This window comes from Neolamprologus multifasciatus, chromosome 1 (assembly GCF_963576455.1).
Source record: "Neolamprologus multifasciatus chromosome 1, fNeoMul1.2, whole genome shotgun sequence".
Lineage (NCBI taxonomy): Eukaryota > Metazoa > Chordata > Actinopteri > Cichliformes > Cichlidae > Neolamprologus > Neolamprologus multifasciatus.
Genome location: NC_140439.1, coordinates 28,762,904 through 28,834,992, shown reverse-complemented (window position 1 = coordinate 28,834,992; position 72,089 = coordinate 28,762,904). Strand labels below are relative to the sequence as shown.

General features: G+C 38.7%; 3 protein-coding genes across 3 annotated transcripts in view; 2 read left to right on the top strand and 1 right to left on the bottom strand.

The window, feature by feature from the left end:
• The first annotated feature begins 21,111 nt into the window (after nucleotides 1–21,111).
• loxl1 (lysyl oxidase-like 1) lies at nucleotides 21,112–39,977 on the top strand. The gene is made up of 7 exons (XM_085154770.1): nucleotides 21,112–22,694; nucleotides 26,921–27,029; nucleotides 28,238–28,375; nucleotides 34,310–34,466; nucleotides 34,831–34,926; nucleotides 35,334–35,449; nucleotides 37,459–39,977. The coding sequence occupies exons 1-7, from the start codon at nucleotides 21,605–21,607 to the stop codon at nucleotides 37,463–37,465; spliced, it is 1,713 nt and encodes a 570-aa protein (XP_085010896.1). The 5' UTR covers nucleotides 21,112–21,604; the 3' UTR covers nucleotides 37,466–39,977.
• Nucleotides 39,978–52,459: 12,482 nt separating this feature from the next.
• LOC146525997 (secretory carrier-associated membrane protein 5-like) lies at nucleotides 52,460–59,912 on the bottom strand. Its single transcript, XM_085166108.1, has 7 exons — nucleotides 59,699–59,912; nucleotides 59,209–59,271; nucleotides 58,994–59,113; nucleotides 56,869–57,025; nucleotides 55,845–55,946; nucleotides 53,961–54,078; nucleotides 52,460–53,604 (listed from the first exon to the last, which is right to left on the bottom strand). The coding sequence occupies exons 2-7, from the start codon at nucleotides 59,213–59,215 to the stop codon at nucleotides 53,425–53,427; spliced, it is 684 nt and encodes a 227-aa protein (XP_085022234.1). The 5' UTR covers nucleotides 59,216–59,271; nucleotides 59,699–59,912; the 3' UTR covers nucleotides 52,460–53,424.
• Nucleotides 59,913–67,879: 7,967 nt separating this feature from the next.
• igdcc4 (immunoglobulin superfamily, DCC subclass, member 4) overlaps nucleotides 67,880–72,089 on the top strand; it is a 55,265-nt gene continuing 51,055 nt past the window's right edge. Inside the window, exon 1 of the mRNA XM_085156397.1 lies at nucleotides 67,880–68,500. Coding sequence (XP_085012523.1) covers nucleotides 68,434–68,500 — 67 coding nt within the window. The 5' untranslated portion in view covers nucleotides 67,880–68,433. The remainder of the gene's footprint in view (nucleotides 68,501–72,089) is intronic.

Below are 72,089 nucleotides of genomic sequence, written 5' to 3'. Positions count from 1 at the left end.
ACCGTCTCACTGGGCTTCAGAAGAGGATCCATGATGGAGATGGAGAGCCGTGTAAAGATTAGCCATATCTCCAAATGAGACCTCCAGTCATATTAGAAAAAGGAAATTGTGTTTCTTAATCTGTGTCCTATTTATCATATTACAATAATGGCTACATCCAGGCCACAGAGTATAGTGGGGTGTTGGCCCCACTTACTAACTGATATAGGAGCAGTCATCACGTTTCCAATCGCTCACTGTTGGCACACCACTGGTAAGTGCAGGGTAATGATGTCAACAAATTGATTTGTGCTTGTAGTGTGAGCACAATAAAAACTAATTGGTTATAAAAGGTTTTGTGAGCATTTCTACGTGCTGATAATGGGATACTGCAGTGACCTCTAAACCAGGATGTTTTTACTGGTTTTCATTCAAACAGAATTGAAAGGCTCAATTCTGCAGGCTTTTTGGATTATGGTGACAGCTATTAATATATTGTCCCTATTTCTAGTCCTCACCATGTATATTTAAGTGTTAGAATTTGTCACTTGTCCATTTACTGTTGTCTTTGTACTACCTAGGCCTTTACTCATGAAAAGTACTGTATGTATTAGGCTACAGTTCTACATACCAACACAAATTCCCATCCTAATGAGGACACTTACGCAGTCTCTCTTTTTATTTGTACATATGAACACAAAGCAAAGATGAAAAACAGCCGAAGCGATTGCTACAGTGGTTGTACTAAATCTATTGAATCTATTGAGTAATAGAATTAATTTTTTTCTGCCTGTGCTGTTTAAAAAAAAAAAACCTTAAAAAAAACAAAAGACCACAAAAGACAAAATAATAACACAAATGATTATTATTAGTAGTAGTAGTAACACAATTAGTATTCAGTTTAATGATGTGTTTTCAGTTTTGTAGCACATTCAGGCCTTCACTGCTTATATGCACAATCTTAGCCAGTTTTACATCTGTTTGTAGAAAATAATTAGATAAGAAAATATTAGTGAAACACAGATTTGTTCATTTAATGTGGACATGCACATGTGGACTTCCAAAAATCTTCTGTGCAAGAAGTTATCATTTACATTATATAGTTAGAACATATTATTATTAGATTTGCATCAAAACCTCCAAACAAGTTTCCTTCCCCATCATATCATGTAGTACAGTACAGTATAAGGGAACTGCTGCCAGACAGCAGCTTGTCAGTGATTAGTCTGGGAACCGGTCTAGCCAGTGATGTCTAGGCCAAGAAATCTGTGTTGTTTATGAATAAAACCATCATTGGACAATAGCTGATGATTTTCAATGCATTTCAGCGAATGCAGTCCCTGGTTTTTTTCTCCACATAGACTATTTAACTCTATGCAACCAAATCCTATACAACATTATATGTCAGTAGCACTAGGCCACAAAGCTCCTCATATGCACACATGACATGGGCATATCTTGCCTCTCAGTCAAGGCTTAGTTACAACTCTGGACTAATAGAAAATGCAACATCGTGAAATGACAGTGGCTATAGTTCACTATTGATTTTAAAGTGCTTATTACTTTGATGCTAGGCAATAATAATATGCATCTCTGATTTACTAACAATCAAGGGTTAAGCCATAATGTCTGAATAAAGAAGCCAGTGTTTATTTAATGTTATCATATACTTTTTTTTATCTAACAGTTTTATGTAGAAAACATTTTATCATTTATATGTTTTGCATTTATAGTATTTTACTATTTAACAAATCCAAAACAGTAAAATCAGGTTAAATGTAATGGTAGCCCAACTTTGCAACTTTGATTTTTGCAGAATAAAGCTTTTTATGTTTTATTCCATGCATCCCACAGAGCTTACTTCCTCCATGTGGTGTTCTGTGAATTGCTATATAATATTTGTGACACTCAGTGAAGCACCCTGCTGTTGTCCTGCGTATGACCCCCGGTACCCATCTGTCACAGCATCTCACCTATCCATTCACTCCTCCGTTCCCCCTGGCTTCTTTGGATCACAGCCAACAGACTCTGATTGCTGTCTTTTACTCCAGTCATAAGGAAATCGTGACTTCAACAAAGGATGTTGCTCCAGTTCTTGTACCCCGGGGTCTAATTTAGGATAAAAGAGTGGTAAATGCCATTTACATATGTTTAATAAAGTATGAAAATATCTGGGGATTACATTACGTGTTTAGAATCACTGTGCGTTCTCCGAAGAACATCTGTAATTCAAGTTTACATGGTTCATTAATCAATTAGTATGTCAACATTGCTGGTTTTGTTTGGTTTTTTTTGTACATTATGATGTAAAACATGCAAACAATTCCATATATTTATATATATCTTTTTTTTTTGCATTCTCTCTAGTATATTAGTACATGGTGGAGGTTTTTTTTTTAAATTTCTTTTCTTACTAAAAACTTGGCAAACGGTAAAACAGATTTGCACTACTCAGCAGTATGAGACAGAGAAAGATTATGAAGTTATGTTGCGGTACAAAGCCTGACAATTGTTTCTCAGGTCAGCCAACCTGACCTAAGAATCAATTCCTTAACTACGCTTTTCTGCCACCTGAAGCATAGAAAATGGTATCTTAAGAAAGAAGCACAGGCGTGCGATATAAACGCTTGCTCATTTCACAAAAAACACAGCTGTTTGCTAAATCATCTGTTGAAGAAACTATAGTGCCAAAACTCATTTTAAATACCTTGTGTTAATGCCTCTCATATTTAATCGCTCACTGAACAGATGTTGGGTTCTTTAATTAAGTAACCTCTGAGTTTTGTTACTTCCCAGTAAGTGCTAATGCAATCTGCTTCACAAACCTGTAACTAGAATTGCTGAACATCCTATTTTCCACGTTGCTGAGCTGATTCTAATGATCACCTGATAATGGCCTATAACAGTAATAAGTTCTGAGGTGGTAAAGCCAGCAGTCAACAGGTTTAATCCAACCTGAAATGCTGAACTTTATTGTCTAACTTAAAACATATTAATCATATAGTCAGGAAACTTTACATTGTTCAGCTGATGCTGTGAGATAAAGGTTTGATTTCTATTCCAATGAATTTTCTAAAGTTTAGGATACTAAATGAATTCAAAGTACCTAATTAGTGGACCAATAGTGACTATTGTCTCCTGAAGAGCCATAGCCAGAGGCAAATGTTTCAAAAGTTGTTTTTTTTTTTTTTTTTTTTACAAAACAACTTGAGGTAATAGCATTTCTCTAGCATTTTAAGTTCGGGCAAAGTAGCAGTGACAGCCCCTGTGGTCCGTGACATTGTTTGCAGGGTTTAATTAAATCACAGCCACTCTTGATGGAGTTAGTTAAAGTCATGAGCTCCTGTTGACTTTGGAATGGTTGAGTAAAGCACATTCATGTTGTTGCTTTGATTGTTTTTAATCATTAAAGGATCAGGAGAAGTTAAAGGAAGGGTACAGTGGACCCAGTGTTATACCAAAAAGACAATAGCTATCTGTAGAAGGTCTGAATAAATCTGCTGGATTATGGAAGTTCAACCTGCATAGTATTAAACCCAAACTGTGCATCAAAAGAGAAAATCACGCTTAAGATAAGATTTGTGTAAAGAAAGCCATTAAAAAGTTGTAACATTTTAAAAGTTTTTTTTTTCAATCCATCTCTTCAGTGAGCACACATTTCCTCAGGGCTTCTGTATTTCTGGCATTGGGACTGATCAAACAAGACATTACATTTAGCAATTTTGATGCATGGAAACTAATAAGATGATTACTGTGTATTAGATACAACTTTAATTCTTATTCCTTTTTTTTAAATTGGCAGATATGATACATAGAAAATTCATGGGTGGTCATTACAACCTTATTTCTTCTACTGCTAATCTGTTTAAATACACACACACAAAGACGAAAGTAAATTCTGCACAGCAAATGGGAAATTGTCATAAAGCTTGTTAATTGCATGCAATTTTCAGTTTTTACTAATTTACATCTATTTAACATTTAAAAAAATGCCGTGAACTACATTGCCACTCCCTGCCAAGCTAAAATGATCTATCATAGCAAGAAATGAACATGAAGCACACTGGTCCAAAATATTTACCCATCATTAAAAAAACAAAAACAAAAAACATATTAACCTCCTGGGACCTGGCGTCCACATATGTGGACATCACATTTTGCGATGTCTAGACCTAAATACTTAATTTTTCTCTACAAGGGCCAGATATCCACTACGAAGGCATTATGCTGCCACTGTTCTATCAAAATTTAAAACCAGTGTCCTCACATGTGGATCTCATTTGTCTCAGAAACAAAAATTAGGTAAAAAAAAAAAAAATCTGGTAATTCTTTGTTTTAATATCCATCAGGTCCCAATCAACCTAAATAGCAAAGAAAAATTTAAAATGCATGCCATGAAAGCGTTCGGGTCTTAGGAGGTTAAATTTAACAACCCCCAAAAATGTCATTTTATTATTATAAATTAATTTAATCGGATTTAAAAAAAAAAAGTAACTAAATAAGTCTTTAACATCCGTGTAATTATTGTATTTCATCCAATTCATTTTTGCTGAGAGCCAAAAGGAAATCAGAAGGCTCTGTGGGAGGAAGCCTTTGACACACATTCTCTCAGTAGGCTCCATTAAAGAATGTTCATGATTCATAGGCCCTAAATCAGTTTTAAAGTTTTAGGAAGCCCAGTGGCAGTCTCTTGATATTTCATATAATCAGATGACAGCAGTCTCTTCAGGACCACAGAATTGGGCACACACGAAGTCTAAACCTGTGAGCCCTGTCTTAGAAGGCTGGTAAGCCACATGGAATCCTCTTGCACAGCACCACAAACGTACAAGAAGACTGCCACTTACTCATGCAGATTTGTCCCGATAATTGTAACGATGGCTACATCTACAGACACAAGAGTTTGGGCACTAACTTATTAATACTAAAAACACTTTTCTTAGGATTGACAACAAAAGAGATCTTTACCAAAACATGATACAGAGAGGTTGGAATAACTGTGTAATACCTAAAAAGAAAAATTCTGACTCAAGCTACAAACAATTGAAACAACTTTATATCCTGAAACGCGACAGTGTATAAATATAGGGGTAAAATAAAACGTCAGAGTACAGTGGTGAGAATGAACACCATTCTGCTTTTCTCATCCTCTCCCAGTATCTCTCCATGCCGCGGTAAAGCTGAGGTCAGTTTGGCTTCATTTGCAGCACAAGCTCTTAATCCCTGGACTCTCCAGTGTAGAAAGGGACATGAGGAGCATATGGAGGGCCTCTGATCCTTATTAGTACACGGCACAGACTGCCAGAAAAATTCAGGTAATTTTAGAAACGAGGACCTCTTAAAGGCCTTGGTAGTTTTATCATTATTTATCCTCCCATTATGACCAATCTGCAGAGGTGCAAATCCTCTACTTTCTTTTGTAAAAACCTCTTTTTGTGAACATTTTGTCAGATTTAAGGTTTAAATGGGAGATAAGAAATAAATATATGTTACATTTTTTTTCCTAATAATACAAAGTCAGCAATAAGCTGTGCAAATTTAACCAAATTGTTTTGATAATTCTTGTGTGTATGTCTTCTGCAGAAATGCCCTATTTTACACTCAGTGCTCATTCATGTCTTAGAGCTGCCCACCAAGACCACAGTCTTTGACTGCAGGTCTCTAAATAGCTCCACTTAAGCCGTTGGGGTAAGAAAGAGAGGATTATTCATTCACTTTCAAAGCCAAGATTTTAATGCTGGTGCAGATTTTTGACCCAGCAACCTCCCAATAACACATTTACTTCCATCCATTTCAGTTTGGTCCATGATTTGACTTTTTCGGGTATATAATGACATAGCTGTAAAAATCGGAAACAAGAGACTATCCAGCTTAGTGAGGCATTCTCCCAAATCACAAATTACTCCATCATCTGGAATAAATCCTTCCACTCTGTCTGAGTGAATCGGACGCAGTAGTCCAAACACCACTACTCTCTGTGCATACTGGCAGCATTGGATGTTTAGCTATTAACATTTGTCTCAAGCTGTCAGTGTTTGAAACGTAACTTCATTGCACTACTGCAAACAATGAAGATATGATTTACCATGCAGGATAAATAAGCTCAAATCACATCAAATAAATTATGAACGTAATTAAAAAGTGGTCCCAACTAAAACTACTCCTAACTGATTAAACTTATAAATTATCAGCATCTCAGAATTGTATTTTAAAAACAAAACACTAAATATTAATTATCCAATATAGCATGTTTTAAGGCCCCAGATTTGTTTCTATACATAATTAAGTGGATTCATTCAGTGAGTCACATATCTTCTTGGTAGACATAAATCAAATGGCAGACCGACCATTTATCAAACCACCTATCAAAAAACACTAAATGATAGCAACTACTCTAAAAGCACACTGAAAATGTAACAAATGTTTTGTAAATATATTCAATACACTTTCTGTTAAAAATGAATGGAGGTTAACCGTTCAGACAGAGTTTTATATCTTAGTGTCTTAGTGTCATTTATGAATGACTTTCCATCTAGAGTCAGTATCAAGTTGAGATTAATTTGTTAAAGAATTTAATTGTTGCTAAGGTAGTGGCATTCCCATTAAACTAAGATGTATTCAATTCAATTCAATTTTATTTATAAAGCGCCAAATCACAACAACAGTCAGCTCAAGGCGCTTTATATTGTAAGGTAGACCCTACAGTAATACATACGGAGAAATACCCAACAATCATATGAAAAACTCCTTCCCACTGTTAGTAATAAAATTCGTAATAATTTGAATATTTTTGTGTTCTGTTACCACCTAGGAGAAATATATGCCTCCTAAATGTACCAATAATTAAAAATGTAGTTTTTTTGCAATGGTGAAAATGATGCTGTGAGACCAGTGACAGTGGTCAAAAAAAGCAAAGCTTCTAACCTAACAAATAAACACTGAGCTTAGTATCAGCCTCTCAAAGGCAGAGGGCATCTGTTGATAAAGCTCTAGATGAATAACCTCTTTATAATATACATATAGATATGCTTTACTTGATACGTGTCTATACCATTATCACCTAAGGGTATTATTCCTGCTGTTGTCTTTTCTGTCTCATACACAGCAGTCAGCCACAAGAATAATATCACCTACATGTTGTGTATCCCCGTTGTGCTGCCAAAACAGCTCCAACTCATTAGTGCACGGACACGGGTTTCTTGGGGTGTCATATGGTGAGTGGCCATAGAGTTTTGGCACTGAATCATTTAGATGTTGTGGGTTGCAGGTTGAGGTCTCCATGGATCTGACTTGCTTATATGGGAATCTGTATTACCTATCATTAAATGGAGGGATGTTGCTGTCAAAAGGCGCTGATAGAATTGGGGTCTTGGGCTATAGGTCTACAGTAAGGTTGGGGTGTTATGCTGTGTAACATAATTAAGATAAATGCCAAGACCTGAGGTAACCCGGTGATCAGTGTCATATACATTATCTGTCAGTAGTTTTAGTATTGTGGCTGATCACAGAGTTGTTTGGGTGGTCGGTCATATAATTAATTAAATGTCAGTCAAATGTGTATATATATATAGTAATTCGTGTGCAGCAATCTTCACTCATAGTTAGACTGATGTCAGCAATACTAAATAGATCCTACCTGTCATAAGTGCCAATCTAAACTATAAACCTGCCCAATACAGGGCTGAAAATGCCTGAGATTGTCCTAATAAAGTCTATTTATGCTTAGAATAGGAAGAGTGCACCCAGGCTCTGCATCATGCATCATCACTTAAATTGCTGCGACCCTAAAACCTTTTTGCCACAATCTCAGCTTTATTTTTGTTTATCAGTATTTTTTAACTTTACCATGAACAAGATGTTGCCTCATGCATTCATAATTTCTGCACCCTCAGAACTTTCTAATGGGGGCAATGTATTTTCCTGCTTTTTTTCTGTACTGTGATCATTTGCATAACTAATCTGGTATTTACATTCATCAATTGCTTCATTAATTAGGTCAGTGATCAAAGCAGAATTTCTCTATCACTCGGCAAGGGAGGGAAAAATGCATTTTGGTGGCTCTCTGCTCAGAGCTCTGCCCAGGAACAAAAAGAAATAAAAGCCGGAAGTTTGGGTTGAGATCTAACGCATAATTTCTTATGGAGAGCCTGCTGAGAGATACTGCACTCTTATGTAACTCAGCAACACCATTATGAAGACAGAGAAGGCAGAGAACCTCCATCTTTAGCCACTACCTCTGGCAAAACAGTCAGATTGCCCACGCCATCTACTGGTGGATAGGTGGAGAGATTTTTAACCACCACTAATGACCACCCAGGGGAAAGGACCAGGGGCAAAAGGAAAACTAACAGTCCTTTCAGGGACTGAATAGAAGGCATTTGAACACTGATGACATGTATGATCCCTTATCGACCAGTATCATTAGTCACAGCAGACAAATCCAGGTGCAGGGAACCACATTGCTGTTCTCCTTCTCTCCTGCCCTTTTGTCAGCAGTGATGTGTAATTTGTCTACCTTCTGCATTCATTGGCCCTTGCTCTTGACAAAGTATCATCTAAAAGACAGGTTTGTGTGTGCTGGGCATTTGTGGTGTCTTGCTGACACACAGTGTAACCACTGAGCAGCGCTGAGGTCCCTGCTCCACTTCTCCAATCGCTCATCTGCTGGCAACACTACATCATAATCTAAAAACACCAAGCACAAGACAGGAAAGGTACACAAATAGAAACTGCTGAACCATCTGTTTTATATGTGTGGAAAAAGGCAAGAATTATGAAATATGTGCAAAATTGAAAAAGGCGTGATCAATTTGATAGGCATGACTGCATTGAAAAATGAGTGTTGCCTTGCTTTAATTGCACATATTGAAGCTTTTGCGCTTCACTGAGTTAAGTATCCTATTATTTCACGAGTTCACTCAGTCTTTAAAACCTGCTTAAAATAAACCTTCTGCAAGCAGAGAGACTGTAAATTGTTGTTAAAGGACTCAGTGAGTGGCCTAAATGGCAACTGTAACCATATAGTAACCATGTGATCTTCATAGGTTAAAGGCCATTTATTTTAATTTCCCATCAGGTCATTTTGATTTAAGTAAAATGTTCACGTTTTCAGCAGGGTCGTACAGGTGCTGGGTGCATTTTGGACTGTGAACACTCTCACTGTCTCTGCATGGGTTTCCTCCAGGTGCTCCAGTTTCCTCTTGCAGTTTTAAAAAAGTGCTTGTTAGATAACTGGTGATTCAAACTGTAGGTATGGATGCAAGTGTGATGTGTTCTTCCTCAAATTTGTTGATGGACTGGCAATCTCCTCTTGACCAATGTCAGCTGGGATAGATAACAGCCCCCTACCTCTGTCTATCTTCATTTAAAAGCAAATCACCAAATTACCAACTTTCTCCTGTTTCCCTATCCTTCCTCTCTTTCTCCATTGTGACATCAATAACTGTTTTGCAGATGTACCTGTTACAGACAAATAAGGCATTAAAAGCTTTTATAGCCCCTCTTTCTTTTTTTTTACAACCCAATGAAAATGAGAATGACCTTCTCCAGGGATATAAGCTTTATTTGCAAAAAAAACCTGGTTTCTTTGCAAACATCTTACTATATGAAAACTTTGAACCGGCAAGAGGGAATATGTATGTGTGTGTGTGTGTGTGTGTGTATATATATATATATATATATGTGTGTGTGTGTGTGTGTGTGTGTGTGTGTGTGTATGTATCACATTCACCCATTATTGCAATCTCTTTTAGCAACAACAGCCATAACTAATCTAAGATGAAATGAGATGGAGCCATGTGCAGGAAGCCTATTAAAATGGAGAGGGACAATGGTGTATATTCAACCACATTTTAGAAAAAGTACAAAAACTAAAAATACTGATAGAACTAATGGTTTCTTACCAAATCTAAAGGAGGTCCCTGGTGTTTTGAGGTACTGCAGAAAAATTCCGACTTAAAAGTGAGTAATAGCAAATCACAGATCAGGCAGCATTGCCCGTCACCATGGATTTAGTGATGGCTCTGTCCTAACAGTAGGTTACAGCCTCCAATTCTCTGTTGAGCTGCTGAACTGTAATTGCTTACAGTTGCTCTTATCAAACTCCTGCCACATTCATGACGTGCTTCTTTTCGTTGCCCTACTGCAACCCCTGGAAACCTCCTTGGAGTAAACAGAAGTCGCGCAAACAGTGCAATCTTTTGTCTTTTCTCACCGTGGAAAAGAATTTGCAACGAAGTGAATTGTCACGTCTTGCATTCATCAAAGGAATATTGACCACTGAGCATCTGCGGTGATTCAACAGAAGGCTAGATGCCTTGTTTAAAGACAGCTCAGCAGGAGAAAGCATTAGCTGTTATGTTACGTGATGCTTTGTGGGACAACCGTTGCACTAAGGCTAATGAGAGACTGAGAAAACTCTTTGCCATTTATGGTGTTATGTAACTTCAAAGATTATTCTGTGAAACAAAGAGGAGTTTTAAAAGATTTTGCTTTCATGGAAATGTAACTTCGTGCTTATTACTACCCATTTTGTTTTGTGTTCCAGTGACAGGAGCTTTTATCGTTGGATGAAGTGAGTCTGCTTAATTCTCTCTCTCTCTACTGTGAATTGGTTATGACGTCTGGTGCAAGCATGTTAAAACACTTAAAAAGAGACAGCACTATCATTCTTAATGACAGTGAATTCTCATTGGAATGTTGTAGGTAAAGAATTAGTGATTTTGGCATCTTGTATTTGAAAGCATTTTAATCTTATAATATAGTTTTTAGACAGAATTGCAGGATGTGTGTGTAATGTAAATAAATATTGTGGCTCATATGTATGAAGGGATTAATACACAAGGAATACAGGAAGACAGAAAAGGTGACGCATAAGAGGGAGAGAGCGATAAGCAGAAATGGAAGTGTGTTTTGGGGGGCGTGCAAGACTGTGGATGACAACGATGCACCTCACTCTAATAAGTAAACACATCACAACCCCATGTGATTTATTGCAGGGCCAGGGTGACATTTTCAGCTGCAGGACAAGAAGCCAGAGTCCTGTTTATTTATTTTATTTTATTTTTTTCACATTTTTTTGTGTAATACAGAGGACAAATCCTGCATTTTTATGCCCCCATTCCCCTAGTGAAGAAAGGGCCGTCTGCTTATCTCTCAAGAAGAGGAGAATCCAGCCGCTTGGGCAGGAAAAAGGTAAATGGTAAAGCATTGGAAAACAAGGGTGGGAGGTTGCACCTTGATAAAGATGGAAGAAGTGCACCATGACAAGAATAATAAGGCATTCCTGTCATTTGTTTCTTGGTAAATATAAGTATTCTTGCTGCCTACAAAGTATCTTGATTTTGCCCAACTATAGCATATACTGTAAGTGCACTCATCAAAGCTATGGGCACATTTTGAATTGAAGTCCTGTCCCTGCTCATAGCCTATAAAAACATTTATCATTGTGACTATAACATCAAAGATCTAAAATCACAGGAGCGGTTCATGTTAACAAAGAATACATTTAAAACTGAAACTGCTTTGTATTTGAGATCTGGACTCAAAATGGTTAACACAAGAGGAAAGGTCTGGCAAAGCAAATCCCAAGTCAGCATTCCAGGGCTATTATGCCTGCCAAGGGAAGCTCATACACAATAAAACTTTAGCCATAAAGGTGTTGAGAGGTGCTAAAGTAGCACACCATCTTCATGCTGAGGTGTTTACATACAGTAGTAAACTGTAAACTACATTTAGTAGCTAACACATAAAATCAGAAGGTTCAGCGCCACTAAAAATCCTCACTGTGTACTGTCTCTCTCACCTCCAGCGGAACCACATTAAAGCAGCATACTATTACCCTATTTCAGCTATGTGCTTATCTTTCATCAACAAAAGAAACGCTTATTGTCCATAAATATGCGCTGCAATTTATAATATCTATAGCGACTGGCAAGGTTTTAAAGTGAGAATAATGGTGTTGTTCTATCAGTTATTTCTGATTATTTCCATGATAACAAAGCAGATTTTCCTATCGTTGACTACAGTTGACATAAATAGGATAAGCAAATTCTCAACAGGATTATAAGACGATTAAGGTAACTGTAATTTAAAAAAAAACAAAACATTTAAAGCATTTAAAAATGCTTGAATTTGATGTTATAAAGAATATTACTCTGTCTGAGGAAATTGTAAAAGGGTTAATGGGGTCTTGGCATGAATTTGCCCATAAGGAGACCCACAAGGGGGCAGTCATTTGTTGATGTCCTTTTTAGTTTAGATGAGGTTGCAAGGAAAAGTTGATGCTGAGGTATGTTTGACTCTACCACTAATGGGTGGAAACAGGAAACAATCATTGGACATTGATCATGAGAGCAGCCAGGTTATTGACATCCTGTTTCTCCATCAATACGCTTTTATCTAAAGCTTCGTGTTTCATACTGGAGGTTTTGACAAGACTGCCATGCAAAACCAGAGAGCATTAAGAAAGTCAATTATATACTTCTTTATTATTCACATTGTACTGTGTCTGGCACTACTTAGACTGTACCATCTAAGTCTGCAAGTATTTTGAACAGCCATGGCCAGTGTCAGTTACAGAAAATGAATTCATGGGCGTTTTTCTTGGGATCCAATACAATGTGAGACAGAGGAGAGAGCATGACCTCACGTCTTCGCCTCTATCAGGTCGTGTGATTGGGTCTGTCTGGCAGCCAACATTTATCTGCCTACAATGTAATCATCGGGAAATGCCTGGGAAGTGTTTTAACCTGCCCATCTTAATCCAAAATGCCAGAACACTAAATCAGGCATCCCAGAGCAAATATTCCAGTCATTTTATTGGCTTGGCCTCTGCAGCGGGTTTGCACAGCGCTCTCGCTCTCTTTCTTCGTCTGAAGCACTTTGGCGCTGACCCCACACAGCAGCATGCATTACAGAAATACGCTGCCATTCCACTGGACCAAGGCAGTGTGAAATGCTTTGTGAAATACTTATTACATGAGAAACACACCCCTGCTGCAACTTCTGTGTTCTCAAGCAAGAAACCTAACCCCCGAAGCTGAAGAGGACTGTGGAGAACCAAGCAGTGTTTAGATATGACTACATGTGACTGTGAGGCAGGATGCTATTGCATAACCCTCCCAGGATAAATAAAAGTTTACTTAAACATTGAACTCATATGTAACGGAGATATTGTGTTATTCTTCTGGGACTATTCTGCATCTATTAGTTTAAGATTGATTCCACATGTTATTATTTTCTGTTTTAAATCAATCGGAAATTTGTTTTATATTGTGTGGTAATTTTACTGTATACAGTAGATTACTCTGTTTTCCTCGTGGAAAAACTGAACTCCCTGCTGTTATGAATTCAGAATAATAGACACAAGATGTCTTGAGCCATTCTGGGGAGTGGCAGGAGAAGAATTCATGTGCTTCCCAAAGGATGAGAGGTGCATTGAAGCTCAAATTCCCACACCCAGTGTCCTAGGCAGTTATTTAAGCAAGACAAGGTCTTAAAGGTGGAATGTGAGGAAGAAGCTCCACATTCAGCACCTGACCGCAATGATTAGGATGCTTCACATTTTTTGAGCAATCGCATAAACTGAGTTGTAGTGATATTTTGGATTATATTCTTCAGGGTGAGCAAAGAGAGCAATGGCCTTAGTGCTGACCACTCATGTGAAATTTGTGTGCCTATAAAATGTAATCAATGTACTGAAAGCCTTGGATCAAAATGAATAATGATATCTGGCCAGGGAGGCTAGTTCTCCTTTTAGAAACACAGCCTCTTGGAGGAGATAAGGGGAAAGAAAATAGTTGTTTCGCTATTCTCTTATCAGTGAGAACTGCATAATGTAATCTGACTCAATGGCGTATCAGATCAATCACTCTGTCTGGGTGAGGTAGGAGTGGAAGAGAGAAAGGGGGAAAGAGAGAAGGTAGCGGAGACACTGTACTGATGCAAAAATAAAACTTTATTCAGATAAAAATACACTTCGGGCAGGAAGAAGTAATAAGCTGAATTTTTATCTTGAATTACTTTTTTCTGTTCAACAAAGTCGTTTGATAGAACACAATACGGCAATTTTCCATACCCATTTATATTTCATGTTAAACATTCACACAACACATTGTTGTGTACGGGATAGTATCAGTTGACCAGAAAAGCTAACATTTTTACCATTTTTACTCTTAATCTACAATATTACAGGTAAAAGTCTATCTCTTCTGTTTTATGTGTTCTATCATAAAAAATGTAAAATAAAGTAGGTTGATGTAGGAAACATGGCAAGATTTAAATATTATTTAACTCTAATCTATTAAACAGTGATGTGAAAAAGTGATTACTAATGAAATAAGTGTTTCAATATAGCATGTTCAAAGGAGTTCAGTAAAAGGTCCACTAGCACACTGTCCAAAAATCAAATGAATGGCATCAGTCTTAGTGGGATCCGGCCTAGGCTTTGAAATACCATGGGCCTGACATTACATCTGTGAAGGGGGAATACAAACAATAACAGTGAACCTTCTTACAAGTGGACACACTTCCAAAATTCTTCCAAGAGCATGTCAACAGCTCATCCAGGAAGTCACAAAAGGTCCATAGAAAATAGAAGCCCCAAGTCTTCCACACCGATACAGAGGGCACAGGGGGAAATGGCATCTATGTGAGAGTGCTGAAGTCAAAATCACTCTCGGCCACTTACATTTTGGTAGAATATTCTGTGGACTGTGTGCAAAGTAGAACTTCTTGGAAAGTAGGAGCTACTGTAACATCTGCTGAAAACCAGTAAAATAGCATACTTTCAGTCAAGCATGGATGCAGCAGTGTAAAGTGGGAATGCTTTGCTGCTTCTGGGCTAGGGTGATAGTTGAGGGAAAGATAAATTCTGCTTTCTGACAGAAAATCCTGAAGGAGAAGGTTAGGTCATCACTCTGTCAGTTTTAGCTCAAGTGCAACTGGGTTGTGCAGGAAGAAAACAATCCAAGGCATCAAAACAAGTACATCACTGAATGGCTCAAAAGTAATAAAATAAAAGTTCTCAAATGGTCTTGTCAAAGTCTGAACCTGAACTTCACTGAGATGCTGTGTTTGATGCAAAATGAGCAGTCCGTGCTCACAGACTCTCCAGAGTGCTAGCACTGAAGCCCTGAATTTGTTCTGCAAAGAAGAGATGCCCAAAATTTCCCCACCACAATGTCCGAGACTGCCCCACTTAACAGAAGCTTTTTGTTAAAGTCAACTGAAGACAGCACGACGTGCTGATGATTACTTTTACTATTGGATCACTTTACAGTTGTAATTTAAAACTTGAATTCTCTGACTGCCTAAATGTCCTTTGATCCTATGCTAAATTTTGTTGAAAGGTCTGACACAGGTCACAAAGGGAACAAATCATCAATGGGATTGAATATTGTTTGATTTGACTATAACACTATTAACTATAATAGTTCTGTCAGATACAGTAATGATACTGTATCTGACAGAACCTGGTGTAAGCCAAAGTAAAATGGTTGCAGACTACAAATGAGAATGCTGCCCTACAAGCACTCCACGTCTTCATGAATCCAGTAAACGCTGGGTTTTCCATTATTTTTGTACATTACTCTGAATATGGGTGTGTTTGAGTATGCCTGCTTTTGTGTCTAGAGAGAGGAGGGCCTGGGATGACTCTTTGTCCTTGAACAATATCAACCGGCGGTGTGAGATGATTTCAGATTCAGCCTGTTGTCTGTGCTCTGTGCTCTGTATATACCAACTCAGCCAGCATCTGATTACCAGTACCTTGTTGTTGTCAGGAGTATGTAACAAAGAGGGGAGGAAAGAGTTGAGAGAAGGAGAGGGAGAAAGGGAGAGAGCTGAAGAAGGGTGCTTCTCTGGGGTGTGGAGACAACAGCACACAACACATCTGTGGAGATGATTCACTGGGGACCAGCTGTGGATGTCTGGAGCTAATTGAATAGGCTGCTCGAACAAATTTACAGGCTCCTCTTTCTTTGGAAAACGCATGACAATGGAATTCGCCCTCTTGCATCACTTTCCCCCAACCACACCACCTTACAATTCTCGACTTTGTTTTCCCTCTTTCCCTTTTTGCTCAATATCTCCTGGCAGTCGTTGTGGTGCAGAGCGTGTGCTAGTGGTGCCCACAGACAAGCGCTAGGCGCTTACTATGCCAGTCACTTCCTTCCATCTCCACGTCCCTGAGAGACCTAATTGATATTCTAAACCAGAGTTGGAGCTGCATCTCAGGCTCACCTTAGTCATTAGTGAGCCCCACAGGGCTGTTTGCATTATAATCTCTGATTTAGATTGTGTGTTGCCTCTGTGTCCTTCCCTCGAGGTTGAGCGGTGTGTGCAAAAGGCCACTGTCACAGGGGATCCGAGCTCAAATTAGACTCTGCATCTGAAACGAGGGTTACAGGTCATGAACTCACACCTAAACAGAGCAGATGAGCAGATTAATACCCCAGTGAGCTCACATACAATGTGTGAAGAGTGAAAACATCTATCTCCTTCCAGAAATTTGTACGGTAGCAAAGGAAGTCAGTGCTCATGACTCAGGCTTATTTATGGAAGGAGTATGAGAGGATCACTAAAGAGTTTGAATCTTCATGTGGAGACTCTCCATCTATTTATTGTATTATCTGGGTAAGGCTGTATGAGCCAGCGACTGTATATATGTGCTTTGCTTAATTGCTTATTTTTGAGGATTTCTTTCTTTAGTAATTTGTTGACACTAAACAAGTACAAATGACCTCATACAGCTCTTTGTTCCCTTAACCTCAGCCACAGTTTGATTCTTACCCTACACAAAAGTATGGAACAACTGCCCTATTTTGTTCTTACCACCATGCGTGTTTTAAGAATACAAAATCATTCTGAATCAACAGGCTCATATCTAAATAGTGTCTACATACGATCAGCATTCTACCATGGCCCCATTTCTTTATATAAGAAAACACATTTACCCCCAGGTGAAGTGTAAAAGTAGTCACAATGTTGCAAGGGAGATGCTTGCAAGTACAAACAAATTCATATTGATAAATCACTCATTTGTACATGTTCGTACACACAATTTACACACTGATTTGTGCGTATGCACTGTTGTTATATGAATTCCAATGTGTATTCCCTAACCAGTTAGTGAGTGGCTACTGGAAGATGACATTTGATTTGATTGTTTTGATCACTAGCAGATTGCTGCTGTCGACTGTAGCTTCCATGGAAAAAGTGTATCTGTCTGAGAAAACTCACCATCCACTTTCCGAGCTGTGATGGAGCTTGAAAAAGTGTCAAACAAACCAAAAACTGAAGACACTACTTTTCAAAGTAAACTTGTGTGTTAGCACTGAAAATAATATGTTTGCCTTCAAAGTAATAGGTACTAAAGGTACCTAAAAATATATATGATATATGTAGTATATGATACACTGACCGGTGTCTAGGTCTACATGAACTGATCTTTAGCATTGCAGCAACTGCCAGAAACCTCTAGTTACCACTAGTTACCACTGATAACCAGTCAGGGAATGTAAATTTTTCAAATTGTGACTGGTGATTGGGAGATGGTCACTAACAGATCTTTAGGTCTATGTGAAGTAATTAGAAAAGAGGTTTTTCAACATGTGCTCATAATAAAAATATTTGGTATTCCAGATGAATTAGGCTTTAAAAAGAATCCAACTAGGATTTATCTCGTCATTTTAAATCTTCATAGGGGCGGCGAGTCATAATTTTATATAAAATTAAGATTACTATGAAGTCCTGACTGGTTCCAGATTGACGGAGAAAAAAAAAAGATCTGTTTTGCTTTAATATTTTTTAAAGATACAGGGATTGTTTAAAAAGACTCTGAGCTTCTAGCTGCTCGCTTATTAGCTTTAACTGTACCTTATGGTGTTGCACTTTGGAGTACAAAAACTCACAACATGCATTTAGGACCTCATAACTGAGCGCTGCTGTTGTGTGAACACATTTAGAAAACTACCCCAGTTCTAATGGCACTATAAAACAGAAGTGTTTTCCACAAAAAATAGCACCTTGTTACAGCACATTTAAGATTGAAACAGTCAATCAATATGAGTCTTTTTAACAGCAGGATCACAAGTTCATTTTAATGTTGAGCAAGGAAAGAAAAACAAATTTAAGTGATCCTGTGATTGAAGGTATTTTTATTGTTTCTGTCTCCTAGTATCTGATATTGAGCCAAGAACAGAGTGCAGGTGCCTGATAACTCTCCTTGAATGAAAATGAAATTAATGGAAAGCAGGTGGGTACTTCAAAGGCTGACTGCTCCAAAGGTATTACCAAATGTGCGTGCAATCGCCTACCTCAGCTGTTGTATCCCTGCCGTAGTGAAGAGGAAGTTGTGAATGGAAATAATTACTTAATATTGGAGATGCTGTGAATAAAGATAAAAGCAAAGGGGATCTGATGTGTTCCTCAAGAGTCAACAGTTATTACAGTTTCAAACAGTTGCAATTTGTGGTTGTGGATTGCTGCAAGTCTCAAGTACAAAGTAGATTTTTTTAATGTAAAGCTATAAATGAACTTATTGCTGGGTGTACTGTACTTGCAGGCCTGTTTTAACTGAAATAATAAACCCTTTTTTTATTGCAGGAAGGTTGAAACAATTTCACTGACCTATTTTAACACCTACGTTACAGATCAAATCAATGCTCCTCAACAACAAAGGCTCTGTATTCTTTAATGTTTGGATTAAATTAAAAAAAACAAAACAAAAAAAACTCCCCAACATGACCCAAAAATCATTTGCCAAAGAGCTGGAAATGTTCCACACAAAATGCCACCACAGCAATCTTTTATGTTTCTCAAGCAGATTACAGATGGGGAAGGAAAGCTGTAGGACAACAAAATGCTGAATGTGTCAAATTCTTAGCCGACTTCAGGAAGTGGGGTTTTCATGTTTGACATTGAATACACAAATTTAGCCGTAACACAAGTCTCACTTCATAAAACCATGTTTGCTGAACTATTGCTGCGTTGTTCCATTTTACATCACACAAATACAGGGCATTGTGGGTATGTGCAAGAAGGTAGATGTTCTACACTTTTAGTTGTGTAACAGACAGTGTCATTCATTTTGGAAATAAGGGAAGGATATTTATATATATATATATATATATTGCGAAAACCCAGGTCTTATGCCAACTGTCAGCAGCAAATCTGAACTTATTTCTTCTAAGAAAGAGAAGGTTTTTTTTCATTATATTGTGATTTGCTTATGTGATCTTGCGTCAGTTGTCAAAATTAACTTGAAATCTACACTGCACAAAAAGCATCCCTATGGAAAAGAGACAGCTCTTTTGTAAAAAAGAAAAAAAAAGAAATCTCGCCTGATTAAAAAGTGTTTGTAAAGAGTTAAACTAAACATTCCATTCAATATAATTCTAGACTAAAAACACTCGGTAACGTCGGTATGTACTGTCTACATACACTGTTTCATAGGATAAAGTTCTAAGTATATAAGAGGATGCCTAGCTCTGATTCAGTGCAGCTAAAGGTTGCTCTCAGCAGGATACCTACTCCCTGGGTTTTCCTCCTGTGCTGTATAGTCACTGAGATCAATGTGTTCTTTCACCGTACTTCACAGGGTACATGGTGTTTCCAGCAGACAGCAGATGCACACAGTAGTCACAAAAACAGCCAACCTTGCCTCACAACTTAGCTTAATCTCTAAGGAATGTCTCAGTGACAAGATTTCAAGGCACCGGGGCTCTCTATTGGTCTTCCTCTTTTAAGCAGCAATTTCTGACTCCCAGGAAAATCCTCTGGGATCAATCTGTAATTAGGAAAAGAAAAACCCTCAAGCTTAACTAGCCAAAAATGAAGTCTAGGAGCATGTAAGTCATAAAAACAAGGTTGCTCTAAAAAAAGAAAAAGAAAAAAAAGAATCTCAGCTTTAATAAGTACTCAACAAAGTGGGGCAATGTGGGTATGAAGTATTGGACATTGTCCTTCCTAAAGGAATTTTTTTATGCCACTTTAAATCACCTCATAAAGTGTCACACCAAAAATTCACACACAAACTCACACATTTAATGATGCTTTTCCTTGCACTACATTTAAATGACACACTGAAATCAGCTTCAGGTTGTTTTCTCTGTCCTTTTTAAGAGAGCCATAGTGAATGTTTACCACTACAGCTCTGGAAGAATGTTGTCCTTTCTTTGGTCTGTGGCACGTTGTGACCATTTGCCCCGGTGAGACATGCCAAGGAAAATACAAACTGCTGACTTTGATAACGGGGAAATCTGATTCTTTCTGCGTGCACTCTATCAAGGCAAGCAGCAACCAAACAGTTTCAAATCCCAAGTGAATGTGTTTACTAATGACTTTTCTCACTGAACATTGTAGAAATGAGGGCCTCAGAGTGCATAACTGATTTAGAAGTATTCACTGACAAAAGCACACGCAGTTCTGTCTTGCTCGGGAACATGGAATATACTCTCAGCATGTCTTTTGTGCATTCAGGGGACTGAGGGAATGCACAAAATGTAGAAAAGGGAATGAGGGGTGGAGAAGGGAGGACTGTTTGTTTTTGATGGGAGGAGGGTTTTGAACACTGTTGTAATTGACCGTAGTTTGATATTTCTTTGGGTGGGGTATACAAAACACATTTTCTAAAATTCACCATATAAAGAGAGAACTGTGTTGAAGGATGATATTATTTCATTCATATTTGAGAATAGCTTATATTACATTGAGCATATCCCATTTATATTCACTCTGTGTTCACTCTGCAAGGTCCACTCAAAATGCCTTTCAAAATTAAGAAGTGCTTTATGCTACCAGAGGATATTTATTGTGTGGCTTGCATCAGTGGTTTTGTGACAACTCCTGTAACCAATTAGGTAATTAACCATCTGCACAAGGGTGCTGTAATTTCAAAAGTTTTAAAAACAGAGTGTCAATTTAACAAGCCTCTGGAGTAGTCAAGGTCACACTGTCTATATTGGCTTATAAGAATTCACGCAAGGATAAAAGAAAGATGTGTTACTATGTCTGAACTCCTTTGAAGATAATAATATTGACTCTGGGGAAGCTCATGTAAGGAATATCACTAGCACTAGGGCCATGCAGGACCTCCCCTTAAAAAAAAGGAAAAAAAAGTTTGAGATTTTTTTTCACAACCCGTTGTAAGCAATCAGGCAAATAGAAGCTTGCAGTCGTGCAGTGCACAGGCTTTTCTTTTTTGAAGGCAGAGAGCAATGCTCAGTCTACTGACAGGCGAGCTAGAAGACACACGAGAAGTCAGGGCATATTCTCATAGCACTAGCAGAGGGTAACACCAATAGTGGGTCTGCTGAACCCCATTTTCACTCTCCTGGGTGTCATTGCTCCTGAATGCACATTCAACCTCCTCTGCTGCTGGCAGTGAAGAACCGCAGATGCACTCAACCACAGGCTTTTCAACTCTGCATCTTTCTCAACACTTGCACCAAAGCTCTACCCACGGGAAGAGGAAACACATGTTTTATTGACAGAACTGCAGGTGGTTTAAGTTTGATTTTCTGGTGGACTTGGAAGGTATTTTTTTGTTAGTTTGTTTTTGTTGCTTTTTGGTTATTGTTGTTTTGTCTGGTTTTCTGGGAGGTGTGCTGTCGTTGGAGCCAGTATGTTTTCTATTTTTGTGGCATGTTTGGCATTCATCCCGTTGAGTTCAGGGCAGGCTCAGGTTGCCACACAGACTCAGGGACAGAGCCAGGGTGAAGGGCAGGACAGCTCTTCCACCCCGTGGAGGCAGGTGATTCAGTGGGAGAACAATGGCCAGGTTTATAGCCTACTGAACAGTGGAGCTGAATACATTCCTGCTGGGGAAGGGACCCAGGACAGAGGTTCGAGGGTGGTTGTGGCAGATTCTCGTCCACGCTCTTCACGCAGACCTCAAGGAGGCAATGTCCGCAGACAGGCTCCTTCAAGAGGATCCTCTGAAACTGTCCGTGGACAGGCAAGGCATCCTTTTGGCTTTGGACAAGTGCCTGATAACTGGAGACAAACCACAGGTAGCACTGGAAGTAGCCAATTCCAGGGATCCTCTAGCAGTCGCTTCCGGCCATCTACAGGCTCTTCCTCAGTATCATCATCCTCTTCCTTTTCTTCATCTTCATATAACATACCAGCCTACCCACAGTACCCATTGCCTCAACAGCCTCCTTTCCAACCAGTGCCTTATGACCCCAGTTTCGGGGATGTACCAGTCAGGAGCTACGAGCCCCCCTTTCAGCCTGTTATTGGTGGAGCGTATGGTGGAACAGGATATGGCACTGGACGAGGGTATACTGGAGGTATATATGGAGGTGGTTTGGCCCCTGTGCTCCCAGGCTCTCCGTCTGACTTTACTGATGATGGCTATCATTACTACCAGTCATATGGCTACGCATCCAATCCTGTGGTGCCTGCACGTGCTCCCCAGCTGCCATTTGCTGATGGTCTGGACCGCAGATACACTCACAGTCTCTACAATGAGGAATCTGCTCCTGCCATTCCTGCCCCTGATGCCAACCAGGCCCCTCCTGTGATAGTAGACAGATCAGGACCTGCTAATCAACCTCCAGTCAGGAGCCCCCAATATGAGCAGTTTCCTCCATTTGGAAGACCCCAGCCTCCCTTTGTACAATCCGTTCCCTCAGGCAGAAATTCTCTAAATTCTGCTGTTGAGAACCCTAATTCGAATGGCGTTAGTGTGTACCGACCAAATCAGAGAGGTAAAGTATGGTTTATTTTGTCATTGATAAACTAACACAGTGTATCTTTCATTGACCACTTTGGTCAGGGCATTTAGCTACATCTTAATAATATCAAACTAGGCTGTGACACAAGTGAAATGGCTTTAGATCCAAGATTGTGTTTGGTTTTCAAGGAAATCTTGAAGCACTTATTATATTTGACATTTTCAGTTCAAACCAGGCACATGTTCAGTTCTAGGCATTCACCCAAGGTATTTCAGTCTGTGAGGCAAAAAATGAAAAGCTGGCCATCTGATCTCTCTTGTTGCTCTAGATATGAATGCAAAATATGCAAGACCGAGAGTAATAGAAAGGCCACCACCCTTTCAAGTACACCGTAATGTTTTTCCAGTCATCTTCTTCACATGTTTATCAGAAATCTTAAGTAATTGGAATGAAACAGCTGTTTAAAATTCAACTTCTTTCAGTTTACAAACAAAGAAAAGTCGACACAAGGTTCATCTTTTCCCACTTGTATGGTTATTGAAACCAGGTGCCGAGCAAAGGCTGCCAATGTACAGAGAGCAGACACAAGAAACCCTGTGTTTTGTGTGGGGGTGTGCTGTGCTTCTACAAAGTACACTGGTTCATGAGGCGTGTGTAGTTTAGTAATGATGGTGGTGACCTCATAGGAGGGGGCTGGTGACGGGGTGTTGGTGGCTACCTCCTGGGTTTGATGGCAGTTGAGGGGAAACAAGGGAGGGTGATACAGTACTTCACCACTCCCTTAGGGGAAGGGAGAGTGTGGAAAGTCCCTGTAACACATGGGGTCCATTGCTTCAGCTACAGAAAATCAAATAAATATTTAGTAAAAGTCCTCGGGGGAAGTATGAGGAGGGTCAAAGCATGCAGTGAACTGTCTTTGAAATGTTTATTTGCCATAGGTTATGATTTCTTTTAAACTATTAGCAATTAATAACACTCATTTTCATAAATTATTCAGCTCTATGTAGATTTTGAAATGACTTAGTTCAATGCAAACAACATGTGTGTCTATATTCTGCGTGCCAGAAGCTGTGTCTGGTTTGAATAGGGAGGAGATGAGGGCCTCCAATGAGATTCTCAGACTGTTAATGCAGGTTTATCGTTTTGTTTTACTCAATAATCTGCCATACTGCACAGCAGTCTCTCTAGTGTGCTGTACGCCTTACAAGACTCATTCATTAAATACTCTAGAGCTGGGAGCCATTTCCAAGGCACAAAAAGCCAACATGTGTGCAGATGCCTTAGTGCTCTCAGTAATCATTGTGATAAAGATTCAGTCACTGGGAGCTGTTGAAAAGCTGACATTTTTATTGCACTGCGTCACGGCAAGGCATTAAACTGGTACAGTATCATAATAACTACTCTGATCTATAGTAAAGTTGTGTTAAAGGTGACGTAAGAAGAGAAGTGTATTTACACTGCCATTTTTAAATTCAATCGTGTATTGTATCAGACACTGTGAAGCACAGAATACACACCAAGTATAATCTGTATCAGTTGCAATAACAAAAATTCTCATTACAAATAATTTCTACTAAAATCAGTTCAAAGGTAAAATACCAAGCACATAGAGGTCTTAGGTTAAGCGGAGGTGGGCAACATGGTAAATGTCATCACTGGCAACAAAAACATGAATGTACAAATAGCTGCAGTTGTTTCTCAGGTGTTAACACTGATTGTAGTGCACAACCACCAGCTTGAATGCCAGATAATATGCAGCCAATAGGATGTGACATACTACAATATGTGGCCCTAGAACCATATCTGCAAAATTAGAACAGTTTAACAAGTTTGTTCCTATATTTCTTGACCCACACTGGCTATGAGGCACTTTACATGAGCCACAACCCAGGCCTAGAAAGAGGAAAGGCTTAACTCACGTCTCTGCCATCCTCAGCATATAATAAGTTTATCAAATTATGATTAAAACTGAGACATATTTGCAAAATAAAGGTGATCAACCAAGGCCATTTACTTTATATTGCCACAAATGTGATTTTGTCTGTGTAGGCTTTGTGTGCCTCTAGTTTTGGAAGCTACTCCTTTACAGTGTTTTTGTGAATGCTATGTAATCTTCAGTGTTTTCTGGCAAAGAAATCTAACCCAGCTTTACCCTTATAGCTCAATATTCATATTCTCATATTCACCAGCAAAGCCTCCTACAGTCAGGAGTGAGAATAATTATACAGTAACTTGTACAGTGCTGCAGTTATTGCATTCATTACATTCAGGCATACAAGGAAAAGATTTCAACATCTCACTAAAGTTAATCTGTAACATTCTCACTGACCACCAAAACTAAAATGTTTAATAAACATGAAAATGCACGACATAGATGCCATATTGCAAGGAGAAGTGGAAAAGATAAATAAACCAACAAAGGAATGTTGGTTTATAGTTGGTTTAGAGTTAACCATGTGGGTCAGATGTTGTGATTATGATTCAATATTCAAATGAGAACACTGAATTTTAAGTATTCCAATCTTTTTGCAGTAACAGCTCTAGCTCAACATGGGAGTATCTAGAAAGGGAGACCTCATGTCTTTTATTATCCTATATTCGATGGTATAAAAAGCTTGGCAAGATTCAGTTTCTTTTCTCTGTGCCCCACTTAGAGTGTAATGTGCGGCTTTGTCACATGCTGTTGAGAGCCGATCAGCTTTGGCGTCTCAATACACTTTATCCTTCTGAAAGAGACCCACTTTCACATCTCAAAAGATTAGGGGGCAGAGAACAAAGCCTTCCTAGGGTGAGGAGAAAATATTTGGAGTTGAGAGTTCTGTTGGAAAACCTCTGTGTTTCACACTGGTTTACAGTGTTTACATGGTCTGGCGCAGGAAGTCTTCTCCTGTCTTGTATGTGTTCTTCAGAGAGAGATGTCAGATGGGATATTTACACAGCCTCCTCAAAGGGAAAGTCCTTATTTAAACTTGCAAGTTGGGGGGGAAGACTCACCTGGATGTTAGATGCCAGGACATTTCTGTGTATTTTCCACAACATGCTACAACTAAACACATTATTGTGAGTCCTAAATCAAAAGATATGTTTGTTTGTTTGTTTTTTACCCCCATTGCACTCACACTACAACATGAATTAAAGATTGCACTTGATTTGGTGATTTCCAGGCTTAGAGGTCAGAAGGTTTGACTTTCAGTTGTTTTAACAAGCTCACATTTAAATGTGCCTGGCCTTTGCGAACCAAACAGAGATAGGTGATAAGCCATGTCAGAGACCATTGCTGGCAAGTCAGGCCTGCTTTTTTTTTCTTTCAACTTATTCCTCAGTTTTTCTAAAAGATGTGGTCAGTGACCCACTTTAAAAACAGAAGTTGGTTTGAGATCATTGTTGTTTTGCCCTAGCACATACATTACATTCTCTCGCTCTGTCTGGCTTTCTCTATGTATCACTGATTACTTTGCTACATCTCTTAATCTTTGTCACTTGTTTTGAGAAACAAAAATAGTGAAAAACCTGGGCTGAATTGCAACCAGCCCTTCTGTAATACTCTCAGACATTTCCAAATTTAGCCTTGTCCCTAGCAGGTATGACTTGTCTGTTTGTTACATTTAAGGTTAAGCTGAAGTGACATGTTCATGTCAAAATTTGTATTTTGGAAGATCACATTATATTAGCCGAGCAAGTAGGCGAGCAAGGTATATATTTTTTTCCACCTTTTAAATAAATGATACTGTATATTTAATAAGACTGACAGTATAAGTACATATAATCGGGGTGAGGCTGTATACTTCTTTTTTGTTTTGGGGATTTTGTAGATAATGGATTCAGATGTAACCCTTGTGCTCTTTGACCCCTAATTCACCTCTGTCAAAGAGGCCCCTCACAGCGAAAGTGTCTCATTAGAAAGCCATGATAATAATCTGGAATGCACAGTAATTAGTGGTCACTGGGTCTATAGTGTAACCCACTCTTGAACTGTGGGCCATGTTGCTGAAATTTTGCCCATTATGTCTTCCATCAACACCACTCCATTTACCTTTCTCTTAAAAAAAAAAAAACACGTTGAAAACTAGGTGAACTTGACAGTGTTAATGCATCTTTTTGCTTGAACTACAGCAAATTCATTACTACAGCATTTAAATTATATGTGTAAAAATATTTTTTGTTTCCAAATGTTAGAGCTTCTTTTGTAGCAGCATTGTGTGATACTGGATAACTTGGTGAATGACAACAGAGGCTGAAAAGTCTATATGTTATTTCAGGTTTGCCTGACCTGGTCCCTGATCCCAACTATGTCCAGGCTTCGACGTATATTCAGAGAGCCCACATGTACTCTCTTCGCTGTGCTGCTGAGGAGAAATGTCTGTCCAGGTAAAGACATCCTATGTTTGTTTATTCGTATATTTCTTTAGTTTTTGTGCTTGTGACAAATTCTTATTTTAAAAAGCTTAACCTTTTAATGTTCGAACCATGAAATAATTATCAAATATTGTAATTTCTTTAAAAATCGAGAGTTTATTGATTTTTTTAAATTAATTACATTTTAATTTCCATATATGGTTTTTAATTTGTATTGCATTTTCTACTAAATAAATTCAACAATAAAAGGGTATTGTGGAATTTATTTAGTTTTTTCAGACAAAAACAAAAACAAATCTGTATGTATCAAATATGATGCACTGGGCATTAAGGGGTTAAGGGCATCATTGAGCCTGTTTGCAAAAACAGTAAATGGAAACACTAAATTGTGTAGCACTTTTCATAGGCTAGAGTCCTGTCCAGGTTACACACTTTGGTTTATGCATTAACAACAAAATGTAAAGTTTTATGAAAGACTAGCATGTTTTTATGAGCTGCTTCACCTTTGGGCAGCATTAACCGGCGAATGAACCATCCATTATTTGAACTCAGCCTTCAGGATTATATCCATTCCGTGCAATAATTTCTGAAATAAATAATGAAAAAAGTTGACTAACAGCACAACTTACATGAGCTAAATCCTGGTCCCTTTAAAAGACTGGATAGAGGCTGTCCTTACTTTCATTTCTCAGTGTTGGTGAAAAGCATCCCCTGAGCCTCAGGCCTGGGCCCTTTGACTGCCTCTGCACTAAGGACACCATTGAAATGATGGAAATGTGTTGTCCCTGTGGCTCCTCTATTTGCTCTCTTCCCATCACAAGCACAGCCATCCCTCAAAGCCCTTTCATATCCTGCTTGAGTCTGCAGCAATCACCCACAGATGGGCTGTTGTAATTTGCCATACACTCCAATGTCAACAACAGTCACAAGATGAATGGCTTAGATCTTCAGTGGTATTGTGAACTCGAGGTTGTGTCTCCTTTTTCGCACAAAAAGTTAATTGTGTATAGGTTGCTTTTTTCCCCCCACTGCCCATGTTGAAACAGTGTGTTTGGAGAGATGGTTTTAATCTGTAGAATGAAATATATAGTAGCTATGCTCCTGCCTCAAAGATTTTCAGTTGGGCTCTTTTTTTCCTTGTCTTAGTTATGAGAAACAGACGTGCCTGCATCCAACACTTCCCCTCATCATTTTTGTCTTCATGTATGTACACAATTTAGCTCTGCCTATACCTCTGAGACCACTGACTATGATGTGAGGGTCTTGCTACGATTTCCACAGCGAGTGAAGAACAAGGGAACTGCTGACTTCATGCCGAACAGGCCACGTCATACCTGGGAGTGGCACAGCTGTCATCAGTAAGTGCTTAATAATGTACAATAGTGCACAGCAGGTTTTCAGATTCAGTTGAATGAATGCATTTATTTTAACCAATATATTTAAAATATGTCCTCATTGTTTTTTTAAAATTGTCAGTTTTAATTATTTCAACTTCAATTAAGAGAACATTTTTTGTTCTTTGTGCATGAGAGACAGGTATATACTATTAAGTATAATAAGAAATCCTTACAAGGATTAGTTGCTAAAAATTTAGAGTCGGAGAAGTATCAAATACGAATGGTTAATTACACTGAATCCACCAAAGCAAGAATATACAGTGGGGCAAAAAAGTATTTAGTCAGCCACCGATTGTGCAAGTTCCCCCACTTAAAATGATGACAGAGGTCAGTAATTTGCACCAGAGGTACAACTGTGAGAGACAGAATGTGAAAAAAAAATCCATGAATTCACATGGTAGGATTTGTAAAGAATTTATTCGTAAATCAGGGTGGAAAATAAGTATTTGGTCACCTCAAACAAGGAAAATCCCTGGCTCTCACAGACCTGTAACGTCTTCTGTAAGAAGCTTTTCTGTCCCCCACTCGTTACCTGTATGAATGGCACCTGTTTGACCTCATCATCTGTATAAAAGACACCTGTCCACAGCCTCAACCAGTCAGACTCCAAACTCCGCCATGGCCAAGACCAAAGAGCTTTCGAAGGACACCAGGAAAAGAATTGTAGACCTGCACCAGACTGGGAAGAGTGAATCTACAATAGGCAAGCAGCTTGGTGTGAAAAAATCAACTGTGGGAGCAATCATCAGAAAATGGAAGACATACAAGACCACTGATAATCTCCCTCGATCTGGGGCTCCACGCAAGATCTCATCCCGTGGGGTCAAAATGATCATGAGAACGGTGAGCAAAGATCCCAGAACCACACGGGGGGACCTGGTGAATGACCTGCAGAGAGCTGGGACCAAATAACAAAGGTCACCATCAGTAACACACTACAACGGCAGGGAATCAAATCCCGCAGTGCCAGACGTGTTCCGCTGCTGAAGCCAGTGCATGTCCAGGCCCGTCTGAAGTTTGCCAGAGAGCACATGGATGATACAGCAGAGGATTGGGAGAATGTCATGTGGTCAGTTGAAACCAAAGTAGAACTTTTTGGTATAAACTCAACTCGTCGTGTTTGGAGGAAGAAGAATACTGAGTTGCATCCCAAGAACACCATACCTACTGTGAAGCATGGGGGTGGAAACATCATGCTATGGGGCTGTTTTTCTGCCAAGGGGACAGGACGACTGATCCGTGTTAAGGACAGAATGAATGGGGCCAAGTATCGTGAGATTTTGAGCCAAAACCTCCTTCCATCAGTGAGAACTTTGAAGATGAAACGAGGCTGGGTCTTCCAACATGACAATGATCCAAAACACACCGCCCGGGCAACAAAGGAGTGGCTCCGTAAGAAGCATTTGAAAGTCCTGGAGTGGCCTAGCCAGTCTCCAGACCTCAACCCCATAGAAAATCTGTGGCGGGAGTTGAAAGTCCGTGTTGCTCGGCGACAGCCCCAAAACATCACTGCTCTTGAGAAGATCTGCATGGAGGAATGGGCCAAAATACCAGCTACTGTGTGTGCAAACCTGGTAAAGACCTATAGTAAACGTTTGACCTCTGTTATTGCCAACAAAGGCAAAGGCAAATGTTACAAAGTATTGAGTTGTATTTTTGTTATTGACCAAATACTTATTTTCCACCCTGATTTACGAATAAATTCTTTACAAATCCTACCATGTGAATTCATGGATTTTTTTTTCACATTCTGTCTCTCACAGTTGAAGTGTACCTCTGGTGCAAATTACTGACCTCTGTCATCATTTTAAGTGGGGGAACTTGCACAATCGGTGGCTGACTAAATACTTTTTTGCCCCACTGTACATCACACCCAAGCAAGCTGTGTTTTTGCACTAAGGAATAAAACACAAGCAACAGTATTTAACTACTGTGTGAATGGCAGTATAAAAAGCTTTATTGCAATATGGCCACATGAATGGATATAGGACTGCATATCCAACTGGGACACCTAAAAGATTCTTTTTCAGTTTTTCAGTGCGATGTGAGGTCAGCTGTCTTGGGTGTTACACTATCATGAAAACTATCATGTTGTAGCCTAAATTATCACTTCACAAATAAGGACAGACCTTGAGCTGGTTGACTAAAAAAGTCCTGTTTCACTTATTTCAGTAATCTGGCTACAGAGCAGAGGTTGGTAACCTGTGGAGTCCAGAGCCAAGCCACATTATACAAAAAATAATGGAATACAGCTGTGTTGGTTTGACCAATTTGACAAACAGAACTCTCACTGTCTTTCTCAGTACACAGACCTTATATAGAAATATGTCTTTAAGAGATATTAGGGAACTCACTAATCTGATCGCCTCATGAAGACTGCTCTAGAGACTAGGTCCCCTAACAACAAAAGGCTAGTAGCCTCCTTAGGTTCTCAGATGAGATTCTGGACATACTAACAGAGCCTTGGCTGAGGACCCCAGGCTGGCACCTGGCAAAAAAGGTGTGAGATGATCTTTACTATACTTTAGTGCAAGTCTAGTCTAGAATGTGCCTCAAAATCTGCCAATTAAATCTTCAAATCAAGTCTAAAGTTAACCAGTCCCTAAGAAGCTAAAATAGAAGTCATGTCCAGCTGGCTGCTGCATTCTGGACAAGCTGGAGTTTATTTAGTATATATATAAATTAAGCCGACTAAGATCAAATATTTATGATCTTAGTCATAAGATCATAAATATCTTATGACTATCTTATGTGATTTGAGACATATTATTCTTTTCTTATATTATATTAAATGAAGGCTGTTTTTTTTTTAAATCTCCATTTCAACAAGTCTGCTTGCTGACACAGGATCAAGGCTCTCCTTACTTTTCTCATCTTAGAGGAATGTGACTGGCCGTTAGGAGATTGGCAGTGTTGTTGCTGCTTGACATCAGTCTACATTTACACAGTGGTTCCCAAGAGGCAGAAAGCCAAGGCAATCATTCCGCTGACTGTGTGATCAGAATGACAAATCAATCAATTTTTCCTGTCAATCTATGACACCAGATCAAATTGCTGCTAAAGTATGATAGCACAGATATGGGTTACTGGGACAGAGTGTTTGGTTACAAAGAAGCCTCTTTAGGGGAAGAAAATCTCTAGCCCAGATTCTCACAATAAACTTTCCTGCCCTACATTTTTGTCAAATCAAGTGACAGTTGACAGTTTTGCTTTTCATTTCATCCACTCCTATTTTTTGCACATAGGTATCAAAAAAGGGAGCTCTCTCTGAGCATCAAGGGTTGTAAAATGTTGAAATTCTGTATCTTTATTTTACACGAATGAGAACAAAGAAATCCAGGTAGATCATGTTTTTATTCCAGTGGTGGAAGAATCAGAAGTTCATTAAAACGGTTTGACTCATTTTTCACTAGTTACTAATATAATTCTTCAGCCTGTGCTCTGTTTATCTCACTCTCATATGTTACAACTGTATTAAGCTATGTGACCTTTTTGGTCAAAGATTACAGCCACTATTTATGCAGGTGCTTTGATGTATGTCTTCATATCCTGGTCCTCCACATTTTGGAAGGCAAATGTCAGGCCACTGCTAAATAGTTCTCAAAGAACCTACTGTAATTCCTGTGTTTTATAACCCTCGCTCTGATCTGAGGAACCCTCAAAGTCTTGTTTGTTGCTAGACGAGTGGAAAATGACTCACAGCTAAGAAGGATTGGAATGTTTTGTACATTACCAATACAAGCTATTCTTGTTAAATCCCCTATATGTTCTTCCAACACTACATTCCCTATAGTTGACATAGTCAATAAGGGGATCCAAAAATCAAAAGAGGAGAGGGACCCTTCCAGGCATCTCGTCATCCAGCTTTGCTTCCTGCACCCTTTCCTTCTATTTCACAAACACATACACACACTTGCTGAAGATAATCATCTCAAGACTGCCACTGAAATGAATGCCAGTTCCAGGAACACAAACAAATGCTGTGTTTCAGCATTCCAGGCCTTCAAGTTCCCTCCTTGTTTTATACAAAAATGTGAATGTATGCACTCACACAAATTGCGTGCGTACCCATTTACCCCCCAATAAAAAAACAGGATATAAACAGCCACAGTCATCGATATTTGTACGCCAAAAGAGACAAAATAGTAATTTATGGCCTGAGTTAGAATGAAGACAGTGTTTAGCCTTAGATAACAACAGACAGGTTTCTACCTGAAATCCTTCCCTAATTGGTTGGCTCTTCTATGGAACAAATGAGTCCTTGAATGGTCACTTGCTCCATCAGTGGAAAGTACCCACTTTTCCTTCCAAGCCATCCTTCAATCTTTAATGACTGTTCCAGTAAAAGCTGTTGCTGTGTTGAAACACAGGCTATGAAGTAAGGCAAAAGGGCAATATTTATATAGTCTGAGTGTGTCTGAGAGTAACGGATCCAGTGCTTACCTCACCCGCTATAGCTGCAGTCTCCACCACGACAAAGCAATGGAGGAACTTAGCAATGATATAAAAAAAATATTGCAACTACTAATTTAAGTGTTTAATTCCTGTAATGCATAATGCATTGTTTGTTTGTTTGTTTTTTAAATTGGCATAGGCTTTTTTATTGTTTGAATTTAGTTTTCCCCTACGTTCTCCACATTAGACTACATCTATACATTAATTAATAGTTTTATAACTATAGCTACTTAGAATATAAATATTGCTGCTATAACACTGTATCTGTATAACAAATAACATCATGTAAAGAAACCCATCAACTACTCCTTAAACTTATCACTGTGTTCCAGTGCTGGTGCAGATATTTTCTTTGTAATTTAGTGTCCTTGAAAACAGAACCATCTAAACTCAAGTTAAAGAAAATGCTTTAAACTTGTATATGTAGGAAAATAAAGAAAGGCAACCCCCACCCCCACCCCCAAAAAAAATGAAACGAATTTGGCAAAGAAATGCATATTTCTATTTTTTATGTTTTAATAACTCAGTTCTTGCAAGTGCTTTGCAAAAATCCATCAAAATAGTGACCCAAAAGTAGGGCTTCCTCATCAACATCAAATTATGTTGTCACCTCTCAATGCAAATATGCACATGCCTGCTTGCACCACAATTATGTGCACAGCATGCTTGTAAATAGCGAATAGCATCCTGGGTCACTTTGACATGTGGGAGATGATCAAGCCACATAGCAGTTAATATTGCAGATGATTTCAAATGGACCGGCTCATTGACAGAGTCATAAACTAAGAGCCACTCGGTTGATATTCCGGTTCAGTTGAGATGATCAGTGGTCATGTGCATCCAGGCTTTCCTAAGCTGCTAAAGCTGTGCAAACACACAAACACAGAGGCATAGCAATGTGTTCATACTGTGACACACAAATGACACACATTGATATGTGCATGCACGCTTAAAAATAACCATGCTCAAACAAAAAAAAAAGCGTAAACACCAACTCACACCCACACACACTCACGCAAACACCTCTGATCTTGCCGATTTGTACAAGCTAATTAGTAACATTCATACATCATTAGGGTGCTAATACCTTGCTTCAGCAATGCTTTATTGTTGTCATTAATTAGTATCATTACCCTTTGATGATTTATGATGTGTTCAGTCAAGGTGCAACGTCAGTTACAAAATGTTAACAGCTGAGGTCACCGGGCTGAATAGACAGTGCATCAATTCAGTTTTTGTCTTAGAAGTTTAAATTTGAATTACTTAAAATTAAGCAAAGAAGGCAAAGCAATTACAATAGCAGCATAATGGCATTAATAAACTAATTGTAATTTCTCCTATAACACTTTACCATGGGGATACACTGTATAACTGCTAATATTAGCATTGGTTTGAACTTTTTGACGCCCACTTTGATTGTTTGTTTGCTCATTCTGACAGACATTACCATAGTATGGATGAGTTCAGCCATTATGATTTACTTGAGGTCAGTACTGGTCGTAAAGTGGCGGAGGGACACAAGGCTAGCTTCTGCCTGGAGGACACCACGTGTGACTTTGGTCACCTGAAGCGATATGCCTGCACTGCTCACACTCAGGTAATCCAAGAAACAAAATCAGAAGTGGATATAATGGCAATTATTCTTTGGTGGTTCACATCATAGTTATCAGGAACCATGCCAATATCCCTCCTCTGTACGTATGCATTTTGTGACTAGTCCACCTGTAAAAATGAAATAAACATATCAGTATTTCACCAATACATAAATCTGACAATTGATGTAATAGTAAAAAATGGTCCCTGATGAAATTTAGCTTGTTGATGTTACATTAGCAATAAACTTCTATGCTCTGTTCATGTTTATTAGATAATCCAATCGTATTCACTTTTTGACCATTACAGCTGTTTTTGGCATCGATCAGTATTCCTTACGACCTCTCTTTTTGCCTCTGTTTCTTCAGGGTCTGAGCCCAGGCTGCTATGATACTTACAATGCTGATATTGACTGCCAGTGGATAGATATCACTGACATCCAACCAGGAAACTATATACTAAAGGTAAGAGTCAAGTGAGACTCAGACGTGCATGGGTATGGCAAGTTAGCGAGCAGCACAGGAGTACATTTCATAGAGTGAGAAAGGGTCAAGGCCACCAAAACAAATTGATCCAGGTCATGAAGTTTTTAGGTTTCTTGTTATCTGGAGTTTTTCAGGTTGCAGCACCTTATGGTTCAGTGCCACTGGTTTCCCATCTATCATATTGTCTGTTGTTCATGCATATTTTATTTAATCAATATTGCTCCAATGTCCACACAAAAAGATCTATACATTCAGTTGAGAGTTATTCATAATGCAGTTAAGAATATTTTATTCTCATCTATACCAGCGCCATTGTTTGCAGCCAGTGTTTGCAATGATTTGTGTTTATGGTAAATTATAATCTTCCCTCTTTGTTTAATCTCCAGCTCCAGGTTAATCCCAAATTCTTGGTGCTGGAGTCAGACTTTACCAACAATGTGGTTAGGTGTAACATTCACTACACAGGACGGTTTGTTACAACGAAAAACTGCAAGATAGCACAGTAAGTAAGACATAATGTACGACATTAATTCACTGCGAGGTTAATTATTGCATTTGTAATGATCTCCCAATTTAAAGACCTTTCCCTGGAAAGAAAATGCTTTTGTTAAATGGAAACTGAAGTGAAAACTTTAAATCAGGGTTTGTGTCACTTTCCCACACTGAGTTACATTAAATCATATGATAAGGTGGCGGCTGAATGCAACTATCTGAAGAGCTGCACAGTGTTTTGAAGTACTTAGTGGACTTAATGGGTTCGTGGTTGAAATATTTGATGATTTAATGAATTATGCTCTCATTCTCCCATTAAGATTAAGAGCCTCTGAAACTTTGATATTCTCCCTCAAAGGGAGATGTAGGGGTGTTGAACTTGTTAATAGTGCTATTAGGAAGTGTATCATTGCACTCTGAATTACTATTATATCCTCTTGAAAAGACTTTATATAAAGAGGTTTGAGTGCTCCAACTAATCTCCCTTTGTTACATTGGTGCAGTGAAACAAAACCTTAAAATATGTTTGCCAAAGCATATTCACACTAATAAAAGCTGGATATAATAGCAAACTATAGTATAATAGTTTTTTTTTAACTGCTGATACCAATAAAAGATTTGTATGCTGCCGTCAGGTGCTAAAAGTCCTGCTGTCATAGATATCAATATATCAAGTGTCCTTATCTGCACTTTTTCTATCTTTTTCTTTATCATCACTTTATCTGTGATCACATAAAAGAGATGTCTATAGTTACATTTTAATCCAAATGACATGATTTATGTAAGTATATTTTGTAGCACTACACTAAGAAATGGTTATTGTAATAAAACTAAAGTGCTCATCTTAATCTTAATGTTTTAGCAGAATGGTACTAAGCTTCAATAAGTGCTAGTGTAGTTTGTGCAGCATTGAAGCAGCATAATGAAACTTAGTAAAGCTAAAGGTGCAGTCTGTAAAGCAGAGCAAACATTCAAACTTGAGACCCTAAAAGCTCGGATATTATTGCAAAAGTTATATATTATTATTGCCTGTCAAACTTTAAATTTAACCACTGAATTACAGTTTGATGATAACAAAAAATGTAAATCTTGCTGAAAATGACAAAGTTTTTGAGGGCTCTCCTCAGCTCTGGCACTTATTTCTCTTCTTCATCTTACTTAAAAGCAGTGCACCTTGTTCTACAGCCAAGGACTACATACAACTGTATTGGGCACATGAAGTTACAAGCTACATTTAAAAGACCAAGTCGGTGTAGTATTTGGCTGACTACATGGAAGCTTATCCTCGAAGCTAATCAGCCTTTAGAATAACATTAGAAGTAGGTGAAATAAAGCCTCATTGTACCTCAGCTACTCTATCACAAACCAAAGTAGATGATGGACCACCAGTCTCTGTCTCAAAAGACAGTTTATATAAACAGAACAATAAAAGGTTTACATTAGATTGTTTAAAGTAAACTGAAAATCAGCATTTTGTGAGTTTTGCATCTGACCATGACTCACACTGTCTGCCAATTTTACTTCAGGCTGCAGATGCAAACAACCCCCAGACGGCAGAAAGAAAACAGAAAACAGTCATTTAGATAATATTATTGTGATAGCAGGTTTGAACCTCACAATCTTAATTTGTTGCACAGAGTTTATACCTTAAAAATCTTTTCAAATAGCATTTACTTTATTAAGCTAGCTGGATAGCTGACACATATCCCCTTTCATAAAGCAATTATTCTAATTCAGAACAATTCACTTCAGTTCACAACAACAGTCACTTCAAACCTCCCATCACCTCAAAGAACTACAGACAAAACTTAAAGGTAGAGTACATTTACAACTGTCTCAACACTGAAATCCTCATGTCAACACAACTAATCATTAATGAAGGTCCTAAATATGTATGCATTAATGAGTATGAGAAAGATACAGCAAAAAGGAAAGTAATGACACTGGTGACAGAGCATCTCCAAATTTCTCTCCCAAGAATGTAACACAGATGTTGTTTCTTATGTGTTTGTCTTACAGGTCTTGATCAGACACTGGAAGGCTGCCACATTAGAGTGACCCTGATCGCTATTCCATTGAAATGTGAATGGAATCCATTTCTTGTTTGTTCATTGTTGCCGTTTGTCTCTGATTTTTGCACTGTTTTGGGATCCCAGGCAGACAAAAAAAGCATAGGTTCCACCAGCAATCAGATTGTGCTGAGGTAGTAGTACAAGTATGCACTGCTGCATAATGCATAACGCATGTCAGTATGCCAATAATGAACCAACAGTTCGCATCCCTGTAATCTGTTCTATAATATTGCCCACCCATTTACATATCTCATATTGCCACGGTACCAGTCTGGCTTGGTTACATGCTAGGACACATCACTGACTTTCAAAGAGGTGTTTATGTTTGTGTATATCCACACAAATATCTATGCTGTGCCACCCCCGCAGAGTGGCTTTGTTTGAATTATAAAAAGCATGAAATGGTGCCCATGCTGAAATGAGTGTTCCAGACAAGTCAGGGTTCAGCTGGAATCCAACAAATAAAATTAGGGGACAAAGTCTTCCCAGGTGCATTCATCCATGCAGTGTGGGGGCAGACAGAGATGCCCAGTGACTCAGAAGAACTATAATGTGTTAGTTTTTTCTCTTTCTCTCTCTTCACTGCCTCAGTGGATCAGGCTGGAATCCTGTGACTCTCTGGGCACATCCTGTTTAATGTTGTGTTAACAGCAAGAGGAAGACAGCAGGTCATATTTTCATTTGGCAACATCAAATTTGAAGTCAGCAAAAAAGACAGACTGTCAGTAGCGGACATAGTTTTCCTCCAAAACCTCAGATATTTGAGTTATGTCCTCTTTTCTCCTTTCTTATTTCAGTTTAACAGTAACAGGAAGCTCAGCTGGCAGAAATCGGTTCTTTCCAACAAATAAGATTCACAAGCACTATACTTACACTATCTTGTGGTCTCTTCTTCAATCACCAGCACTGGTCAAGTGATACATAGGTCATCAATACCATGTGAAGAATGTGTATACAAATATTCCAGAGATGCATGTTTTTAATAATAGATATTATTTTGTTGTATCCATTTCGATCTGTTACTGTAATTGTGAATTCAGTGAATACCTATATTTTTTCCTTTCTTGATAATCTGAATTATTCAACTAGTATATGTTGTTGGAAAAAAGACAAACTACTGCTATGCCTTAATATGATAATGCAGAGTGCCAGAAAGCTGTCACTACCTACCTCTCCAACTCATGAGCTGTTGTTTTGAAATGATATCCCTGCAGTGGTTTACCATGGCTGCCTACCAATCTGTTACAACACACAGGTAAAAACCATAAATCAACTGGCAATATCATTGAGCACGCACTCCAAATTATGACTTTAGAAAAACAGCTTTAGTCCTTCTGGATCTCAGTCCTGGTTGATTTGACAATAAATGCTGTGTGTTTATACTATCTATACTATCTAAGGATAAGATTTGTTTACAATAAAGACAAACAGACTCATATTTTTTTCACTGAAGTCAGTAATAGCTAGCATTTTTCAATAATACCATTAGCAAACCATGGTTAGATTTTCTACATTCAGCCATGTGCTACGATGAGGCAAATCAATCATCCTACTTCATCCAATATTTACAACTGATCTACTATCAAAAAAAGCCAAAAAGAACATTATTTATTTTTTCTCTTGCTGATGCAATTTTGATGATTGATTGTACTTGATTGTACCTAAGAGAAAACTTGCTTATTTTTGCATATTTGTGCGCATGCACACTACAATAGAAGTTGCCCCATGTTTCGCCAGAGGTGCATTTTTTATTGTGAAGCAGCAACAGTAGCAAATGTTCTGTAAGCAGTAAGTTAATAAAGCATAGATATAGTGTAGAGAGAGTGAAATGTGAGGATATGCAGTGAGATAAAATTACAAACAATAATGCTGGATTACATGCATGCATGGTTGCCCGTGCATGCATGTAATGATATAATTGGATTTAAGCACAGACTCACAGACCCTGCCACTAACAATAGCAGTATTTTTATAGAGAGATAAATACATAATGTAAAAAGATTAAATGGGTTTTGCACACAGTATTTCAGTCATAAGTAGTGGCTAAACTTGGGTTTCATAACTAGAACATCTTACATGTTACTTTAATATTTAAGTTTATATTTTTGGGAGGGGTAAGAATCTGGTTTCTATTATGTAATTGTTGGCCAAATGACAAAGCACCAAAATGTGATTTTTACTGTTATTTTTTTTGTGTGTGTGTTTTCAAGCTTTTCATATCCAAATTTCTGTGCAGGTCTTTCATATTGTTCTATAAAAGCTTAGTTCTTTAATCCAGTCTGTAGATCATGATCGTACTGTACACTTGCCAAGAAAAATCCAACAACTTGTGACTCTGACATTCGGTGGTAGCTTATCTGTAGGTTAACATGCAGCATTTTTAACCCGTCTTGAGGCTGTGCCGTATTTTTCTAACAGTGAACACCTGTCAAAAATGCCTTGTATAATAAAAACATTTACATGTTTGCTGTGTGCACATAAGGTTGATTATATGCACTGCTCTTACAGCAATAGTTGACTGTGCTTCATGCAGCAGGTTTGCACGTGAGCTCACATGTAGCATGTGTCACCTGATCTAAGGGAAATGCTCTATGACAAGTGTAACAAGCTACTGAATTCACCTCCTTCGTAAGAGATTAGCTGTGATATGTTTAATGCACAAAGGCATTTTCCCAAGTACTGCATGTTATTTTGTCAGGCATAATTCTGGCTTGGATGCAAATCTGACCTTTACAAGTATAGAAAAATACACCCTTCATATAAGATACTGACAAAAAAAAAAAAATGAATGCAGCTGCATGGTGACACCAAATGAATCAGTCATGTAATCAAAAAACAAACTGTCGGCTCGTAGTGTTTTGAGTGGGAGAAATGTTTCATCACTTCTTCAGTCTCAGCTGAATCCAGTTTCCCCAAACTTATAAACAGTATATTTGCATAATGACTAAAATTAGTACACTGATGAACAACGGACTGTGAAGTCAGTTTCTTGATCAATAATATGCAAATTGATCAACAAACACTGATCAATGACAATTGATCAATAGTCATGAGTAACATTCACAGAGAGTTGGGGAATGGCTGCAATCACAGCGAGATGTAAGATGGTGTGATTGTCCAAGAGGTGTGCATCCTCATCATTAAAAGAGTGGCCATTGGCCTGTAAGTGTAAATAGACTGCGGAGTCCTGGTCTGACGAGTAAGCTCTTCTGTGTTGTGCCATCGGCTTAGTCAGAGTGTATAAATCATGGGAATTCTCTTTGCACTTAACACTATATTCCTCTGTTTGTGTCGGAGGACCGGATTCTTGGGGTGGACCCCAAAACAGCGTGTTTTGGGGTTTGCGAGCCAGGGAGTTGCAGTGTTTAGAGAAAAAGTGTCTCAGCTCTTCCAATACTCCTGACACATAAAGGATCACTAACAGTTTTCACAAGTGTGTTTGCTTTTGGAACTGTGTCTTCATTCCACCTACTTCACATACAAGGCTCAGTTCTACAGGCAGAAACATGGGTGTGCCATGGGCTCCCCAGTTTCACCCATCTTGGCCAATTTGTACATGGAAGAACTGGAAAAGAGAGCTTTGCTATCCTACCCTGGAACACCACCAAGCCATTGGTTCAGATATGTGGATGACACCTGGGTGAAAATCAAATCTCGGGATGTACCACATTTCACGGATCACATTTACTTGGTGGACCAACACATCAAATTCACCAGGGAGTGTATGAAAAGTGGCAGGTTAGCCTTCTTCGACTGTGAGATTTCCATCAGTAATGGGGGACATCTAAAAGCTGACATGTACTGTAAACCTACGCATACGGATCAGTATTTAAGGTTTGACTCTCATCATCCACTGGAGCATAAACTGGGAGTCATCAGGACACTACAACACAGAGCGAACATTATCCCCACTGACACAGCGGCCAGGGAAGCAGAAGAACAGCACATCAAGAAGGCCCTGAGTAAATGTGGTTATCCCGGCTGGACTTTTGTCAAAGCTGGGAAGGCACCTAAAGAAAGCTCCAGCCGATCTAGGAGAGAAGGACAACCGCTGCCTAAGCGAAAACCTGTAGTGATCCCGTATGTGTCAGGAGTATCGGAGCAGTTGAGACGCATTTTTTCTAAACACCGGGTCTGTGTGGCTTTTAAACCCCAAAACACTCTGTACCAAAAATTGGTCCACCCCAAGGATCGGGTCCCCCGACACAAACAGAGTAACATAGTGCACGCTGTCAAGTGCCAGGAGGATTGCCAGGATTATACATCGGGGAAACCAAACAACCTTTGGCGAAGCGGATGGCACAACACAGAAGAGCTACCTCGTCAGGCCAGAACTCTGCAGTCTATTTACACCTACAGGCCAGTGGACACTCTTTCAATGATGAGGATGTACACATCCTGGACAGGGAGGAACGCTGGTTTGAGCGGAGTCAAGGAGGCCATTTACGTGAAAAGGGAAAGACCATCTCTGAATCGAGGAGGGGGCCTAAGGGTACATCTTTTGCCATCTTACAATGCTGTGATTGCAGCCATTCCCCAACTCTCTGTGAATGGTACTCATGGCCATTGATCAGTGGTCTTTGATCAGTGGGTTTTGGACAGTGGTTGTTGATCAATGGTCATGAGAATTTGCATAATTAAGATTAAGGAACTGACCTCCCAGCCCATTGTTCCTTCAGTGGGCTGGTTTCAGTCATTATGCAAATGTACTGTTTATAAGGTTGGGGAAAGCTGCAGTCAGCTGAGACTGAAGAAGTTGCGAAGGTGTCCCTTCGTGTCTAAATATGGTTAAACGTGATACATTATTTCTTCCTCCTCAGACAACCAACATCTTTTAACACACCCAATTTATAGTGTGAGATGGCATTATTTAACACTGAACCACCATCCTTTTACTGTTCTCAGTTATCTTGGTCATGGTGTTCTTAAGTGCCTGAAATTAAGGCAACTGGACTTCAGTTTTGTTTTTCTTTTTTTCACCTCTCATCAGAGAGTAGCAGGTATTTAACCCCTTTGAGAGTTGTTGGCCTACCTTGTCGCAGTCTAGTCATTAAGGGTCACATGAGCCAAGGTGTGAAGTAAGGAAAGAGTCACTACAGTCAGGAGCCAATGTGTGAATCCTTTGTGAATCCTTTGTGAGACATTGCTCCACCCTCCCATCCTGTGAGTTATTAAGACCACATGGGAAGGGATCTGAAGATTGTCTTATAGGTGGCTGAGTTATTGTTGTAGGCCAGCACCTTTGTTCAATGAGGGTTATTCACAATGGACATGGATGGCTTCCTTTACTCTTCTCTCAAATCGTCTGACAAATAAATAATCTAGATCTCTACTAAACTTTCAATTTTAACAATTTTTAACCTATTTTTTGTCTCTAATTCTTCAACTCAGATTAACATGTGATGTAGCAAATAAAGTAACAATGACTTGGACAGAACTGACGGTAATATAGACTAATGATGATTACTAGGTGTATCACACTGCTGTGACAGAAAAAAAATCAAGACAGTTTTAAAAAATAGTTTTTAAAAAATAGGCTAGATCAAAAAAAAAAAAATGAGGATACGCATTGTAAGGACAGGAGGGGACTCTAAAGCATCTGCAAAATCACAAAAGAGAACAAAGTCTTTTTCCTGAAAAGAATAAATACTGTAGGTGGAACATAACAATAATGCTGTGATATAACCTAATTTCTAAGCCAGCATGAATTTAAAATCGCTTTTGTGCTTAATAAAAAAAGTATATTTGAAATTCTACCTTGATGAGAAAGGGATAGATTTTATTCACTGAGAAAGGACATGTGTTGCTATTCAAAGCTACAAACATTAATGGACAGTGGGAAAAAATCTTTTTCCCCTTACCAAAGGTTTAAAATAAAACTGAATTAGTTCTTTTGTGACAAGAAACAGAATAACAGATATGACAATCTTTGCAAAGGTAATATTATAGTGTTACAGTCTCAGATTACATGTCAGTGTGCAGTTAAAGTAATAAGCTGATAACTCCGTGTGGTGAGTTTCACTTGTGAAATACGGTATTTGGAAAACACAGATGTCCCTTGTAGACGGATTTCCTGTCTCACAGAGGAATTAGAATCCATTATCCTGTTGTTTTGACACGCACTTCTCACACTCATATTGGGTTTGTCCTAACAAAACCCTGACCTCTGTGATGGGACTTCCTCTTTGTACGGCTGTTTATTCAGGCTGTTCACACAAAGGCACCTCATGTTAGCTCTACGCTTTTTTGTGAAAATATTGCAGTATGTGGTGGCATGACCTCAACTTTAAATGTGTTTATGTTAGTGTTTTGTTTATTTTTGTTGGAGAAAAACTTAGGAATAACTTCTAATGAGCAAGAGAAGCCAAATGATGCATTATATTGTTAGAGGTCTTTCCAGAAAGACTGGAATTTGTTTTTTTTGTTGAGAACTCTTTCTGTTGCATATCTGTTTTTCCATAAGTATTCCTCTGTGTTTGCATTTACATATTTTAATGCAGCTGCAATTCTAGAAGCTTAGATGAAGTCATATATTCCTCAGTGGGGTATAGGCAGTAATACAAAATATCCACCATGAGGCTCTTTTACAGTGCTGGTTTCATGTTTTTTGTGTGTTATTGTTAATGAAAGGAATATATTGCAGCGCATTTCCTATAGCAGCATTTGTAGTGGCTGTCAAAGTTGTCAAGTTGCATTCACATAAATGATTTAGGACCTTTTCTTGCAAGAAACAAATATGCAATTACGATTATCAGAACTATGCTACAGGATGTTACCCAAGTGAACAGTGTGAGATTTTGAGTGGAGCATATAAAAATACCCCAAGGAGTGTATCAGAGAAAACTCAGCTGACACACATGGTATCGCTGAGATATAGAAGGTACACAGTGCACAAAGTGCCAAGGCACACAGGGCTATAAGAAACTAGAACAGGAAACGAGTGGAGGGACAAATTGGCCCAATTAGCACCATGTAGCAGGAGGAGGTGTTGGTAAAATGGTCAGATAGGCCTGTTAGATTATACAGCGATTGTGAAATCAGATCATACTTATCACCAGACGGGATGAGAAGTATTTTGCTCTTCTTGAGCCAAGGTGCCCATGGTAAGATAGCGTGTGTGGCATTAAATATTCTGCTCTAGAGTCTCCTTCCAATGGAAATTCAAACAGCATAAAAGATTTTAAAAGCGCTTCATTAATAACACATTATCTAATGTAACAGGCATCTTTTACCTTCTGCTGGATGCTGTTTATATCTTCTCGTTCACTGCATGAATTCTGCAAGCATGCTAGCACCTGATTAAAAGATCAGGTGGCAAGATGGTATCCTGAAAAATGGGAGCAATTCTGTAGAACTCACACAGATCAAGCTGCAACGCGATGAGAGCAAATCCATTATATATGTAAATACTCTGCTTTGAGCAGCAGAATGTTATGTCTGATAGTCACTAAGCAGAAGATCTATAGAGAGAGCGTGCTAACACCCTCCCCCCAAAACAAATATTTCCCCTTACAACAAGCCACATTTACTTTACCAGCAAACCTATGTAAAGCAGCTGCAAGCTTGCAACCTAATTGAGGAAACAGATCAAGTGAAGTGAAGCAGAACTGATTAGATCTTCCAGCATTCTCACTGGCAGACGTCATTGAATACACAAAACCCCTGCAGAACTAGAATTCATGGACGTAAGATTAAAAGCACTCGGAAACACCTTTTCCAGGATTTTGAAGCTGTCGGTCGTTACAAAATGAGGGCTTTATATCGTTAGTGTACATTGGTTCAATTTGCAGTATAAACAGTGAAGCAAGAGTATAAGTGGGACATTACATTTGTACTGACTGCATCAAGAGGAGTCAATCCCAGAGGATCTGTGATGACTACTGCCAGATTGTAGAGGTTGTGATGAAATATTTCTGACCTACCATCACCTACGGAGACTATTTTATCTCTTTCCAACAGCCACTGGCATCTTTGTTAAGTGGTGATCACGATATAATCAAACAGGAAGTGGTAGAGGTAAAAACCTGAAAACTGCTGTTACATTTTTCCTCATTTACCCCACATTGCTTGTTTAGTCTTCCATCCTCTTTTTCCACTTTTCCTTCCCTCTTAACCAGATAGTGTAGTTGAGCTGACATTTATCTTGCTCATGCAGTGCATAATTATAGGTTTACAGTGACACTGTACAGTGACACTGAGTGTTGACAAGATGACAACACAGCTTCACTAATTTGCCTAACCCACCTATCCCATTTTGGCCACAGCCATTGTGCACATCAGTTCATATCAAAGTCATATCACCACAAACTGCTTTGTGCTTAGATTACATTTGCTATTTGCGCTCAGTCAGACTTTTAGTTTTAGTGTGGTTGGCCATCACAATCTGGATGCTGAATGTTCGGGGGTTTAAGTTTCGATGGAATGCAACGCATAACAGAAATATACAGTTTGTAGCCGATTGTTAAATTACTTTCTTGGCCCTACACACTACATTCCAATCTTGAACAAGTCAGATTACTCCACCCCGATTTGACCAGCTGCCTTAAAATGATACATAGGTAAAAGGTATGACTTTAGACCTCCATTCTTCAATACAGCTGGCTTATGCAGGGTTAATTGAATTTAGTGAAAACAGAGAATAGAGGCTAGTCTGTGAGTCGACATTGCCAAAAAGCCCACCTCCAGACTTGAGGTCTAATTTCTGCAGAGCCTACTGTGTAGAGATTCTGTGGCAAAATATCAAGGCCACAGGTAATTCATCTTCTGGCTCTAGTCCTGCTTTGCAACCTAATTAAATGAATAAAGATGTGAAGAAATCTTCATTTCCGTAGGGATAAACACATTGCTGGATGGGAAAAGTACGTGGAAAGGCTGGCTTTGTAAAGCAGGAATAGAGGCAGGTGAGAAACCACTGGCTGGGAGATAGTGAATGGCTCAACACTTTTGAATAGTAAGGGAAAAACTGCTCTGATTTACATGCAGCTGCAGTTGCTGGCTCATTTGTTTTGATAATAGCTCATCCTGCACACAGAGCTGACTCCACCATATATATCTGAGTTAACAAACATTTCACTTCTTGTGTTAATACACCGCATTGAAAGCGTTGGGCATTATATGAGACAATGAAGAAGCTTGTGTCATAGGCACAAGACACACTCGAGTGTACTGGCTGACAGTTTAAATGCTGCCTGCATCATCAATGAAACATCTGGCTTGTCTTTGGTGTCTGCTGCAAACATAAGCAGTCTTTCTTACAACTTAGTTCCCTCAATTTCCTCACTCATCAATTTTAAGGGGTATGCAAATGGACAGTTTCTCCAGCATCCCTGGGAGACTTCATGGTTACAACAACAGGGCAATAAATTTTCATTATGTTTTTTTTTCCTTGAAAGGCAGAAATTGAAGTTTTGATATTTGGGTTTAAGGTCCTAAGCATTTGGAACAAATAGGGAGATGTTGCATAGGGATGATAGGCTTCCAGCCTCAATCAGGTCCCCCCAATCTCCCGGCAAAAAACCCCACCCATCTACTGGCTCCACAGGGAGTGTCAATGATGAAGTCAGCCACGGAGAGCGGCGGCCCTGCACCGCTCTGCTCAGCCTTTCTGCTTTATGACAGGCCCATATTTCACCAGACTCATTCTCCAACGTCCACCGTCACTGTTCCCTGCATTGTCAAGGGGGCGACTCCCATCATCAGATTGGTGATTTCACAGCCTGGTGGCAGCAGCACTTCCTCGCTGTAGATGACTGAAATGGCCCCACTCCAGACAGCTGGGTGACCCCTCCCTAGTAGCTGGCTCTGGTTCTTCTCATCATGCACATGTAAAGATGATCTAGTTTGGGATTTATTCTAAATGATGCCAATATTTTTGGGAGGTAAAAATGTGTTTATTTTATTTTTTATCAGAAGAAAGTCCAGCTGCGACTACACCCCTGTTGTATTTCAAAAGATGAACAACCTGTCACTTTGCTTTAGGGAATAGTATGACGTTTACAAAATATCTATAGCTTTTAGTATGGCTAACAACTGGAGGGGGAACTAAATGTTAAAAAAAACCTAGCTGTGACCAGACTTTAGTGTGAGTTATGTTTACATTAGACACAAAGGATGCTACTTTAGTCTATGCTATTTTTATGATTAAAGCTAGAAAATCATAAACAACCTTTCTGTATCCCAATCATCATTTCCACATTCAACTTTTCAATTTCAGCGTTTGTTTTAAATGAAAGATAAAAGGCTGATTCCTACTTCAAGTCAGAGCAACCTTTGATGATTTCAGTGAACTCGTTTGATTTCAGTTGCTGTTAGGGTGATAATGGCATCTTGCAGAGAGATCATTCAACGCACAAGGCAGTGGTTTCTTTTGGGTCACCAGATCTAAGGGCTATCATTAACAGCAACCACTTAACAGAGAGGCAAATGGACAATTTTTCAAATAATTACAAACATAATTATTATTTACTCCATTTTATTTCTGATTCTATTTTAAGCCAGCATGATCATTAGCTGCCCAATTTGCAGGCTGCAGATGCACACTCACGGGGGCAGAGTTAAACGACTCACTCCCACACGCTGACTGACTCTTTCTTTAGGTCATTTGTTAAACTCAATTTGAACATTTTCTGTGTAATTCTTGCCATGAGCTGTATTTGCAGGTCACAGTTAGAAGAGAACGCATTTTTCATTGCATGAACATTCACATTTTACCCAAATGTCTGCTTAACTCTATGAACATCAGGGAACAGTTATAAAAAAATGTTGGGTGTTTGGATTCCACGTGCACATCTGTGTCTGAAACACAAGCATAAATGCATGCCTATGTGTTTGCATAGACCCATGCCAGTACAACTTTGTCCAGTCAGTAGTGTGTGTGAATGAGTGTGTGTGTATTGGTGTATTTAAGAGCATGAAAGGGCACTCTATCTCTGAGAAATTAAACACAAAGACCCACTGTGCACTGTCATACTATGCCATTTATATGCACCATACTTTGTTCTTTCACACAACCCTTCTGGTCTCCACTGTTGGCATGACTAATGACAAGGAAGAGGTGCTTAACAGTAAACTTTTTGTGTAAATGTGGTATTAGCTTTGCAATTAACTCAGTCGTGATTTTCTTTACTTTTTCCAATTACGAGACTAGGTTTTAAACTTTTATGATGTTTGAACTACAATACATCTTTCCTTGTGAAACCCAAATACATTTGCAGTCTAATGCTTTGCCTTTGACTTAAAGCAGTTTCAGTTGAAAGAAAGCGTTATCAGTTTGATTCGCATTTCAGATTCAGCAGATACTTATTACTCAAAGATATGAATATTTAAATAAATCATAATCGTCCTCTTATCAGCTGTTCATTGAATTGAAGGATTAATCTATTATCTGTGTGTTTACAGGTGGTTCCTGCTGAGGTAATGCACTCAGTGGCCACTTTATTAGGTCAGTAAGTCACATGATAGCAAATAATTGCATTTAGGCATGTAGACATGGTCATGACAAACTGCTGAAGTTCAAACTGAACATCAGATGACAAAAAAAGATCATTAAAGGGAATTTCAATGTTGCATTTTGATTGGTGCTAGACTGACTAGTCTGAGTATTTCAGAAACTGGTGATCTAAAGAAATGTTCCTACAAACTATCTTTAGGGTTTACAGCAAATGTTCTGAAAAAAGCAAATACATTCAAAGAGCAGCAGTTGTCAGGATACAAGACGTAAAAGGAGACTGGCTAGAATGCTTCAAGCTGATGGGAAGGCAACAGTAACTGAAATTACACTCATTACAACCACGGTATGCAGAAGCAGATGGGCGACAGCAGCTGAAGACCACACCACTCCTGTCAACTAAGAACACGAAACTGAGCACAGGCTCAACAAAATTGGACAATAGAAGATTGGAAAAAACATTACCTGCTCTCAATTTCAGCTGTGACCCTATCACCCTATTGGATGATAGGGTCTGAATTTGGTGTAAACAACATGAAAGCATGGATCCCTCCTGCCTTGTATCAGTGATTTAGCCTGCTGGCGGTGTAATGGTGTAGGGGATATTTTCTTGGCAGACTTTTTTTGGGCTTAGTACCAGTCCAACAGAACACCATTGGGATGTGGTGGAACAAATCTGCAGCAACTGTGTGATGCTATCAAGTAAATATGGACCATAATCTCTGAGGAATGTTTCCAGCACCTTGTTGAATCTATGCCACAATGAATCAAAGCACTTCTGAAGCCTGAGAGGATCCAACCTAGTACTAGCAAGTTGTATCTAATGGAGTGGCCAGTGACCGTATTTCAGCAAATATTAGGAATTTGCCACATGTTTGTTAAAATGGTGAGGTTTATGTACACTAATCCAAGATCCAAGAAATGTTTGAAACAGTGAAACATAATTGAAGACAAAAAAGTGCAGCGACTAAATAGTTTTTGATTTTTTTTTATGCATTATTTATTTGTTTGTTTTGTTTTAGCTACACAATGTCACAAACAAGCCAGTGCAGCAGCCTGTACAGGATCTAGGACTAAATTTGTTACAATAAGAATTACAAGTCAGGATAACTTTAACCCCCCTGGTTCTTACTCAGCATCATTAGCCGAATGTCCAGTATAAACTTATGTTATTCATTCAATTGGCAATTAGGTCAGATCTCTTTTTTTGTAAGCAAAATGAAATTCTGAGATGCACGCAGTATGATTTGCAAAGCAGAATATACAAAAGCGCTACATATCGTCAGCCTTGATTTGTTATGAATCACTGACTATATTCTGTAGTTGACAAGCGGTCCTGTTTACCTGAAGACACAAGTCTTTGCTGTCAGTGCTTGTCACAAGAGATTTCCATGCGTATGGCAATTACAGTGTTTGCTGGTTGCTGTCAGTGGGTCCTTTGGGCTTCTGTATCACTGTATAATTTCTTTCCACATAGTAATTCTATCACTCTTAAAACGGAGGAAGAGGGAAACGATAAAGGACAACAACATCCACAGATAAATCCGTTTAAAATGCATTTTGAATCTGGGATGGTCACCAGTTTGTCTAGGGAGAAATTGCATTTGCTGCATGTAAGTTCAGAAATAAATCCAAAGTTCAATGTAGGCAAGTAATATCAATTCTCCACCTTCATGTTTTTGGATCAGACTTTATAAATACTTAATTGTAAAGAAAAACAAAGGTCATGTAGTGCCCCTGGTGGACAGCCAGTGTGACTGGTGGTCCACCACAGAGGGCCAATGCTGCCATCTACAGGCAAAGTAAGTTCCTTTTTAATTTGCCATTTTAACAGTGTTTAAATGTGGCCGGCAGTGGCGGTCCTAGCCTGTTTGGCACCCTGGGCGAACACTTCCTCTGCCCCCCCCCCCCCCCCCCCCCCCAGGCACACACACACAAAACATATTAAGGACTGTACATTAAGATCAAACTGTTGTACACAGAAACACATATGAGGAGAGAGAGAGTATGCATAGTATGCAAACGGATACCAAACAGCCATCATAATTCGTCATACCATGAGAACAGGACAAATCAACAATTGACAATGACTAATTAATACTAAAATCTGTAACATATTGTATTGTTTGGAGTTTAGTCTGTTACTGTTGCTAGTTTTACCATTTCTTCTTGGAGCAACTGGAACCCACATAATTTCCTTAGGGATTAATAAAGTATTCTGATTCTGATTGTTTCAGGATACACGACCTGCCATTATCCAATCACACATCTGCTTACCTGTATCTTGCTCATTTCTCCTCCTCTTCTTTTCTCTTTTTTCTAAACTGAGGACCTGATGGCTTTAAACTTTTCTTGTCCATCTTCCATTGGTTTTAATTTTGCACTCCAGTATGAACACCCATCTCTCAACCCGAGGATTGCCACAACATAACCTAACAGACCTACACCTTAGTTCACAGATTCACTTTGTCTAGGGTGTATTTCTGAGATTTCACACAACCCAGGATTCAAATCTACATAATGGAGCTACACAGGCAGCAGGCGCACCTCGCAAACGAAGGGCGCCCTTACTCCCCGCAAATGGGCGATAGAAAACCGATCGGTGCCTGTGCCATTCCCAATATGCGCTGGCTGACGTCGGGGCAGCATGAGTACGAGCATTTTAATTTCTTTTGGCCGATGCCCGTGATGCCGCCCCCCACCACGATGCCGCCCCGGGCAACCGCCCATGTCGCCCGTATCTAAAACCGCTACTGGTGGCCGCAGTACCATTTGCTGTGTGTAATGTATTGGAAACGATTTAAAATCACATTTTAATGATTGAGTACAACGTCTTGATTAAATGGGGCAAATATGAGAAAACAGTCAAACAGGAAACAAATAGAGTTTTTGCAAAGCAACCTCCTTCAGTAAAGCACAAATTAATAATATGAAAAACTATTTGCAATCAGTGGAAGGAAAATCTTAGAACAAAGTTAACAGCCTGCATTTATATAGTAAAGTTTGGTGCACTTCGGTCTTTCACTTCAGCCAAAGTGTACAGTATCACCATGCTATAACCAGTATATATAGTATATATTTCCAGTGGAAGCATAATTTGTTACAAGCCATAAAATGGATATGTGTTTGCTTGCTCATCATGATACCTGACAGTGAAGCTTCCTAACGGCTCTTGTTTCCTTCTTTAAAAAAAAATAAAAAATAAAAATACATTGAATTTGGAGTGAGTGTGAGGGTTGCTAATCCATGCCATTCACCAGAAACTGTACCTGGAATTATTTCAAACAATAATATGTTTAACCCCATATTCCACTTCTTGGGCTTGTGGGGGTATCCTGCTTCTGCTTATGTGGCCTGATCAGCAGGCCATATAAGCTTGTGTGTGACTAATGTAACAAAAAAAAAAAAAAAAAGAATCTTACAGCTAAACATGCACATGACAAAATAACCCAATACAATAAGTGCAGACTGTAATCTGTGAAGGATAAATGAAGGTAATTGGTACGTGTTGGAGCTTTTTATTTCATGGTAAAACCATCAGCGCCTCTCTGTGGTCAACCTGCCAAACAGCAAGAGGCTGATTCTCTAGCAAATGGTACATTTGCATCTTACAAATGGGCACACCCTAAACTGACATTCAATACAAAACAGTGACTTTTCTAGACAAACTGAAGATCAGAACACAGAACACATGTCAGATATCTGACGGTTTTTGTTTTTCTAAAAGTAAACTCATTTAAACCTGTAATGTAAATCTGATGTTTTTTTTGGTGGAAAATAAGCATGTCAACAAGAAGCACCAAGGACATCAAAGAGGGCCCTCCAAATATATTTCCACCTGAAGGCTTGTAATAATGCTCTTTCTTACTGTAACAGTTATACACCATTCAGTACTGCAGCTTCCTTTGATTTTACAGTGCAATCACTGATGAACTGCATAGAATCATTAATGAGGTTTTAGTTAGATTTTACAGAGTAGCATCATCTAATATAAAGTTGCAAAGTGACACTGGATCTTTGGTTTAAGTCAAAAAAGAAAAGATGAAGCAACTTCCTAAATAGTTCATCATTCTAACAGTACATTAGTATAATAATACGTTCATTTAAATACTTCAAAGGTGGTTATAACCTTTTTGACCTCGTTTGTAAAACTTGCTACAAAAACATATTAATATCCAGCTCATAGAATGGAGCTACTACGTCTTGAACACTACTTTCATTTGAAGAGTAAAAACACATATGAAACACGTGTGAAAGACTACAAATGATTAGCATGTCCATTAATAGAGGAAGGCAAAATTCCAGCTTCCCATATATGTTAAGAGCTATTTGTTTGCATAGTGTAAGAAAGAGTTGCTTTTTAAGAATCAACCCTGTCAATAGAGATCGTTAAGATCTTCACAGCCTGGTTGTTCAGCCTTTGGCATTGCTGTGACTTCATGTCCTTGACCTTCTGTCTTGAAAATTCTACATCTGGTTTTCATTGTATTGCGGGCTGGAGTACTGCTCCTGCATTGCTCCAGTTGCAGCACCCATTGCAGCCTGCTGGGCTGCTGCTTGGACATTAGGGTTCTTCCAGGCTCCAGTGGCCCATTCCTCCTGAGCTTTAGTCATGCTAGCCCCACTGCCCCGGTAGAAATTATGGATCTGCATTCAAAGTGGAATAACAAGTCATTATCAAGAAGCAATTATAGACTAAAGTAGGTTTAATTACTTAAGTTGATGCAGACATAGATTAGATACTTTATTTCCTAATCCTTAATTCTGTAGACCTAAACCATTTGTATAGTGCTGTAGATACTTAAAAGGATTCTCATTTTAGTGGTAAACCCAACAGTGCTGCTCTGCAGGAATGAATTAAATTAATCAAATTTCTGGAATGAACATGGCCTTGAAGCTACAGATAAATAATTTTTGAAAAATTCAATTTAATAGAATTAGCCTTTATAAGAAATACCTATCTACTTTCCTCCCTTGAAGTAATGCACCAGTAAAAGTCTTACCCTGGTGAGTGCAATGAAGGACAGACAGGCCACAGCAGTGAACATGATTGTAGGGACCAGCATGATCAGTGCGATCAAAATATTATAGCTGAAGAAGGAGATAGTAGCCAACCAACCACTGAAAAAGATAGAAAGGACCATTACGGCAATTTAAAAAAAAGAGGATTTAATTTTAGAATCTTAACGCTACAGGAATCTGCTATTGGACTGACTCATATTACCACTGAACATCAGGCTGTCAAATGGCAATGATTTTGTAGACTTTAAATACTTTAGTATAAAGTTTAAAAGTTTTATAGCTTATGCATGAGGGTATGGAATTGCACATGGTGACATTTATAAACTTTATGGAGGCTGTCATAATATTAATTTGTGATCATCAGCCTGAGTAAGGTGACATTTTGAGGATTGCTTTAACAGCCTCTCAAAATCTAATAACAGGACTATCATAAAAGTTATACGAGGGCCATATCTGATGGTCCATCACTGTCATGTTAATGAAAGCAACAAGGTCTTCAAAAATACATCTCAACTAACCTGAACTTAAACTATTTATGCACCTAAAACACACTTGTTGGGATTAACTGTTTGGGTTTTTTTGTGCTTGTTTTTTGACATATTAAACAATGTCCAATTTTAATGTTCAGATTTATTTGTACAGCAATTGATCAAACATGCACGTATGCTGGTAAAAATGTCTGCCAAACTGTCTGTGGCATTTGTGTAATACCATTTATTGTTTTAGAATTAAGTTAAAATTGTTTTAGTGTTAGAACAGTTAACTATACAAAATATAATTTTAATTTTCATAACAAATATCTGAATAGATTAATAAACACAAAAATATGCCTTTCCAAATTTGAACATTGTAAGTCAAATGTAAACAAATTAGACATACAGTATATGACATATATAAGTAGTAGTATATAAGTATATAGTTTGCTTCTGTGACTCTGAAGAGGATAACGCTCCAGAAACAATATATTGTTTGACCGACATTGTCATAGTCCTTCAGTCCTCCTGGTACTTATGTCAGTCCTTCTCGCTCTCCACCTTATCGCACTCTCTCTCTCTCTCTGTTTGTTTGTGTGTGTGTGTGTGTGTGTAGTAACAACACCTTACCTTTCAGAGGTGTGATCCTCTTAGTCCCCGCCCTCCAGCCTGACACCTGTAGTAATCAACTCACCTACTACTCATCTGGTAATCAGTCAGCTCCCTTCAAATACTGAGAAACTTCCTTCAGTAGTGGTAGATACTCACCCCTGTTCTGTAAGTTTATCAGATGGGTCCTTGTGTGTTTCTCTTCTTTCAAGGACTCTTCTCTGTTTTCCTCAAAGAGGATTTTTGTGTGTGAGTGTGAACTGTTTTGCTATCGAGTCTAAAGACAGTGAAATCTATCTGACCATCGGCTTGTATGCTGTACATAGGATCTGTGGAGGTTCCACAGAAAGACACTGTAACACATCACTGTAAATCATGGGTGTCCAACTCCAGGCCTCGAGGGCCGGTGCCCTGCAGGTTGTAGATGTGTCCTTGATCCAACACAGCTGATTTAAATGGCTAAATTACCTCCTCAGCATGTCTTGAAAGTCTCCAGAAGCCTGGTAATGAACTAATCATTTAATTCAGGTGTGTTGACCTGGGTTGGTCACCCCAGTCTGCGTTTGGGTCCCGTCTGCTCTTGAAGTATGACGGGCATGTTTGGGCTTGTAACCTTCGTTAGGGTTACCATCAAGCCAACAAACCAAAACATGTTAATCAAAAAATAAAGTTACTAATTTATATTAGAAGTGTTGCTGGAGCTTTATTCTCTTCAGACTTTATACTCTTCTCTGCACCTTGAAAGTAAGTGAAGTTGTGCCTGAAACTTCTACCCAGTCTTACCATACTCCCCATCCTGGGATACCTATACTTTGGATGATACTAATCCCAACTTGAGCCATGAACACAAAGAAGAAGATCATGAAGTTGAAAGAGCTGTCACTCCTGTGAAGAATACGAAAAAAAAAGACTATTAAGCAGTTACATCTGTGAAGCTAAATTTAGTGCTATATACTGTATGTTGCATCATCTATTGTTTTAAACAAAGACAGTTTCCCCTACTCGACATCAATATCTCTCTTGGCAGCCCAGTCAGCAACTACATGCTGCTGCCATGTAGTGTGTCAGCTCATGAGACAATATAATCATGTCAGCAGAGCATATGAAAATTGCACTACCCTTCAGCGAAAGGTTAGAGAATGTTCTGAGTGTCCTTCTGTCCCTGAAGGGACATTTATCCCTGTTGCTACTCAGCACTTTACAAAAATGGAGGACAAATTAGCTTAAAGACAAAACAAGAGCAGACCACTATTTTAGATGTGTATTCTGCTTAGTTAGCATTTAATCTATGTAAGACTCAGAGTGAGTTTGTTTTATGTTTATTTTCTGTCATATTTAACAATGTCCAATTTTCATGTTCATAAATGAAAGAGTATATATACATGTTTTCATCTTATAAACAATTTATGAAAGGTTCATGTACTGCAAATGCTAACTGTTTCCATGGAATATCCACGACTGGAGAATTTGTTTCTTTCCCTGTGAATTGTGACATAGATGGATCTTGGGCTGCCTTGTCACACTTGGGTCCTTACCCAGAGGGGTTAAATTTCATGTCATATTCCTGTTTATATGAAAAGACATCTGTACCTCTCATTTAAAGCTCCATCTCAAAGACCTCTCTTAATTTTGGGCTAAAAACAACAAGAACCATGAACTATTTTTGTGTGAAACTATAACACATAATATTTAAAAGGTCTTAATACTACTGTATATGACATCTAAAACATAACACAACAACTTCATTCCAACTAACATTGTTAAAAACAGTGCTTGGTATTATTGTATTACTTCATGTTTGACTTACTTGAATGCCTTGTAGATGGGCCTGAACCAGCAGACATACGAGCAAGGAGTGAACATGAGGACCCAGATGATGGCCATGCCAAAGTTTGTCACACCACCTCCACCAAACATCCAAGCAAAGCAGCCAAAAAGATTCACAACAAGTGTGGCACTGTTAACTGTAAGAACACAACAACAACAACAACAAAAAATCAAGCATTGATGTGAAAGAAAAAGCCCTAAAAAACACCTGTCTGATACATAAACATGCATAACTATGGACCAGTTTGGAAAAGTAAAGAGGAGACAGCCACAAATAACTTTTAAGCTGAAGTCATTTTCTATTACCAACACTTGGCTCCATTTCAGCCTCTGCATTCACATTCCAGCTTTGGTTTTTAAACTAAACAAGAACTCTATGTCAGTTTCAAATGTTGGTCTTTGGGGAAATTTTGAAGAACTTTACAAGAAAAAGAGAAAAAAGTGAAGCACTGCACAGGTGGCTCATGACAGCTATTTGGAAAACACTTTCCCCAATGCACAGCACAGCAAAATTCCTGTTAGCTTAGAATGATTTTCACAAATTAAATGAAGAAAAAGCACTCGAGCACAAAAATAACAAGCCGTGTGTGCATCATGGCAGAAGGCAAAAATCTGAGCAGATTGGGACTTTCAATATCTGCTTATGTTTATCTTTTTTTTTTAAGTTGCACACACAAAAAAAATTCAGAGCAATTATAAATTCTTCAGTGTGACAGATGCATATTTCCTGCTATAACAATTTTTTTTTAAAAATAGCATGTAAAAGGTAAATATTTAAAGAATGTAATGTTTGTAAATCATTTAAAACATGTATTTCTTTCTGCAATACACAAAAAATCATATCAAATGCTGAAACTAAGTAATTGGTTTTGTTTTTGTAATACTGATTTTAGAACTTGTTTTAAATTTATTGCGTCACATTTCAAGACAGAGTCATGTTTACAACTGTGTTGCATCACCTCTTCTTTTAGCAGCAATCTCTTTAATGAGTTAGAGAGGCAGCGGATACCAACCCTTGTAGCTTTCATAGCTACATGTTTTCACTATCTTGCCTGATGTCAGATTTCAGCTCCTCAAAAATATGTGGTCTCCTTTATTGTATTTTTTGTTTCACAATGCACCAATTTTTTTCAGTGGGTGACAGATCTGAACTGCAGGCCTTCCCATACTGATTCTCAGCCTCGTCCCTTGTGGTCAAAAACTTCTCTGGATTCTCTTAATCTGTTTTCTTATATAATGCAATGATGATAAAGAAAATCATAAATTCTTTACAGTTTTCCATTGAAAATGTGACAGTTAAACTATGCTTTTCAACTGTTTATATTCACAGTCTTTACTGGTGAATCCCTCCCTATCTTTACTTAAAACACTTACTGATTCTCATCTTACCCCTATCACAATATGGCCCTTTTGCCAAATCCCCAACTAACAAAATTCACTTCTGAACTTGCCTCATTTGACCAAAACTGTTTGCAAGCATTAACAATCTTGTTTCACCTTTAATACTTTTTACTGCGTATTGGTGTATTGCCCTGCTCCTTATAGCAATTCTGACACTGACTCCTGTGTCAGTGATACATCAATTTTGAGCTCTTTCGCACCCTTCCTCCTGCCCTTAGTTCTCTTGCATGAATTCAGTACAGCAATGTTGCAAACACCACTGTACTGCATGTTTATAGTGCAGTAAACTTTGATGAAACTGCTCCTGGCAAAGATTGTTCAACACAATTTTACTGTTACTGCTCTGCTCAAACCAAGGCCATCTGGTCAGTGCTGTGACTCATTAACAAATAAACCAGTCAGGACATTACAGCCACAGCCCATAAAAAATCTTCTTGGACCTAAAGGACCCCTGTAAACCACTGCCCTTCTGTTTCATAGTTGTTATCATCAGCTGATCACAGAGGATAAGACACTTTATGGGGCCTTCAGGAAAATTATTTTTTTCTGTTTTTCTGTTATAGCCAAGGTAGAAAAAAACAGTTTCTCTCCTGAAACGTAAGCTCCGAAGTTTGTATAGGAGTTGCATTTTCATGACAGCTTTGCATCATGACAATCAAACAAAATAACATATAACATATATAACTTCAGTTTTATTCACTTACGCATCCACAGATGGTACATTTTCTTGCACATACTGCGATGCTGTTCAGGGATCTCCTCAAAGTCTTGGTAGAAACACGGCTTGAGAGGAATGAATCCAGGCAGCGGGGGGAAATTTGGCTCTGCAATAAACAGTTCAATACCAGTTATAACACTAAATACATCCGGGTGAGTACTGTTTTAATTTTGACTTCATTTAGTCAGTTTATTTACTGACCGGCCATTGGGAAATACTGTAAAGCTTGCTGTTTCGAGTAATCCCTCTTTCAGACTCTTCAGCCTGTGAAGTTCGAAAACATTTCAGATTAATATAGTGTGTATAGCACTTTGCATGTGTTTCAACTGCATGTCACTGGCAACGGAGGAAGTACGGTGAAGGAATGGATTCTACATCGCTGCCACATAAACACAGCGTACTTTAGAGGAAGGATAATGTTACAAATTCAACGTCTCCGTCGACATTCTGCCGGGGGATTTAATGTGTGTGCTCTCCCAGTCATGTCCCAGTGGTGCTGATAACACTTTAACGACTCAGTCCTTCCGGTTTCACAGAAACATAAATCAGGCAATCTGCCCCCAAACCCAGTGACGATCAACAAGCAAGCCGCATTTCATCGAATGAAATGTTCCAACACACATTCCCTGCACATGCATTTGAACTGCAGAGCCAGGAATTACGGATTCGGCAGGAAACATAATCTGCTTACCTCCTCCAGAGAGCAGCCGCTCCTCTCTTTAACGTGCTCTACAACCGAAGCTTCACCTTCGCCTTAAACAGATGAAATCCAATCGGACGGAATTTACAGGTAAATTGTTAAACTATTTCAAGACTTTGTTTTGCTCTGTATGACTACAGGAATCGATCCTAACTATGCTGTCTGTCGGCCAATCACCGTGCTTCAATCTGCTGTCACTTTGATTCAGACCAATGGCCTGATTACTCTAATCCTTGACGTTGTATTGTTGACCCAATCATTGTTTGGCTCTCTGTCCATGGTGCTGAACACGCTGCTAAAACAAAAGTGGCGTTAACCACCGTCCTCAGTATTTACAGTTGTCCTAAAGCAACTTGTAGACATTAATTGCGAACTGGAAACGTCTAATCAGGTCACACTTCTAATCACATCAGCAGTGGCGATGTTTGAAAAAAAAAAAAAAAAAAAAAAAATATATATATATATATATATATATATATATATATATATATATATAATTGTACGCTGTTTTAGAAAAGAAAAAAAGACAAGAGGGAATTCCTTCATAATGTAGAAATCAAGCTTTACCAAACTCCGCGTGGTGTAACACCACTATTCGGGTCACTTTCCTTTCTAAACCTAAGCGTGAAGCCTAAACACTAAAATGATTTCAGCTCTCCAGCTGGGGGTGCTGTTTCACTGCAGGAACCGACACTAGAGGAAAACGATCTCTTCTATCTTTGGCTTCCAGGACACCTTTAAACTCTTTCCCAAGTAAAAGTACAGATAATTTCTCTATTTCTATATTTTGTTAGAAAAATGAGAAATAGGTACAGTGGTTTAACTTGGGTCTAAAGAAAAAGTGCAAACATACATACATACATTATATAAGGCAAGAACAGAGTGTGTATAATTGTAACGAGCTTGATCGCCAATATTTGGTATGGTCACCTTTCTTCTTTAACACAGTTACAGTCAGATTTTCAGTTCATTACTTGAGTAATTTGGTAAGCCCCATTCTTTTCTCCTTATTCTTCTAGAATGGCTTGTTGACAGCCACCTTCCACTGAAACCAGTGATGATGCTTCGGTGGATCAACTGAAAGACCAGATAATCCATCTGTTCTCTCAGATCCGTTGTCAGGTCACATTTTAAAAATGATGAGAAAATATAAATAAATGAGGGGTGGCTCATGACCTTTGCATAGTAATGCATGTTAAAGTAAAAGCACTTAATCGACACTAAATGTTCCCTGTGATTAATATACTAGGACTGCATTACTAGGTTGTTCATAGTGGGGCATTATCTTGTTGAACCATGGTTTTACTGTGGGGCGTAGTTTTAAAGGAAGCCTGGAGACCTTACAAAGCATAAAGAATCTGAATTTCTTTCCTCTTCATGAATCTTTAATTTTGTTCTGAATATTAAAGGTTAATGGAGCAACTATGCAAACTTGTTTTGCATAGTTGCTCTATTAACCTTTAATATTCCAAACAAAAATTAAAGATTAAAGATCATAGTTTTGCATAGTTGCTGTCATAGAGCTGACAATTTCAGAGGGGAATTCGTTTTTTTTTTTTTAATGATGAATATTATGCAAAGATCCACCAACAAGGCTGCATCTATTTGTTTATTTTACTTAATAGTGAAGTATTTATGATGCAAACCACGGGATCAATCTTGACTTTAATGAGCAAATTCCCCAGTATAATGTTTCAGTCTGTTCACTTCATTTTCAACTCGACATTTTCAGAAGTCATCACATCTTTAGTATAGGCTGCCCCCGACACTGTTTGATACAGATGACTCAGTTTGATACGCTGAACTCAACAGCAAGACTCAGGCAGGTAAAAAGGTGTCTTCAAACAGTATTCAGTAAGAGGAAGCCAGTCAGCGGAGGCAGACAAAGAAGGAGGCGGATGAAAAAAATGTGTCCTTCAAGTATCTGACATGATGCATCTCGGGTCAGAGTCAACCTTGGTGAGTTGATCAAACAATATAAATTGGATTTGATTTTTCTCTGTCTGCTTTTTCTTAGGCAAGTGTGGGCCAGGAAATATTTTTTCACAATAAAAAATATGTCAAGGTAGCATACTGTAATGGTAGTTATTTCCAAAAACAGGGCTGATGTAATAGTAATAAATTCTAACCGTAGTGTGTTGTAGATTTAGTCTTTATTTAATTCTTGAGAAGTATAAAGCAGAACAAAAGACTGTCTTTGTGTACCTCTATAAAAGGCTTTATTTATTTCCTAATTAAGCAACAAAAACCACTAAAGTAATTCAAACAATAATGCCAAAGTCATAAAATCAACTGAAGTTAGCTGATGCAGAAAAAAATGGCATGATTGCAGCCATGAAATGTATACGATTCATAGATGCACTGAAGAGGGACAGGGGGTTGGTGTTACAGAGGAGGATGCTAGGAATAGGGTGAGATGAAGGCAGATGATCTGCTGTAACGATCCCTAAATGGGAGCAGCTGAGGAGAAAAATAAGACTGGATTTGTAAGAAAGAGACACAGAAACTGCTATAATCTGTCAATCACATGCTGGTGTGCTCCTGATGTCATTTTATAACAAGAAATTTTTACAAAATTGGAAGGAAAGTAATTGGTGTGTAGTTTATGATAACTTTTATTCTGAAAATGACAATATAATAATACAATAATGTTTTCCTACAGCACAGTAACTTGTTTTTTGTAAAAGCCGTGGATAATACCGCAGATAACTTGTTCATGGGTGTAATAAGTTGTAAAAATGAACACTAAATAAAAAGTGCAGACATCAAACAGAAAACATGGAAAAATCAAGATTTTCTTTTAGATATAGAGGATCTAATTTTAAGCTTGTTGTTGTGTTGTTATTATTACAAGTGTGTTCTACTGTTGTTATTGGATACATTACTTCAGAAAATGATACTGTTTTCAGCCATGTTGCGTAAGTAATCATCTACCCCTTTAAAGGAAACAGTTATATGACACAGAAAGTGCAACGCTGGATTTCCAAATTTAATTTACGGTATGTCTTGAACTGCAGTAGCTGTGTAAATGAAAACAAATCAGTGTTAGCTGTCAGAGCCAGCAGACAGATCTGCCTTATGCCATAAGAGTCTAAATTAGTGTTCTCTTTGCAACAAAAAAGAACTGCAATATATCACCATATCATTAAAATTCAATTTTAATCAACTGCCATCACTTGTCAAATCAAGCCCACTAAAGATGTAAAGCTAATAAGCTGTCCCTTCTCACGTCTCTCATCTGACACTGTCACTCTCCACACCTCTGTAATTTTTTGTCCTCTCACTTCATTAATATTAATCTGAAGTAGTTTCAGTCTAGACAAGCTTAGCGAGGGGGTCCTAAGGCCATCATGCTATTGGGTTTTCAAAGAAATGTACAGTATAGTTGACTGTGAGTGGTCTCGTTTTCCCTTTTCTTTGTCTGTTTTTGTCTCTCCATCTCTCACTCTGCCTCAATCATCTTTATTCTAAACCAGGCTCATCCTATTAGTCCTGTCATTAAGATGACGTTAATATCATGTCATTAGGATGAGCTTTTTAAGAAACAAAACAAAACAAACCCCTGATAATCTTCAGCTGAGATTTTGATGCAGTCTACCTTTTGAGCTAATTAGGAGAGGGGCTGCTTTCTCTATGGAGTGGTGGTCAGATATCCCTACATGAGATTAGCCAGCGGGATACTGTTGCAACACAGTGGGCAGGTTTTGGGGAAGTCATGTTTTGTCATCAACCTGATTAGGGTGTAGATAAAAAGCAGGATATTAACTAGATAATAACAGAGATAGGAGAGAAAAACGTGGATGAGAAGCATAAAAGAGGAAATGAAGGATCCAATGACATGTTATCATAAATGCTTATGTTGAGTGAAAATTTCTTCTCTGCTTCCTATATTTGCTATTCCTATATCTGCTTCCAAAAGAAAACCATAAATATGACAAACATTTGCATGGGTAAATAATAGGTTATATGTTATCCATTTAAAAGTGTGTTTTATTTTCTGATAAAAATTAACATGTTAGACTTTGTTTCAATTTTGTGCTAATATTTCATTTAAAAATGTAACTAAAAGGTGGAAGTATAAGCCTTCACCACCACACACACACACACACACACACACACACACACACACACACACACACACACACACACACACACACACACACACAGCATAGTGCACAAACACTCACTAGTCATCTTGTATCGTAATGAATGCATGAATACATTTATTTATCTTCATTACTGGGTGAGTAAATGCACTTTAAATTGGGCAAAAATAAGTGTCTGTTGTTTGACACTCAATATCTCTGCTTGATGTTCTCAATTGCAACTCAGCGCCAGTGCACCCTGGTGTCATTGTCCTCCAAAAGAAAAACCATTTGCCCAGTCAGCCTCTAAGCCCATGTGCCACCATTGTCTTAGTTTCTATGGAGACACTTTCCTCCAGACCAAGCATGTGGAGGGCACCCCTCCAGTGGAAGGAGGTGGAATAGCATTGTGGTAAGGCAGTCATACAGCAACCTCATTTCCAAACATGAACCATGGACTGTAACATACAGTGTTTGTTCTCTAAACATTTCACTGTAGTTGATTAAACCCAACTTGAAGTGGAAGACATACTTGCATGTACGATTTCGTTAGTAGTACAAATAATATAAAGGTTTAGTTGAATCTAAAATTATATGAAGGCAAAGTTAATCGGAGAAAAAGACAGGAGAAGTCACAGCCAACTGTAGTTTTTGAAATGTAAAAAACACTACATATATATGTACTATTGACATGGACCAGGCAGTAAAAGTCTGGGACTGACGTGATCATTTGCCAGGAAACTCCAGATGGGGGCACTGTCTGTCAGTCTTTCTCTGGTATTTCCTTACCTATTCAGGAGACTCTCTGCTGTCAGATGGAACTGAGTGTTTCTGACCTTGAAGACGATGACAGACAGTCACTGTGGGGACAACTGTACTCAGCATTTAAATACACAAACCACACAGCCTCGAGACTCTAGCCACAGTGGTCTAGAGGCAAGGACATGAACAATGTGGGAAAGAAGCAAAGTAATGTTTTTTTCATAATTGTTCTAACTTAATTAAAACTGCTTTCATTTCCTTACTACTTTCTTTAATACTGGCATGGTTAAATAAAACTAACAGAGCCTTGCTGTAGAAAACAGGATCATTTTCTGGCCTTTTTAAATACTTCTTTGATCAAATGACTCCTAATTAATATTCTTAATAACAACAACAACAACAACAACAACAACAACAACAACAATAATAATAATAATAGAAGCAAAAAAGAAATTGTGGCGGTAACTGACTGCTACACAGTCTTATTGATTGCTGTATATAATGAACCACAAAACAGCATAGCTCACCCTGGTAAAAAAAAATGACAGTAATAAAATAAGCATTTGAAATAACTGAAATAGTATTTTCCAAATCTTTTACTTGGTCATATAAATGTATTATCATAAAGACCAAAATACATATTTATCACACAATAATTACTTCTAATGGTGCATACATCATCTTGGCATATGAATAGTTTACAACCACATTAGCTACTCTGGACCACAGAGTAGCTAATGAACCTTGTGATGATATCAGTATACATTTCAAACACTGAAGGAAGTGTATTTTTTTCCCTAAAGTAAAAAATACACTTATCTTATGTTCACACAGACTGGATATGGGTACCTATAATGGACATGCAACAGCGGTAAATTGAGCAGTATTTATTTCTTATTTGTATTTTTAATAAATAATAAACAGGTTGTCATCATGAGGCAGGCTGCATAAATAAGCCTGTAGCTCATAGATAGAAAAGAGAAAGCCCACATTGTTTTATTTTGACTTTTGCTCTAATACACATTAGGATGATATATTTAGTATATTTGTCAGGCAACATTAATATACTGGTAGAAAGCAAATTAAAAAGAAATCCTAAATATACCATACATAAAGTATAAGCATATATATAGAACCTTATTTTAATGGTGACTACAATACTAATGTTAATGTTACAAAAAAAAAAAACCAAACAAACAGCATTGAGGTAGTTTGATTAAAAAAACTGCCAACCTGGAGGCAGTGTGAGCGGACTACCTATTAAAAACAAAAAAAAGTTTTCCAATAATGTAAAAAGAGCAGTTAACAAGATGAACATATTGTGGAGTTCAGCGCAGTTGCTCAGCTCCTCACCAACCAATTACAACACTGTCTGTAGTAGAAAAACCTAATTTGCTTTCGAAGAAACACAGCAAAGGCAGCCTACCTCTACTGCCAAGAGAAACTACCGAAACCTCTTGCTGTTGACTTAAGCCAGACAAATTTACTGTCCTAATTGATCTCAGTGGGCAACGCATCAAAAGTGTAAATAATTTCATCAGCAGCTGGCCTGCTCTGTCTTTTGGTATCCTGGCTTTTATTTCATAGTGAAAACTAACTTGTGCCTGCTGGAACGAAATTCTGTAATAATTCCCAGAGCACACAATTTTCACATCAGATAAAACTACTTAATGAGAGGATGACGTTCAATCACAGAGTAACTAGTCTCAGTCTGAGTGCGTGACCAGCTGTGTCTGTTGGGGGTAACAAGTTGCAGATGATGTTTCGGTTGTTGCTGCTGCATGTTCTTTTGATTTTTGTGGTTTAAGGGAATCAGGTTAAACTTAAGGAAAAACAAAAAGCAAAAACATAGGTTAAAGCAAAGGGGATCATCCCTTCCACCAGGTAAGACTTATGAATGTTGAATTATGCAACAAATAGGTTGTATTGTATAATCATGTTTTGCTAAGCACACACACACACACTGCTTTCATTTGTTAAGAGGTCCACATTTAGCACACATACACAGTGATGGAGTGATGGAGGCACATATCCAAAACTCTTAATTTGTGTTCATCATTTCAGAGCAGCTGGGAAGGAAAAGGGAAAAGCAGGGAAATTGCAGCTTGACCACAATCACAGAGGACACAGCGGTGCTATTAGTTTTCCAGTGCAATCACATAATCCGATGGCCCAGACATTTGCTTTAATCAGACACCTGGGAAATACATCCATCCCATTTCATTTCATCAGCTCAAATCAATCTCCCATCAGTATTAAATGAATACACTGAGAGCAGAAATCTGGCTGGGCAAGATATTATTACCAAAGGGAAGTCCTTCATTACAGCCTTTTTATGATTGCTTGTCTTTCCTCTATAGAAAGAATCCTTTGTATATATATTGTAGATCCTGTTTGAGAGTGAGCTATATCTTTGAAAGCACACATTATGGAATAAGCTGAGCCCACAATGAATCACAGTGGTATTTCTTTTTCATTCAAGCAAGCAATTTAGCAGTTTATGTTACATCAAATGTTGCATGTGGCGCTATTGGATTTTTACAGTGTAATTAGAAGCTATAGCGTGAACTCTGCTGCTGTATAGCCACATGTAACAGGTAAAGCATGTGCTTTTTATTTATGTTTTTCCTTCAGCGCTTCTCTGTATGGTAGTGTATGTGCGGATGCTGCTGGTGTCAGTGATGCTGAGCGCGCTGCACGAGGCGAGTCTTTGTCTGCTCCGGGAAGGCTGGGCTCCAGCTGGCTCCTGCTATGTCTTTGCATGCAGAAGTCAGTGGTTCCCCCAGTACCCGGAGCAGGAGGCGAGCTGTTTGATTGATTGGGATGCACACCACCAACGCCCCCTCCTCCTCCTCACCTCCTCCTCCTCTTGGCTGCACTTGCTTTGGGTGCACATGTGTCTCTCCAGCTCTCCATTTTTTCTTTACACTGACCAGCTTTATCACACACGGGCGTTCGTTCAGTAGTTAACAAAGGTGCATGCACACACACACACACACACACACACACACACACACACACACACACACACACACACACACACACACACACACACACACACAAGAAATGGAGAAAAATAATTAAAAACGAAGAAATACTGCGTGAATTACATGAATGACTGAGTGTAGATGTTGCATGATTAAGGGTAACGTTTGATGTGTATTTTGATGTATGAGCGCACATAAACATCCCAAGTGCCTCCGACATCGGGTTCATTCAGGGCAACGCATTAGCAGTCATTACAGATAACCACTTAGCCAGACCATTCTCCACACTTGGTGTTTCTCTTGCAGAGACTGTGGCATAACTCTAACGAATTCATCATTTTAGACAGACAGAGAGAGAGAGAGAGAGAGAAAGAGAGAGAGAGAGAGGGCGCCTGGAATAAACATGTATTTCGAAAGATTTGATGTTTCAGGTGCTTTTCACAACGCATTCGCTCCGGACCAATAAAGTCTTAGTGGAAAGCATGGGGCTGAAAAAGGGACGAAGTAAGGGTGTGTTAGAATCACCGAAAGCTTTTCAGGACTCCAGCGACGACCAGCCAGCCAGTGTCTGGTGAACGTGCGTGTGCGTGAAAGTGCGCGCACGTGTGTGTGTGTGTGCTGTGTTAGGACCCGCAGCCAACACACACTTAACATTCGTTCGCAACATGGCGTTGAAGCGCCGAGAGACACGACGGCTCTCCCCCGACTAATGCAACCTTATTGTTAGGAAAACCAGGGAGACTGTTAACCAAAGAACCCTAAACATTCTCAGAGACTCCTTTACGCACCGACGGAGACAATAGCGGATTCCAGCATATGAATGTCGCTATAACGGTATAGCTGTTGTATAGACTCAAGCTGCTACCCCACTGGTGGAAATCAAAGGCTGTACATGGCGGTGGAGAGTACAATTTGGCTGTTCTGTCTTCTTTCGCTGTTTTGTGGTCCATCCAAGCAAGGTAAAGCGCTCACTTAAATCTTCTTCTTTTTTTCCCTTTTTTTCTTGTATGGTGCATGTGTGAGCCAGCGGACCTCTCGTATTACTCTGAAGTGCAGTTACTCAGAACATAAGTAGACTGCGATAACAGATATGAGCTACTGGGTGAATCTGCACCTTGCACAGTTTGTACAATATCCCCTCCGTATTCAGTGTTCACCTCATTTGGCCTCTCTAATCCCCACGATGTAGGGGTTGTTGTTAGGGTACTTCATTGGTATCTCTCTCAGGACGCGTTGGAAAGCTTTGGCGATGGGAAGTTGCAGCACATTGCCCAAGGAGTAGCCACAGTGTTGTTGAATGTTGCCACAGGGCGGCCAGGGGCTTTGAAGCGACCGTGGGAAGTTTGGGATCCAAACCAGGGAATCGGACTCACAATAATAACATGTGTGATGGGCTTGTGCGTTCAGAAATAGAACTATGTCCTGCAGCACACCGCTATTTCGTGTTCTGCTGCTGAGGGGGGGGGTTAACTTTTTCTGTTACAGTGCACTGATGTGCGCAAGGGACGTTGTGGTTTTCCCCTCTGCATGGCTCAGAAAAGTTGAGGGAGAGGTTTTTGAAGACAGTGTAACATCATCAAAAGTATTCTACATATTTATAGATTGCCGTATGATCTATAGAAATCTAAAGATGGATGCATCATGATGAATATGATAGCTGTACAGCAAAAAGTTTATTTCCTAATAACTGCTGTGGCTGGTTGAAGAGGAAAATGCTAACAGTGGTGGCGATGAGCCGGTGAGAGACTGTCTGGTCACCGGATTTACATGACAAAAGACCAGCGCAGAACACGAGTGGCTCTTATAGAGTAAAATGCTTACCAGTGGTCAGGAAACAAAAAAGATAGAACATTTGATTTCCTTAAAACCTTTTATTCCAAAGCCCAACTTTCTGATTTTTGTCTGATGACTGTCTAACATGTCAGAACACTTCTGTATGAAATCACTGGGGCAACATTCAGCTCAAGAAGAGCATCATATCAGAATTTCATAATCTGTTTCCATCTTGTTCCTCAGAGAGTTTGGATTATAAGATAAACACATGGAGCAGAGACCTAGAAACTGAAATTCTGGCAGAGGATTGGAAATCAGTGGGTACTGTAACTCCTAGTCAGACATGAGAAAGTATGTAACTCCTGCCATGTATATATGTGCATGGCAGTGTGGACAGATTAAACATTTTGGGAGCAGGTTAGAGTGGCATGTGATTTTTTTTTAAAAATTAGTCAAATCTATAAAAATGCCAAAGACAACACAGAGTGACAGGCAGACAATTGTATTTTTGTAACAGCAAAGTGATTCTGAAAGTGTTATTTGCCACAAAATTGGCATATCTCAGCATATTGTGGATGCTGTGAAAGAGAAAAAAAGGAGAAGAGGCTGAAGCATCCCAAATTACAGAAGAACTCATATGAAAATTGTTGGTAACGGGTGTTAGGGAGGAAAAAAAAAACTTTGGTTCAAGTCATCATCATGAATATGTACAGAAGAGGTCAGGAGAGAGGTGTAGCAGTAAGTGTCTACAATCATCACTGTGCAAAACACAGTAGAGGCTCTGTTATGCTTTGAGGCTGCATTCAGTCTCCATGTTGGGGTCTTTTGATCCACCGTAAAGTTCCATCTGGAAAGTGGTACTAATACACAAGCTATTAATATCACCATAAAGTTACACAAAAACTATGCCTCTTTCTTTACTTTAGTCTCATTGAACAGCTTGTGTAGTTTATCCTTTGGTGGGAGTTGCAGAAAGGTTTCCTGCTGCTGCTGTGGTATGTTATGGCCTGCAGTGATTGCTACCAACAGTGATGAGAAATAAGGCAGTTTGGTGCTTGGTGGATTGGTGTGGCAGCGAAAAGTCAAGTGTAATGGAATGCATGTATATGAGAACCATGCTTGTATCCAGGCAGACATCACTTGCCTCTGAGATACTGTAGTTTCAACACATAAGCTCCATTACTCATTCTTCAATTATGTACACGATGGCCTTAAGAAGCAGGCAACTTAGAGGTGTGCCACCTTGACTTCCATCTGATATAGCAGTAAGAGGTCAGAGGATACAAATGATATAGAGCTAGATTACCAAGCCTTGAAGATTCCAGAATATACAGAATAAGGAATAACTTCTGTTGAGATCTTCTTGACAAGAGAGTGAGTGCCACACTTGTGGGCAGTCACAGCAAGATGATGAAATCTTTTGCAAGTAAATACTGATTGGTGTGGAGGTTATGCATGATAAGAGTTGGGAAAAGGTTGATTTATTTGTACAGTGAGAACAGCAAAGTTTTGAGTTTGGACATTTTGGGATTAGGCAGTTCAAACATTTCAATAAAATCATACATTTGTAAGTTTTAAAAATTGCATCAAAAAAACTCACATTCAAAGATCCATTGTGATATTTAACATTTGTCATCAAATCCCACAATTGTAATTATCAGCACTGCTGATAGCAACGTGCTTTAAAAGGTTGCTTATTATGTGTTATTACCAAATAATTATACTTTTTGTCATCAAGATAAGTAAACAACTCAGACATTTTCCCCTCTGTGTGAATTTTGCTAGGTTTAGGAAGTACATTACTGTACTGTTGTGGATGATGGTGTTTATGGGACCTGAGGTTGTTCCTGAATAGAGGTTAGGGTTAATTCTGGGCCATGGATAGAATGACAGGAGCTAAAGGGGTATGTTTGAGGGCAAGGGCCATGTCTGCTTGTATAAATTAACTGTTTTGTACTTTCTAAAGATCAAAGGCAAATCTGTCAGCTTCACTTAACACATCAGAAGCAAATGAATGAAGCCAGATTGCCCATGTGTCTGTGTGTTCACAGTCATAGAATACTGCACAGTTATTAATAGACACAATTAAACAACATCCACAGTCCTGAAAGACTTTATGAGCAAATCAATCTGACTATTGTAATGCATTTACCCTTTTTTATAAGCACTTGATGAATATAAACACAGTGAAAAGGGCATAATGAAGCCTAGGCGCTGACTAAGAATGACACTTGAGTTAATTTACCATTTTACAGGTCCTATTAAATGGAAATCTTTGCACTAGCAAGTTTTGTAATGCTTCTCCACTTTGTCATATGTAGTTAGACATCCTACATTAGTCCCCTGCACTTGTTACAGAGTAGCATAAGCCTTAAATAGACAGGAAAGTATTTATTTTATTTTTTTACATGTTCTCTTCTTATATCAATCACCATTATTCTTTAAACTGCTCGTCCTGATTTTTATGGGTGAAAGCCAGTGTGCCTGCAGGACAGAAGTCAGCACACACCAAGCAAATATGTAAACACAGAGATAGACACAGTACATTCACAGTACAAACTGTATCACTGATTTGGATACATTGACCAGAAATGTTCTAAAATTTTGCTGAAGTATGCTAGAGAATTGTTTCCTAACTGCTGGACTCAAAGTCGATTGTGAGTGGCTCATGGGTTTTGGTTCAAATGAGTTCCAAGAATTAAAAAAGTTGTAGGGCTTTTATTTTGAAGCACTGTTTTGTGTATATCTAGAAGACTTAAGGCTAATCAAAACAAG

Excerpts from the sequence above, each read along its gene's own strand:
- loxl1 (XM_085154770.1), top strand. The coding sequence starts at position 21,605 with ATGTTTTCTATTTTTGTGGCATGTTTGGCATTCATCCCGTTGAGTTCA. Across the intron at positions 27,030-28,237 it reads GAGGAGAAATGTCTGTCCAG|CTCTGCCTATACCTCTGAGA; the intron begins GTAAAGACATCC and ends TACACAATTTAG. Across the intron at positions 28,376-34,309 it reads GAGTGGCACAGCTGTCATCA|ACATTACCATAGTATGGATG; the intron begins GTAAGTGCTTAA and ends TCATTCTGACAG.
- LOC146525997 (XM_085166108.1), bottom strand. Across the intron at positions 57,026-58,993 it reads AATGTACCATCTGTGGATGC|TTAACAGTGCCACACTTGTT; the intron begins GTAAGTGAATAA and ends GTGTTCTTACAG. Across the intron at positions 53,605-53,960 it reads CCTTCATTGCACTCACCAGG|ATCCATAATTTCTACCGGGG; the intron begins GTAAGACTTTTA and ends CTTTGAATGCAG.